General features: G+C 43.6%; 1 protein-coding gene across 1 annotated transcript; it reads left to right on the top strand.

Annotated features, from left to right (window-relative positions):
• The first annotated feature begins 17,703 nt into the window (after positions 1-17,703).
• Positions 17,704-56,854, top strand: PKDCC (protein kinase domain containing, cytoplasmic). The gene is made up of 7 exons (XM_026123288.2): positions 17,704-18,681; positions 31,956-32,078; positions 35,324-35,595; positions 39,559-39,638; positions 40,631-40,738; positions 52,472-52,645; positions 55,594-56,854. The coding sequence occupies exons 1-7, from the start codon at positions 18,091-18,093 to the stop codon at positions 55,677-55,679; spliced, it is 1,434 nt and encodes a 477-aa protein (XP_025979073.2). The 5' UTR covers positions 17,704-18,090; the 3' UTR covers positions 55,680-56,854.
• Positions 56,855-72,089: the final 15,235 nt, after the last annotated feature.

The following is a 72,089-nucleotide window of genomic DNA, read 5'->3' as shown; positions in this document are numbered from 1 at the left end:
AGGTTTCAACTGACATACTAACACAGAGGCACTCACTGGGCACATTGGGCCAGTCTGGACCACTTGCCCGTCTCCTGACAGGCCTTTCAAGAACACACATTTTGGGGAGTTTGCATTATTTAGACTAACACTCACAGCTGATTGATTGCCTCTAGTAGGGTCTGCCATCCCATCAGCTTAGCAGAGCTTGGCAAAGGGCAGCTTTCGCTTTACAGCAACAGAAATCTTCAGCTAACTGGGCAACGTGGCCACCAGTCAGTATTAGCTTGTCTCAGTTTCCCAACCTGGTTCCCCACGTGGCCACATAACCATTCGTGCTGGCTGCAGGGAGACGGTTCAGCAGAAGTGAGAAGGGGTGGTTCAGTGCAGGAAAAGGCAGGACTTCTGTGTCTGGGCTTGCTTTTGCTAATTTAAAGTGCTTTTGAAACTATGGTTCTCATGCAAAGCCCACTGAACTCAGTAGGACTCTTTCCATTGATATCAACAGATGGCTGGAGCACATCTCTAGGCAGGATCAGTAGGGAAAAAGCCAATTTACTTGTAGTGTCTTACAGCCCATCACATTAATCCTGCATATAAAAACACAAAATCACATCTGAGAAGTGGTTTCCTCCTCTGGTTAAATAAATTCAACTGCACAGCTTCTGAATTCCCCATCAGAGCTCCACATCAGCTGGCCCTATTTGTTGAAAGTCAGCACAAATGTTTTAGCCAGCGTAGCATATTAATATAGGAAGCCAATGCTGGGTCGGTTCTCCTTGTTCTTGTTATTGGCTATAGAGTTTCACAGCCTGGGATATTAGTAAATATTTATGTTTAATTACTTTCTCTTAAAAAAAACAGCCACAGACAAGAAAACTACAGAGCAATTTAATGGGTTTTAACATGCCACACTAAACTGCCTTCTTAAACATAATGAATTATATGAAGTCATCCGGTTTCAGACTGTCTTAAAGAGGTAATTTAATTCAAATAAGGTTGCATATTACTAGCTTCAATGTCTAAAAACATTTATAGTGCCAGTAACTGTTCCATTGCCCTGGGTTATTCTGCAGCCTGAAAGACAATAACAAGCTAAGCTGAGAAAAGTGTGCTGTGGTTTGGTATAACTGACAGACGAAATTGTGAGTTTGGCAGCCTCAGGCAAGAAACACTGGATGAGTGTGTTGGAGTCTCCTTTTAGGTAAGAGCCTGGGCTAAAACAAAAACAGGAAAGTAAATAAGGCATTAGCTGCTCAGCAGCATCTTTTTGAATCCTTTTCATATGAAAACAGCCTGCAAAATAACTTCATGGGCTTCCTCCCTCTGGGTCCTAGTCACAATACTGCCTTCCTCACATATGGTGATTAGGTTGAGGAACATGTCCTTCAGCCCATTGTTGCAATGTGATATAAAGACTCCTCTGTTCTCCAGCACCACTGTGGAGCTCATATTCAAGGAGAAAATTAGGAGAAAACGGGGCTAGCTCTGTGACTCTTTTTCCCAACAGGTAGCTAATAGGAGAAACTAAAGAAAAACACCTCTACTCTTCCATCCAGAGACCCCCTGCTGCAGAACTATGTGTAGGATTGGGAACATCCTTCAGGGTATTTTTTTCCCAGTGAGACAAACTGTTATCACTGGTTTGAGATTGGTAGCTAGAGCCAGAAGTTCTTGCCCTGTAGTCTGTAAAATTTTGCGAGACTTTCAGCGTCCTTTAAATAGTTGTCCTTTAAAGTAATTGCATACTCTAAAGCTCCTTAGGAGGCTTAAAGGCTTTATTTGCCCAGGACAATTGCACACCTTGTGAAAAAAAAGCTGTAATCCAAATCCTGAGCTTGGTTCTGCCAGCTTTCCAGATGTTGATCACTAAAATTGCTAAACGTGCTAAATGTTGATTGCTAAGTATGTAGCCTGCATATCTGCCTATTGACATGTTAGCCAGAAGATGCAGAAGAGCCCATATTTTCCTGATGTTTCTGGGGTGTCTGAGATGCAACTCATGTTTTGCAGCTTCTCTCATCTACTGTAGGTGTTTATATAAGAAATGCAAAACTGAGGAAAGATAAATGCTACATTAAAATTGCTGAAAGTGGAACAAGCACAATTCACATGTAAACACAATGTGATCATACTCTAGCTGTTCATTATGATTAGCTGTAAAAATAATACTTTGCCAACTTTTGAGTAGATCTGCAAGCTTAGATGGCATTCAGTAGAATTAATTTTGATTTCAGAGCTCACTGGGTCCCAGCAAAATTACTGTACAAGGATATTTGACCCAGTATGTCTTTAAGATAGTCCCTTAATTTGGATACTTTGTCCAATCAATTAAAGTCTTACCTGGGAACACATTCATTCCACGTTATTCATACAAGAGTACTCTAGCCTTGGAGGAAATCCAGGCTTTTCAATTAGACTAATGACAAAATGAACCACTGACCAACACTTGTAAAGGGAGCAATATCAGCTGTTGGGTCATCTTAAATCCTTGAAGATAGCTTCACAGAATGACAAGGGGGTTCTTTTAATTAACAGACTTCTGAGGTAGGGGCTATCTCTTTCCAGGAGTCAGGCAGCATCTGCCTGAACAGAGCCATAAACTTTTGGGTTGTTAACTATGTGACTATGTTAATTAGGTCTGATTGCAAGCTCTTCACTTTCATTCACATCCTGCTAGCTCTAATTGCTAATTAATCGTGTGGTTTAAATTTTTACTCTCGTAAAAACAAAAGTCACTCCTGGGAGAACATAGCTGAACACATCTGATAAAGGTAAGATCTCTTCTTCTTTACACTAAGCAGTGTATAAAGTTCTATCTAAAGTATACAGAAGACTTCTGTTGGGATTAAAATTGAACATAGAGCAACAGAAAAAAATATTCTATCCTTAGAAGGGATTACATTTAAACCTTTCAAGATGACTGATACTTTTTACTTTTAGTTCTAGCTTGAATCAGCTGTTGAATGGAGCACAGAGATTACTTCTTGTCAGCATCTATCAAAAAATCTTAGATCACCAGGGCATTTGAGCATATTGAGCATGAAATTGTCATTGCTCTCTATGTTGCATTTTTACTATGTCTAAAAAATAGTATTTGGTTGTAAAGATACTTGGACATCTTCTAGGAGGACTAAATTCATTTCAACTCATGGTCAGTAATCAGTCTGGAAATGAAACTGTTAATTTTAATGCAGTAAGTGCATGCATACATTAAATTTTATTGCTTTGCTTGAATCTAAAAGAATCGAAGGGAGGCAATTTCAGGCCAGTGCAGAGTCACAGGTGCATGCACTTTACTGCTCACCTCTTAAGAAAGAAGAGTGGAGTGTTTCAAGCTTTATAGTATAATGCTGCAGCTCACTTAAATAAAAAGGAAAGATTTCAGAAAGATTTGGATCAAGCTATAAATCTGTTGTGCAGGATCCTCTCATCTGAAGATATATCATCTGTGAAGTGCACAACACACTTCTGACAGTGCATTATCATTACAATCAGCAACAACACAGATTTCACAAGTCCTGAAACTTGCTACCCAGGCTTGAAAAATATAAAGATCTATTGAGCAAACTATAAATGCATTAAAGAAAGCATAATAATAATGAGTGCAACCAAAGCCAAGAATATTTCCATTTTTTCCAAAGGCTTCCAAACATTTTATATGCCATATGATCATATGCAGAGTCAAGGCATCACATTTCAAGTTAAGGTCAGACATTTAGCTACAACTTTGAATGTATAGGTTGGAATCAAACTCAATATTTTCACATTATTTGAGTTTAGGCTTTCTTTGTGCTTTATGTTCCTATTCAAAAGAAAGGAAATCCCTGATACCAAGACAAGTAATCTGTGTTCTGAGCCAATAAATCCTCAGGGAATTTGAAGCAGGTAGATTGTAAGAGGCCCTTTTAGGACCCTGAAAAGCAATGGGTGACATTAGAAGGACTTAATGAGAGTTGCAGGTGCTCAGCTTTTAGGACGAGGTCATTTCCCATGTGTTGGCACAATGACAAAGATGGAAGATTGAACGTTTCTTCTAACTCACAACTAAGTAACATGTACTTAAATGGAAACGGCTGAAAAGATACCTTTGGAATGCTCTAGGTGCCCTAACACACCCTAAATGCTGCAGTTGAGTCACAGCATCATTAAAATAATAGATGCAAATAAGAACCTGCTAGCCAGTAACCAACAACAACTCCTTTCCAAGCCTTATCTTCCATTTGCGTTTTTAATAGAGATGTCCTGTGGCTTTGCTGCCATTCTGACTGCAGGAAAAAAAAGCAATACCAATGCCTGCCATTTGTATTTCATTTTAACAAGTACAATTCCCAGGCGGAAGCCACCTTTGAAACAACTTTGTATCTGGAGACTTTGGCCCCTAAAGACCAAATCCCCATTAGCTCCCAGGAGCTAGAGAGGACTAATGACAGCGTGAGGGGGAGAACAGGCTCCCTGTCCATGCCTGTGGGACCCACCTGGTCTTGGGTCAGGGCACAAAGGAGGAGTCTCTCTGGCTTGTTTCAAACCTTTTCCTGACATTAGGGTGGGAAAGAGAAAGGAAGATTTCCCCTCTAGACAGGGATAAAGAAGAAAGAGAGAGAAAGGGCATCAGAGAGGCATCTATTTGCAATTCTGGGAAAGTGCAGCTCTGGCATCACCCCTAGCTCATGGACATGACTCAGACACCAGCTAAAGTCACCAAAGCATTCTTGTTTGTCCCTTGACCTCTGTTTGTAGTTGCAGGTAAATGATTCAATACACATTCCCTTGAATAAATGTGCAAATAAGACCAAGTATTTACATTTTAAATTGATGATCATTAAGGTTTCACCCCAGGAAAATGTTATTATTAGACCTGAAAGTCTTCAAGGGAGTGTGGGAGAAGAGTGGCTACTATCAGGGGACCAGTAATCTGTTCCTAGCTGGCTTGTAATTCAGTTTAGCAAATATGAATGATTTTGACTGTTGAATGAAGCAGCAAGCTATAGAACCTGCACCATACTTTTAAACTACAGCTGGCTGGAGTATTAAATGCCTGAAGGCAACATTTTTAAGTTCAAAGGTAAACATTTGCTTTTTTATAGAGAAAATTGGTTGTACAACATATTCGATTTAGCATACTGCTACACAGTCCAACTTTTAATTGAAATATATTAAAATATAACCCTACTTCCATGAGCAGCATGCAGTTTCCTAGAGAGCCACATACTTACTAGTAAACATCAGTCCTTTGGGCCAGGTCTAGAAGACAGAGGTCAGAACTTCTATAAGTTAATATTTTCCAAGGCACTCTAAAGACTTCCTATTACCTACCCCACGTAAATTGTTTACAGCCTGCTCAGCAGAGGAACTCCCATTCAGTACCTTGGCCATGCCTGCAAACTGGTAAAAACCTCTCCCTGGAAACTTCCCCCAGTGAACTGCTCCATAATATTTTATTGTCTTCGATCCTAAGTTTATACACAGGAATCCTTTCTGGTAAAAGCACGGACAATAAATCATGCTGAGCGAGGAGAAGTCTCTACACTGAACCTTATTAAAGAGTGATTGTGGCCTTTTGGAGTTCTTCTTGCTGTTTGATTAAAATGGTGAAGGAAGCCTTCTCATGCTTTCCAAATCCTGGCACACACTGGCCTGCAAAGCTGTCACATAGAATTTGCATGCAATTTCAGACATTTTCGTATGACTTGGTTAGATTTTACTTATAATAATTGTGGGGTTTTTTTTGTTAAAGTAAACTTTTTAAAAGTGAGGAAAACCTATGCTGCACAATGAGGTATTGAGAACCATGTGTTCCATGGTACAGAAAGATATGTTATGATTCTTATCTTCATGAGACCGTGAAAAAATAGTTCTTTGTCCTCAAACTCATTAAAAAGTTATTTAATAAAGAACTTGAAACCATTATCAATATTTACAAAAGAAATGCTTGAGAGCTGAGTTATGCGTTTTGAAATTCACAGAAGGCTCAGTGCATTGAAGCAACAATATATGTGATAGGAAGTATAGCTGACATTTTCCAAATATAAAAACCAGATGATGGAAGGTTTAATTTCTAGGAATTGGAGCAGTAGCTGAGAGCCTACTAATCTCTCGGGAATACTGTCAGCCCATCAGGGTGCTCAAAGTGTAGAAAATTCTCAGCATTTCTGGAAAAGCAATTGAGATCAACATGATTTTGCTAGATTCAAATGTGACTCCAGCCTTTGACCTAGATTTGAGGACTGAAAAGTTTTTAAGCTATTTTTTCCTGAATAACAGATATTTTTTTTTCATTTTCAGGATAAATAGACCCAAATTATTAAGGCATATTTTATAAATAATGACGTCTTTTATTTAACAAGTAGACCATCAGCTTTTCTGCTTGCAAACAATGTTGTTGACTTTACTGGCTGGTATCTATTATGATTTAGAGAAAGGTTCCAATAAAAAGCCCCATGTAACATGTAGCCACAGCGTCTGAGGATACATCCACAGCGCATCTGCAAAATGCTGTGAGAAAAATGGCTATGTTCACAGAGAGATTTAGTCATAACTGCCTCTGTAAGCAGCTATGTCCAAAATGGAGATGCTTAAAAATGTTTAGATTATTAAAAATCCTTTAGATTAGATTCACATGTAAGCTTGTCCTTCCTATGTCATTGGGAGGTTGTGATTCATTAAGCACACTCTGAGTTTGGCTGTCCTCACAGAAAGGGCTACATCTCCCCTGTGTCCCTCAATCCGTGTGTTTGCTCTCCTACAGCCTACCTGCAAGTCAAGAGACTTGCATTCAAATCCATTTTTTTATTCTTGTATTCGAACACGCCCCAACTGCCGGACATCTCTGTGCTATGAGTCTCTCTTTCCTCCGTTCATCTTTGTATAAATAATTAAACAGTTTAATTGTACCAGGAACTGACTCTCGGTTCTCTTACGCACCAGCTGACAAAAAATACTGCAGCACGGAATAATTTCTGGAGTATTTTTAAAAAATTTAATACACGGCTGGAGGAAAGGTCATGTTATAATATGGTTACTCTCCTGCTAGAGTACTCAGATGAGAGGTGAGGGACCAGGGACGAACTCCAGGCAGGTAGTGGAGGGATCTGAACCTAGGTCTCCTGGAGAATAGGTGGTGATCCTAACCAGCAGGTTACAGGACTGAACCTTGGTCTCTGCTTTTTCACAAAAAACAGCTGCCCAGGGGTATTTCTGGGTCTGAATCCCAAGCGCAGAGAGACATCTCCTTCCAGTCATAAGTTAGGCATCTAACTCTACATTGCTCTGTCTTGTCGACTAGTTTAGGCAGCTCTCCTCTCAGCCCGAGGGCTGTCCTGAGCCCCATCCGCAGCAGGGCGCTCTGCCAGGATGCCCAGGTGCTCTTGGGGCATGACGGGAATTACGGATTTGGTGAGTGACCAGGCACCATAAATTTGGTTCTTGCAATGCCAAAGTGCCTCTTGCAATGCCAAAGTGCCTCTTGCACATCGAGCGCTAAGAACCACCTTCTGCGCTTGTTCATACCAATGTCATTCAAAAATGAGGGATCAGTGCTGAAGCATAGTAATACTGGAATCGGAACCAAAAATATTAAGTGCCATGTTACGCTGTAATAGCAACTACAGCCTAGGGCAGGAGACAAGTGTAGTGACACTGTCTTGCATGGGTGCTTGCTATTCCTGCATGGGTATTTATGTCTGAAAATCCTCATCCAATGTCCAACTGCACACACAAATATCTAATTAGCAAAAGTAGTTTTGAGAAATGTCCATCCACAGGATGTGCAAAAATCCTTCACTGTTTCTGAGTGCAGATCCTGAAGTGCTTCTAAACAATCTGTCTTTAGAAGGCAGCTGGTTTTTTAAACATGTTGTAGTGTTGATGCTGCATTATTTCACCACGAGTGTACTTTCCTGCTCATGCTATCAAGGCTATAGATTTCCTGCATTACAGCGACAGTTGATTTAAAAATATTCAGACAAAGGAAAAGAAAATACTCACATATTTTATTTTTCATGTTTAATAACATTCCAGGGACTTTAAATCTATACTTCAAAAGCCTTGAAAATGATCTGATTGGAATGAAGAGATGGAAATAGGGCCGCAGTATGGATGCAGCAATCAACAGCTCTGCAGAAGGTGGAAGCACAACTGCTGAATGTGTTAGTTTTCTCAGAGTATCACCACTGGCTCCTGAAGTTTTTGACTCAGTGAGGCATTCAGGCAATGTTTTAAGGCTGATGTTTAAGCAGAAGTTAGATGAAATCTAATCCGTACATCTGGAAAGAGCTTGCATAACACAGAAAGTACATGCAGAGGGGGATGCTCCTATACTTGTATCTCATGTGTTTGCTTTTATTTGATTTTGTATTTGGGCTGGGAAAGGAAAAGAGGAAATTCTCTGACATTTTCACATGCCTTTTTTTTAAGTGACTCTGGGAAACAATTCAAATATCTTGTCTATTCAAATGAGAGGCTGTAAAATGACCTGACATCTTCCACGGATGCATTCTTGGGCACTTTTCTCATAGAATGATGAGACATAATGACATTCCCATCTCTGATGACCATTAATCCAATGGTCTTGCCAGCACCCTTGGAGGTAGAGACCAAAGACATAGGAAGAAATTATTGATCCAGGTCTTCTGCTTCTCTATGTCTCTGTTAACTGCTAGGTAGCAAGAAACTGAGTACAAAACACTCTGCTCATAAGCCTTTCTATTGCTCTGTGCCACTGGAGCAACTAAGATTCAGACAACTTCTTCCTGCACCTCTCCAGTCTGGCTCTTATATTTCTGTCCTGATTTTAATCCAAAACTGTTAGGCTAGGCCCTCCAAAAAAGTATTATTGCTACAGAGGATTTTATGGCCTGGCAAAATATCAGCATCAGTATCTTCTAAAGCCATATATAAGACTCAGAGATCTTAAAACTCTTTAAGACTATGGAAACAGAGAAATTAAAATAAAAACATTGGGGGTGATTAATTATGCCTGGATTAACAAAATGCCAGGCTGTGATAATTGTTCTAGGAGCCTCGGGAAGAAATGAATTGGCATTGCGCTCCTAGAAGCAGCTTGGGCAGCAGGTCACTGTAGTCCCGAAAGATGGACAAGGTCAAGGTTAAGAAACTGCCATTCTCCTCTGCCGGCAGGAGGGAGGTGCAGAAGCGGTGCCTCCGCTGGCTCACTTACGAGGACTAAAAGAGAAGTATTACAGAGGGCTCCACAAACGTCCCTCTCCCATCGAAGGGAATGGAGGAGCTGTGGTGCAGAGATGGGGCCAGTGGTAGTGAGATGACAGTACAAGAAAAATGCCTGGAAGGAAAATGGGAAGTGGTGGGAGAAGCAGGCTCAGCAGTGCAGATTGGAAGATGCCAACCAGGGCACACAGGCAGGTAGGTGCCTGCAACCAGCTGCATGGAGATGAGAAGATGCTGGCACCAGAGGAGAAAGGGGATCCCACAGAGAGAGGACATGGAGGAGAGACCCAAGGGAGTGAGACAGAAATCTGAATGAGACAGACTGCAGAGGAGGAGCTGGGGGAGAAGTGGTTTCAAAGCCTGTATGAGAAGGTACTGCCAGCAACAAGCCAGGCACCCCCTTCACAGCATCAGCTGCACCAGCAAGGGGTCTGGAGAGATGGACAATAAAAATAAAGTAGTATCTCCTACTGCACTGGGGTGGTGAGGCAGGCAGAGGGCAGCCACCTCCTGGGAAACACCAGGGAAACGCCTCTGCATTTTGAAGTCAAACCTTGTGGTTTAGTCTTTCTTACTTGAATGCTGCAGCGCATCCAGAACTACTGCCCAAAATTCTGGCCTTACTCTGAATCCTCAGAACAAGCTCCAGAAGTTTTTCTTTTTATGGTGCTTATGGAGAAGAATCTAATGGTAAAATACAGCAATTTCATGTCATCAGTCCCAAGTCATTCGGTGACCTTCACATTCACATTACTGAGCACTGTGCTCATGTAGTATCATGCTAATTGCAAATGCTGGCATAACATTGCCTGAACATTTTGTTCCCAAAACTCACTCTGGTGAACCATGGCCAGAGAGAATCAGGCTTCAGCATCAGGAACAAAACCAAGACCCACTCACTGGCCTGCCAAAGGGCTGCTTTCCTACCTGGTATTTGGCATTAGTAACATATGCTGCATTGCAGGACAGACACATTTGTCATAGCACAACAGTGTCTCACACTATGGGAGATACTCCTTCATAACAGATCCTCAGTTGGTGTCAATTCATAAAACTCCACAAATGAAGCCTATTTACAGCTGCTGGAGCCATCCTCCTTGCATTAAAGTATTAGGTTATTGTTTACAAGGCTGAATGGGTATTTTGTGCATGGTTTTTCATTTCAGTTCATGCAAACAGAAAGTAGGAGTAAGAATCCCAAAAGTCATATATAGCTTGGATCAAAACACAAACGTGGGGCCAAGGCCAGGCAGTGTGATCCAGTGGCTCGGACACAGCCTGGGAGGGTGGAGCCCTGCATTCCCTCCTGGGTGCTACAGGGTCTGCGACAAGGCGCTTCCCACTCACAAGTGCCTCTGCCACCTCCCTCCTGTGGTGGGACTTGTCCTGGTTCTCTCTGGGAGCAGACCCAGCTGTGAGCCACCTTTACACCCCACCTGCTACACTGGGATCCTGATGTTGGGGTGGGGGGCATTTCTAATGTAATATAAATCTTCAGGTGAAAGGGGGGAATTAAAAGGTATTTCTTCTGTGACTTGTACTTCAGAATACTTTGCCAATCATATCAAGAGGATTTTTTAAAATCTTTCTTTATGAGCTGCTTTGTTTTCCAGAACAGTATCCTTGGAAATGACCCATTGGTTAAAAAACAAAATAATAATAAATCCCTGTGGAAAACGGCAGTCTGAATCTCCATGAATATCATCACCTTCAAAAGCCATCCGACTCTGTGTTGTGTTTGGGTGGCAATGTGGAGAATAGAACAGTTGGAGGAGAGGACTGGCAGTAATAAGATTAGACAAATATACCATCAGATGCTGTCTAGACTGCTGGAAAGTAAATTTGTCTGTGTACTAGACTCAAATAAACAGCTTGCAGTGTGAATTCAGGCCCATGGCAGGTTGTGACTCTATAGTTCACAGCCAGGAAGACTGGCAAAATGTAGCTACACTGTAAAAACTGAATGGGTGGGAAGAAGAAGATACGTTAGTAAAGAACTAATCCCAAAACTCAGTGGCAATAAGTTTGGGAACTTTAGACAGCTGTCTGTGCATTTGCCCTGCTTAGTACTAGAGGCTGCGACTAGAGGATGCATTTGGATATTTCTCTCCCAGCAGTGCTGGTAGTCTTTATTTTTCTAGGTGCCAGGCAGCACAGAGTATGAACCCCAGCGCTTACGTTCTTAGACTAAGTGAACTTGAGGCTTGCTTCCACGTCACACTCATCAGCCCAAACTTGTAATTTCTAAAATGCCTGCGAGAGGTGGCCCAGAACCTCTGGCCTGACCTCGAGGAAGAATCAGCTATGGGAACTCACATCAGCTTTGTAAAACAAGTGCTGCAGGATCTCATGGGGCCATTTTTCACAGACTAGTAGAGGGGCCTGCAATATGGGAGCTCGGTCCTCCTTGGCATAAGAAACTCTAAGGGAGCTGGACAGCAATGAGTGTCACGGACGTCGCTCGTGGCAAGCAGGGTGATGTGTATTTTTTTTTCCTTCACACTTCACTGACCAAACAGCCAGGCAGTTATCAGATTCCAGACATTTATTAAATGCACCGGTATCCTTAAGCAAGAGAGTTTAAACAATATAGCAAGTTCCGTATTTAACAGGATAAAGACAACACACTACAATACATGAGAGAGATATCAGGAGTAGTACGACCTGCTCCACGTCGGACGGGGTCACGAGTAGGTGCAGAACGCAAAAAGGGGTCCCAGATCAGCTGAGAGGGAGCTCCACAAAACTGCTGTTACTGCCACATTTTATATGTTTCTATGGCATATGTCTTTTTGTGATTAGGTTTCTTGGTGTCCTTATATCAGTAGGCAGAACCTGTATCACTCTGACACAATCCTCAGGGCTCAACCCATCAGCTGGGTCTTTAAGAGGGAAAGGAAAAGGGGAAGGAAATCAATGAAACACCCTCTTTTCTATAGATTTAAAGAACTAAAGAGTGGAGACTTTTATCACGAGTTTTCATTCCTGATCAGCATCAGTTCCCCTTTCACTTGATTCATGGGGCAGCTTCAGTGTGGGTCAGGCTCTTGACATTGGTTTAGACCACAAGTGCTTGGTGGCAGATAACAGCGGAGGTGGTGACAAAGGCATTGTTATCATACCTGCACAGGCTGGGGTGCGTATCCACAAGCAGGGAGAGACCACCCGGCCTACGCCTGGTCCCGCTCCCCATCTGTGAACAGCGATACCTTCCCCCTTCAGCAGGCCTTTGACGTAAGCATTGTCTTGTCTGTCCTCCACAATGGGGATGAATGAAAACGTAGTTAAGACACGTGGAAACCTCTGCCTGTCTGCAGCTTACCTACCCTCACCACAGTGCAAATGTGGGACAGGCCTGCCCCTCTGCAGTGCTAGCAGGCCAGGAGGACCAGGAGGGCTGTGGTAGGCTTTGAAGGCACTTTCCAAGCTGCCTTCATACTTGTGCACATGGTCCTGCCATTTTATTACATTCTTCTGAAGTTGCTCCTGACCTATGCTGAGTACTTTTCTATTGACATTAACTTTTGCCACTTCACTATTCACCCTCAGGTTATTATTAAAGCATTAAACAATATTGGTCTGAGTCCTGATCTCTAGGGCACCTCATTATTAATCTCTTTCCCTACTAGAACTGGCCATTTATTCCATACCCATTTATAACCAGATTTTAATCCATGACAGGACTTTACCTCTCACTTTGTGGTTACCAAGTTTCCTTAACAGTTTCTTGTATGGGTGTTTATCAAAAGACTTTTGAATGTCTAAATAAATTATATCCTTTGATTGTTCTCCACCCACTATTTTATTAACTCCTAAAATTGTAAAAGGTCTGACTGGCAAGATTTATTCTTATAGCAGCAAAACTGCTCTTTGCCTTTGCTGGGGACTTGATATTTCCCTGCAGACTGTAAAATGTTTAGAGCAGCAACTCTCTGAATGTTGTGTGAAGCAGCACCAAATATATTGTTGAATTAATAATAAAAGTGAATGCAATATGTTAGTGACTTTCTCAACTACTTCCTTATAATGAAGTTAAGCTGATAATGTAAAATTTCCCTGCGCTTGCTCTGTCTGTGTAAACATTTACAGAGCCTTTATCACTGCAGTACCAGGGTTCCAGGCGCATTAATGGAGTTATCCTTACAACACCTCTCTGATACAGGGACGCTTTAATCCCAACTGAGTGATGAAGAATCAGGGCACACTGACATCTGGCATACAAAAACCAAACTGCTGTGCTTTGAGAACACAGGACAGGAGATAAAACACCTTCCCCCACTTACAGATGCTGTATGCACAAAAAATGCAAGAATCATCACAATGCTTAAATGTAATCAAAAAGGCACAGAATCCTCGCCTCTTTTCCCAAGCTCTCTAACCCCAAAGTTCAGTTTTCCTTTTGGAAACATGTAGAGCACTGCAGGTAGAGTCCAAGCTTTTCCTTTCTGCAGACTGTCTGTGCTTGCGGGATTTTGCTGGCTCTGCTAGTGACCATTTATTTTGGACTCACACCACACATCCAGTGTTTCATTATGCATTTTTGCTGTAGCCAGAACTAATACAATTGGCTTCATCTCAGCTTGCTTCAAATATGCAAGGGAGCAGGTTTGCTGAGAGAAAGGGAAGAAACAACATCAAAAAAGAAATCTTGTTTAAAGTAACAAGCACTATAAGGATTTCTCCATGTATGAATGCTCATGAAAGACTACAGAATATACATGTGCAAGGGCCTGCCTCCTCTCACATCCCTGAGGAAGAGAGGCCCTTCATTCTGCTCCGAGGGCTGACAAGACCCTGGCAGAGCAGGGGATGCCAGAGTTTGGAAGTGGAGGAGCCGTCATGGAAAAGGCATGCAGAACATGGACTTGTGTTTTCAAGGGAGTTCTGCCCTCACAACTGAGGCGAGGCTTTCCAAAAAAAGCTCTATTTCCATGTAAACAGCCAGAACAGGTGGCCAGGAATTCAAAAGGTTATGAAGTCCTTGCAAAAAAATTAACTCCTAAGTGTCAAAGGGGGAGCAATGAGAGCGCAGAGCACTTTGGGGAAAACAGACCTCCCTAGCACTAGCTCTGCAGGATCCCAGCTCCCACAAATGTGTTGTGTTTTTTAACGGAGATCTTGAAGCTCCCTCACTTGAAAATCTGGCACTTGTTGTTTGGGCCTTGAGTCAAAGTGCTCCGAGGCCAACAGTGGGGCTCCTTGGAAGATGCCTGCTTTTGAGTGTAAAAGTAAGGGCTGGTTAAGCTTGGCTTGGCAAAGCTCACTGGTGCTGTGGGTCAGTGATGCCCCGGGAAGCAGAGCAATAAATTGCTCGGACTGCTAGGCTGGCACCGTGCGGGAGGTGGGCACAGGCTCGGGAGGCTGCCCTTGGCTCGGGCTGGATGCAGCCTCCCAAACTTCTCATTCCCATTGTCTGCTCCTGAAACACAAGCCTTGCCTCCAGGATGGCTACGGCTCCTGAAGCAACAAAGTGATTTCCCCAAGGAGCAGTCAATATATTGCCACGATCTTAATCTCGTTTAGCCTGGTAGCATGGTTTTAATTTTTCCGTGTTTGATCCCTCAGCTTTAGCAATAATGACAGAAATAGGGACTGTGAAGATCAAATAAAGAGCAGCCTGTTGCGCATGAAAAAACACACTTCAGTCCTCACGCTCTCCGCGGTGATTCAGCTTTTCCAACCGCGCTGCCGAGATAAAAGGCTCGCATGTGAGCAGAAGTGCGAGCAAGGTCTGCAATGCTCTCAGCGCACCGTCTTGCAACAGCCTTGGCTGCAGGAGCAGATATAATCTGTTCCTAAATTTTCTTCAGCCAAATGTTTGCGCCCGCTCCGTCGGCCTGCGCACGGCTGCGCGCCCCGGCGCCGAGCCCCGCGGGGCTGGCACGCACTGCTCGCCGCAGCTCGCTGTTGACTTTAGCCAGTAGCTCTGTTTATAAACCCGTGCTGGTTTTTCTCTCAGCGCCGTTTAATGAGGTGGGCAGCCCCTCGCCCCTCCGGGCCGGGCCGGGCCGGGCCGCCCGCCGCGGTACCGGGGCCCTAATCAGTGGCAGACCGCGGGCGCGGGGTAATTAGAAACATCGAGGGGGCTCTCTGGCTTTGGAAACCTGCCTCTCGACATCAAAGTGCTGGGCACAAGTCGTCCTCCAGAGGTCTGCTCCCGTATCTAAATGAGTGATGTATTTCATGGTATCTGTCGGGAGTGATATAAGGAAGAAACCCGGCTTTGAGATGAGGCCTGATGTGAAAAGCAGGTGGCCACTTTAATGGGCGGCGAAGCATCTGTTTTGCGGTCGGGGTTTGCTCCTGCAAACCGCGCGGGCTCCGCGGGCGCGCAGGCGAGGCGGGAGGGTCGGGGCCGCCCTGCCTAAACCGCTGCGTCCGGCCGCGACCCCTTTGCTCGGAGTCCCGCTCCCGGGACACCCCGGCCCCAAACCGCCCGCGGGTGCGGGTGCGAGTGCCCGGCCGTGCGCAGCGGCACGTCGAGGGAAGGGGCCCGGCTCCGGCGGTGTTTCCAGGCTGCGGGAAGCCCCCTCCTTCCTCCTTTAAGAGGTCGTTGGCCCTGGGTACCCCCCGGGTTTGGCCTGTGAGAAGCGCTCCGCCGGGGTCGCACCGACGGCATGCAGCGCTTCCAGGGCCTCCTCCTCTCTCCGGCTGCACAATTGCTCCGACTTCCCTCGCTTGCCTCTCTCTCTGCAATAACTGTTGGTTGACATCAAGCGAGCCGTAAATCCACGGCAATGTGCACGTTTAAAGCGCCCACGGGCAAATCGCAGAGGTTTTGCCGAGAATCCCCGGCGGGCAGGCCACGGAGCCCTGCTGCTGCTGCTGCTGCACAGCGTGTGCACGTAGCTCGGAAACCGGGCCCTGGTGTCCCCTCCGTGGTTACTTGACCTGCAATATGTGATTTAGATGACCGGCCGCATAATATTGCGCGGCGTCTCCTGGGGACCCCGCTGCCCTGCCGGAGGAGGAGGAAGAAGGGCTCCGCGCCGGCGGAGGTCCGGTGCGGGCAGGGTCTCCGGCAGCCGGGGCAGCGACGCAACCCGAGCCGCCGGCAGCCCGCGGCGCGGGGGCGGGCAGAGCGCGGCGAGACGGGGGCGGGCTGCAGGTGTCCCGGGCTCGCTGGGAGCGCGGTTCAGACCGCTGGGAGCCCGCTTATTTGGCGGAAAATACCCCGTCCCGCAACCCGTCCTCCCCTACACCCACTGACCGCGGTAGGAGCAGGGTCTGGTTGGGGAAACGGCAGTGAAGGCGCCCTGGCCTGGCTGAGAGGTGAAACTCTGCCCCGGCTGGATGGGAGCAGAAAGCAACAGGGAGAAAAAGGGAAAAAAATAAAGTGGGAAGCAGTAAAGCCTGCCTCTGCACTGCACACGCGGCTCCCCCACCCCGTCCCCCTCGCAGCTGCGTGGCCCCCGCGGCGGCGCAGGCCAGCGGCACCGCCCCGGCGGGCGGAGCGAGCGCCCCGGGCGGCCCCGCGGGGCAGCGCGCAGCGGCAGCCGCCCCCGCGCAGCGCGGGCTGCAGCGATCGGCCGCCGCCGCTCTCATCGCGCCGGGCGCGGGCGCTGCCGCTGCCGCCTGTCCCGGCTTTGCGCATGGGGGCTTAAAGGAGGCTGCTGCTCCCCCCGGGGATGCTCTGTGCGCTGGGCTGCTCTCAGCCTGGCCTCTGCCTCGGAAAACAGAGCAGACCTCGTCCCCGTGGGCTCGCAGGGGTGTAATGCCGTGCGCACCAAAGCCGGGCGAGCTGGAGACTGGAGGCTGAATTTTTCCGAGCAGCACGGCAGAGCGCTTTGCTTTCTGCCAGCGCGGAAAAGCAAAGCTTGCAGCCCTAACACCCCGGCTCCCGGGAACGGCCGCTGAATGTTTTTGCGCCCGATGTGTATTACCTAAATGGCTCGTTCTTTGAAGATCCCTTTCCCTTATTGGGGATGATTTCCCGCTTCCATTGTGGTGAACTTTGCCTCGCCTGACTCTTTACGGCTTTTCTCTTGCTGATGGGCTTTCTTTGTGGAGGTTTCTCTGGCTGATTGTGTTTGTTAATTAGTTGCTAACAGCATCGTAATGCGGGCTTGATGGATAACCGTGTCATTAGCACTCACCCCGGCAATTCACATTTCCAGCAGGGCAGGGGCTACCCCACGTCGAGCCCGTGATTTGTAGCTTTGGTCTAGTGCGTGCGACACAGCGAGCGCGGCTATCTGCTCCCGCGGCAGCTTTCCCCGCGCCCGCGGGGCTGCGCTGCCCCGGCCCCTTGCGCTGTATTTTGGAGGAGAGGACGAGGGTGGGGGGGGCGCGTCGGGCACCCTCTGCGTTGTGCGCCTCCTCGCACGTCTGTGTGCACGCGTGTGTGTGTGTGCACGTGTGTGTGCGCGCGTGTCGCTCCCGGCAGCGCGGAGCCGGCGCTGCCCGCCGCGGGCGCAGCGGCGCCGGGGCGCAGCGGCGCAGCCCCCCCCGCCCCGCGCAGCGGTGCGGGGCCGCCCCGGCCGGGCCGGCCGCTCCGCCCGCCCCGCGCCCGGCGCCGGGGGGCTCGGCCGCGCCTGGGAGATGTAGTCCTGGCTGCCGGGCTCGCCGGCGGCCGGCGGGGCTCCTGCCGGGGACTACGTTTCCCAGGCCCCCCTGCTGCTCCGCGGGCCGCTGGCAGGGCCGGGCTGTCAATCAGGGGACGTCAGGGCGGGCGGCGAGCGCGGGGACCCCCCCGCCCGCCTGCGCGGCCGCTCAGGATGAGTGCGGCGGGGGCTTAAAAGCGCGGAGGCAAGTGTCATGCGGGCCCGCCCGCGGGGCTGAGTCCGGCCGCGCCGCGCCAGCCGGCTGCGCGCCGCCGCCGCCGCCGGGAAAGGGGGGAGAGCGGGGAAGCGCCTCCAACCTGACTCCGCGAAGGGCAGCGCGCAGGACGCCGGAGGGCTGGGGCGGCCGGCGAGCGAGGCGGCGATGCGGCGCAGAAAGGTGGCGGCGGCGGCCGGCTGCTGCCTCGCCTTCCTGCTGGGCGCGGCGCTGAGCGTGCTCTTCGTGCCCGGCGCCGAGCCCCCGCCGCCCCGCGCCGCCGCCGCCGCCGCCGCCGCCGCCCCGCCGCCGGGGGAGGCCCTGGCGCGGCAGCTCCGCGAGCGCTACGAGGAGGTGCTGCGCTACCGGCAGCCGCGCGCCGCGGCCGCGGGGCGCCGGGCGCTGCGCCCGCGCGAGCGGCGCCTCATGGACCTGGCGCCGCCGCGCACCTCGGCGGAGCAGCCGCGGCCGCGGGCGCCCGCCGACCTCTCGCCGGAGCCGCCGCTGCTGGGCTGCCGCGACATCCGCGATGTCACCGGCGTGCGCTACTTGGGCTCCGGCTACACCAAAGCCGTCTACAGGGCGGTGCTCAACCGCTCGCTGGCCGTGGCGCTGAAGGCGGTGGACCTGGGCGGGCACGACATCGCCAGCTGCGTGAAGCAGTTCGCCGCGCTGGGGGACTGCTACCGCCTGGCCGCCTACAAGGTCGTCAAGGAGATGGTCCTGCTGCAGCGCCTGCGGCACGCCAACGTCCTGCAGGTACGCGGCGCCGCCGCCGCCCGTCTGCCCCGACGGGGCGCCCCCGGGGCGGCCGCGGCGGGGCCGGGCAGCGGGGCCGGGGCGGCGGGAGCTCCGCGGGCGCGGTGCCGCCTGCCGCCGCCTCTTCGCCCCGACGGGGCGCGCCCGGCCTGCGGAGAGGGGCCGGGAAAGGTGCGGGATACGGCGCGTTTGCGCCCCGCTGTTTGCTGCAGCAGCAGCCTCGCCCGTGTGCTGCGGCCGCGCCCGGCTGGCGGCTTGCTTTCCCGTGGCTCTTCCTCGTAAACAGGAGCGGTATTGAGGTGGGGGGCAGGTGGGAGCCAGGGCTTGGGAAGGGCTCGGGGGGGGAAGGGCGCTTTGCAAATGTGGGGAATAACGCTTCGGGCTGTGTTTTTGAGTGCCCCCCGCGCCGGGGGAGAAGGGGGCCGAGGCGGCGCTGCGGCGGCTGCCGGCGGCGCGCTGCGCGTTGCACCTCGCCGTGCCCGCTGCACCTCGCCGTGCCCGCTGCACCTCGCCGTGCCCGCTGCACCGCGCCGTGCCCGCTGCACCGCGCCGTGCCCGCTGCACCTCGCCGTGCCCGCTGCACCTCGCCGTGCCCGCTGCACCTCGCAGCGCGGGCGGGCGGCTGGGCGCGGGCAGGCGCCGGCGGGAGCGGGCTGCGTGCTGGCCCTGCTGCGCTCGCCGGCGGGGCTGCCCGGGAGGACTGTTACACATCAGCGCGGATCTCGACGGGTCCATTTGGATGTAAATGCTGGTATGGAAGTCCCCGTTGCGTTTCGCGTAGCACGAGCGTTGCAGTGGGATAAAAAATGAACGCTAGACCAGACGGGCTCACAGTAGGTGCTTTTTGAACTGAGTCAAGTAAAGAAGTGTTGTGTTTCTTCTTCAGCGGGAAAAGAGTACCGGCTCCCGCGCTAAAATTTCGGGCCCAAATGATCAAAGCTCTCGAGTGTCATATACTGTACAAGGAAAAAGTAGTCATGGCTTATCCGCATCAATAAAGTAAATATTAAAGTTCCTTCCTTCCTTCCTATTTCTCTAGTCTGCCCTCTGTGGTGCCAGGTCTGACTATAGTACATAAGGAGAACAACATCTAGCAAACTGCAATAAGAGATGCTTCTGTTAAAAATTTTGCTTGCTCCTCTGTTGCTGTTGTGAATTCTTTTTGGAAAACCAAGTTAGGTGTCTGTGACTATAGTGCAGCCGTGATTACCGATTGGGTTGGGAGCAGGATATATACCCTACAGTTGTAAATGCTGAGGGGATTTTTTTCCAGGGTTGTTTTCTCATGTTCAGTGGCAAGTGAAGCAAGTTGGCAAAAATGAGCTTGATGTCTGTGTTTCTGAAGTTGCAGGTCATTTTGGTAGGCACTAGTGGTCATGCTGTGTTTCTTCCAGATGTTACTCAGGTATAGTTTTTTTTCCTAAGGGAGGATTAATTTGTAACTAGGTTGTCCTCGACACGAAATGGAAGCCACGCTCCTGAGCTGCATGATCTGTGGAAGGGCTACAGCAGCAGTCGCTGGGCTAGCACGAGGAAGCGCTGTGTCTCTAAAGCCACCTCTTTCTGTATCAGTCTAGCGGAACTGCGGATTAATTCATTCCTGTGTTTCTGGATGTCAGGTGGGCTCCAGAGTGGGTAAACCGAGTCGGGATGTCGAATGTCCCTTTGAGTAATCCCAGAGTGAAGGGCCTGGACGAGAGCAAACAGCTTCAACTTGAGCAGGCGCCTCCACAAGTGCCAGTTAGCAGAAACCCGCCCAGGCTCCGTGCTGGGAAAATGTTCTAATGTGCAAAAATCCCTCGCATTAATTAGGGCTTCATATTTACATGCCACACAATTTAAAAATAGATTACACTTAAATCAGAAACATGTTTTCAATTTCGTTCCGATTTTGTCATTGCCTTTTCTTTTGTCTGTGCTCCGTCTCCATCAGACGCTAGCAGAGTTTCCTTGCTGAGATCAGAAAGGAAATGTCCCAGAAAAAGAGCCGAGCCCCTGTAAATCACTGTCCTTTTTGTTTATCATTTTTCATTCTAGGGAAGCATGGGGCGAGGTTACAGCGGTGTGAGTGAGGACTAAGCGTTTGATAAGACATTACCTTGAAAGGAGACTATAAAAATCAACCTGACAGGCTTTATCTAGTCACAGTCGGAGGACCCTTGTGGGCCAGGAATAGGTCTCTAATGTCATACTGAAGTCATAAAATGGGTATATAAAGTGGGGAGCAAGGAGCAACTTGAAATTTATTGATTATGTCTCTGTTAAAACCTGAGAGGGGACTGCATCTTGCACCTCAGGAGTGATGTTCTCCTCCTCGGAGGAAGCCAGGCCAGGGCCCTCTCCGGGCTCAGCAATCCCTGTCCAGGGTTTGCGGCCGAGGGAGAGGAAAGCGGTTCAAAAGCAAACGTCTCCTCCCCTCTCTGCTGGCATCTGACAGAAGCTTCAGTTTTAACCGGAGCGATGGGACCCGTGCTGGTCACGGATGCCACGTTCACCGCGCACCATCTATTGGGCGATAAAATGCCAGGAGGTGTTCTGCCTCGGCTCCTGGTCTTTTTCCTAGCTCTGGAGCAGAAATGCCGGCTTTGGCACTGCTGGGTGCGGTGTACCGATGCGGGAGCCGCTGCCAGGAGCAGTCGCAGGAGACCCGTCGCCCCCTGTCCCCTGCCCCAGTGCAGGAGGGGAGCAAACCCCTGCGGGGCAGCCGCCACGGCCGCTGCGTTTCCAGCGGGATTTTAGCGAGGCGGTGACAGCATCGTAGCAGGCAACGACCCGGTGCCTTTGCCCCAGCTGCGGGGGCCTCTGGGAAGCGGGAGCGCGTTTGCGGCGGCGGTGGCGGCCACCCCCGGTGGGAGCCGCAACCGCTGTCTCCCGGGCACGCGCCTCCCCCGGCCCGGGCCAGGGGCTATTCAGGGTGAATATGTTTATGGGTTTCTTTTGGTGGAAATAAAGTTCTGCTTTCATGTAGGTTCTGCCCAAGGAAAGGGGATTTTCCTGTAAATCTCTGGCAGCTGACAGCCTGAAGTGTAGTTTGTGAGATAACAGGCTTGTTCTTCACTGTCTCAGCAGTTCCCATTCTGGCCTGTCTCTTGTCAAAATCAGCTTTCTTTTTTTTTTTTTTTCTTTAGGCATCCTTTTAAAATACTTGATTATTGTACAATATATGATAGAATGGCACAAGAGCTCTTTCTAGAACGTGCCCCTGCCTTCAGGCAGCATGCTGACTTACCCACCGTGCCCTCTGGCTCTGGAAAGAGCCACATGTGTCGGCTCTGGTAGATGTGCCGAATCAAGTCTATCAAAAGAAACGTGGAAAACCGGCAAGAGAGAGTAGTTTTGCATCAGCCAGCGCTGATGCAAAGGCAGCTTGTGTTCATATTTTTAGTTATGTGGCTTGCCCTTCACTAAGAGCGCTTGCATGCCGCCGGGGTGTGTGAGCTGGGGCATTGCCCGGGGCTCCCTGCTGCGGCCGCCGCTGGGAAGGGCAGGTGCAGACTGCAGGGTAGAAGTATTTGCTCTGGAGTGGGGAGGAGAGGGGTAGTTCATTAAAGTCGATTTTATAATGAAAGGCATTGGGGAAGAGGGGGAACTGGGTCACTGATTCATTGTAACTGCGGATTTAGCAGCCTGTTAATTGCTTTGCAGCCGCTCTGTGTCAAATGCAGTGGTTGATCTCTTCCTTTCCCTCTGTGCGGTGCTTTCTTGCCTTGCAAAGTTCAAATACTCCTGTATTTGATTCCTGGCTTTCCATGCATTTAGTGAGGAAGATGATTTAGTGTGCTTTAATTCCGCCCTGCCCTATTTGAGGAAGAATCAAACCACTTGCAGTTAATTTCAAACAATGAGCACGATTGTAAAGACACGTCGGTGATGTTTGATTCACTGTAATAATGTAATTACAGCCCTGGCGTGTCAGTGTTAAAGGTGCTGCCATTCCTGGGCATAAGCAGCTCTCTGGAGGAATTCTTCCTTCCTTGGCATTGCTGAAGCTGACGGGAAGGCAAGGAAGGTTGGAGGCTGGCAGACATGTGGAAGAGTGCAAGCTTATTTCTGAAGCAAATATTTATCAGCACTTCCAGCATCAGTTCATGATGATTCATTTAAGAAGGAGATAGCACTTTTTTAGAAACAAACACAAAAGCTCAACCAAAAGTATTGGCTTTTCCTGAAGGCAATGGAAGACAGCAGCTGGTAACATAACCAGTAGTTTGCTGAGTGCATAGACAAGGCCATTTCATTCGGCTTATTTAGTTTTAGTTTAAAGTTAAAGCAAGCTGATGAAATACTGAAATAGCATCAACATTGAAAAAGTCACCATCTAACTTACGATGTCAAAGCAGTTTTTATATTAATCGATTCAGTTAGCACTCATAGATTTATTACAGATTTATTTTAAATGGTCATGATTACGGTGCAAATATCACTTAGAAAATTCATTGACTAATATGATGATGACTAATATGACTAATAAATACATCACTTGCTGTTGACAAATTCAGTAGTACTTAAGATGTGCTGGTTGAATATGCTGTTGGTTATTACAACCAGCTAATGTGTTTTTAAATATGATTTTCTTTTTACATTTGATAATGAAGATAATTAAAAAACGTTTTACCACGATGATTTCCCTATGCATAGGCATAGCCAGCTGGAAAGGGCACAATTTTATTTTTAACGTGAGGATTAAAATAGTAAAGCTTTGGATACAGTTTACTTATTCCATGTGGAAGCAGACAGTCTTTCCAAGTATTAAGAAAACCAGTTTGCCGTTTATTTCCAGTGCAAAGGCATGGGCACTGAAAATCTGTGGACTCTCGGAGGTCTGGTTTGTCATCGTCCTTCTTGCAGTAAACCATTTCACAGAAAGTGGGGGAAGGCGAGATCAGGTGCTGGTGGAGACAGTCACTCGGGGCGCTCTGCCCCGCTGCAGGGGGTGGGATGCGTCTGGGGCAGAGGCTGAGGGATCACACCCCCTTTGTGGTGGCGACGGCACCGGATGCTGAGCGTCAAACCAGGCCCCCAGTTTAACCATTAAACCTTTGGGAATTGCTGGCCTGAGAAGAATGGCCTGACTGCCGATGCAAGGTGGTGGGTGACGACATGGGGAAATTGTCATTCTGAGTTTTGGATGGGGCAGCAGATGTTTGCCCGTACTTTAGAGCCTTTCAAAATCAAGTACTTAAAATCCACTTTCCAGGCGGCAGGCTGGGATCTTGCTGCGCTTTCCACGTGGGGTCGTCAGTAGGGGATTGTCCTAAGTGTGAAGGACTTTTTAGACAGAGAATATTTTCTAACAGATATTTTAAATAGCTCAGTTTAACTGCCCTTGGGTCGAACAAAGATGAATGAGGCCACCTCACACAGTGCAAGACCAGGCTGACACCTTCTGTTTGGTTGGCGTTAGGATCAGATGAGCCTTGGGCCCCGGGCAGACGAGTCTGCCAGATCCTGGTGGGGCAGCTGGAGGAGCTCCCACCTCTCACTTTCCACCTCGATCGTCTGGTGGAACGGTCACGTCCGCTGCCCGGAGAGCACAAATGGAGCTGTGCCTTTGTCTCAGCCACCCCACTTCACTAATTGACGTTACCTCCAAGGAGACAAGGCTTCTAAGTCACTTGGCTGACTTTTGAATTTGTTGGTGGAATTTCGGATGACAGCCCTGGACGGGTGTGTGGGTGGAAGAGAGAAAAGCAGGCAGTGCCACCTGCTGATGACTCAGTGGAGACAGCTAGCTCTTGCTAACATATGTCCCCACAGCCCCAAGGAGCGAGGGGTGGAGTGGAGAAGGGCAGGGAGAGCAGACAGATGCGGTTTGGCGAGGAAAGAAGAATTACACAAAGTGCTTCTTTATTGCAAGAGTGCTTCCCAAAAGGCCCAGATGTTATCCTGCACTTTTGAGAGTGAAGAAAGGATCTGTTAACAAGAGCTCTAGAGCTGTTGGAAGCACAGAGCTGATACAATTGCAAACCAACTCTAACTGTTCATGTCACTGTAAGACAAGCTGCACGTCCGAAGTTGCCAAATTGCATTTTTTCCCATTGAATTTCATGGGACAGCAGAGGGTGTTCAACTTGCAGAGCTGTTGGCAGGAAGATATTTCTATAAGGCAAGAACATGCCATCAAATTAGTTAAGAGGGCTATGTCCTCCTTACTTGCTTTTGAAAACAGTGTCATAAAACTAATCCCCATCATTTGCTGGATGATTTCTGTGGTTGCTTCTCTGTTTTATGTGCCATGTAAACCACTCCAAAAGACTTTGGTTTGAATTTCTGCCTCCTTTATGGGAGCTGATGACTTGCAACCTCACGCGGCTCCCTTTCGTGGCAGCCCAGCCTTCCTCCTTCTGCGCAGCAGTTCAGGGAGGCCACTGGTCACCCCTGGATGCTGGTCCTGTGTCCCGATCCTCTTGTGCTGCTTGCCTTCCTTGGAGGGGCAGCGACGAGCGAGCAAAGCCGCTCTGCTCTGCAGGTACCTGCCCAGGAAGCTCGATTTGACCCAGGTAACATCCTGGCAGCTGCAAGAGAAAAGACATACTTTTTAGAGTTCCTTTTATTACCCCCAAACGGTGAGCTCCCAGCCTCTGCTCCCCTTGCTGTTCGTTTGCCCCCACAGCAGCTGAGAGCAGGGATGGACTCGGGCACCAGCTGGTCTCACATCTGGAGGTATCGCAGCCCTTGTTGGTAAAGCATCTGTGTCAGGTATACAAACTGGATTTTTTTAAAGGTCTTTTACTTGGGTTTTTAAAGTAACATAGTCACCCGACTGCTTGGATAGGTGCCGTGTGGCATCTAACTCCCCTTGCGATTTCTCTTCTCTATGTTGGCCATGAATGCCTTGCCAACAGCTAGTTCTCACAGGCAGTATGCTAATGCTAATATTGATTCTAGACTAATTTTAAAGGAGTTGTTATTTTTCGTCAGGCTCAGCTGAACCGCTCAATTTAGGTAGTGGGCACCAAACTTGAATGTTCTGTATTGTTTCAGGCCAACTTTGGGACAATATATTTTGGAAACAGCTGCTTTTTCTTGGACTGCGTGGCTGCAGCTAGACTCCAAATTCATTTTTATGCTCACCATGATAAAATACACAGTGTCCATGACAGATACCTAACAAAGAAAATGATATACAGACATGTCTAATGAATATTCCAGCAAGTTTACCTTTTCAGAACATAAAATGCACAGAGATTATTTGATAGCTGGTCAAGCAAAATAATGTCATAATGAAGGGTTAAACTTCTCATGCAATGGAGCTGAGTGCAGTCGCGGTGGATGGAGGTCAGGGTAGATTTCGATCTGGTTATTTACGAGATAATGAACTGTGCCTCCAGTGCGGCCAGTGCAATCCCATTGAAATCGTGGGTGTATATGAGTGATCTATTTGTCTTCGCTGGACGCTTTACAAAAGTGGACTACTTGTGTGATTAAATATTTGCAGGGCTGGGCCTTGAGCTTGTGCAGTGCAATGCAAATGCAAAGTGCTGTAAATGTTTTTAGTAGAAGAATTTTCCACTTCAGAGTATAAGGAAAGCAGGGAGAGTGAAAGACAGATAACGTTACTAAATCATAAGATTATAGCCAACATAATGTATGTCAGACCAGCAGGTATGTATAGATATATATGTACACACACATATAAAATATATAGAGATGTCCATGGACATCTGTGAATATACCTGTAGATACGGTTAGTTATATATATGTGTGTCTTTCTAATTAACACATGCCAATTTTTATCTTAATGTACTCGAATCCTATGTTTAGTAACAGTGCCAGGTATGACATTCTGGTACCTTTTAGCTCTTCTAAAATGCAGTGCTATTAATACATTTATAAACTGTGAATTTAGTGTTTAATATTTAAATTATTTACCTAGTTTCGGTATTCAGCAGCAGAAGAAATTTGCCTCACAGCTTTCGGCACACAGCTGTCATCTCAGCCTTAAAAAGCCCTGAGCTGTGCTGGACGCTCTCTGCATCCTGGGCTTTTCTGAAGAAGCTCAGCACTTGGCAGGACCTGATCACCTGATGTCAGTGAGGAAGATGAGTTCAGTTCTCGGGCACCATCTCTATATATCCTGTAGCAGGAAGGTTGGCTTCAGACTGATCTTCATTAGCTCCAGGCCATTCAGGGAACTTGCGCTTTTTCCAGGGAAAGGCACATGGCAGGCTTGCAGATGCTTTTGGGCTGAGCAGGAGTGGCTAAGATAGACATGCACACACTCAGCAATGGAAGGAAATGTTTAAAACCTGAGACATGAATAGATGTTAGGGTGACATAAATGTCTCAGATCTTATATTGGTGAATCATAGCTGTATCAGGCAGTGCTGGGTGTTCATGTGTCTTGTTCTTGCATGGACTGGCCCAGTGCTCCAGGAAAGAAAGGTGAATCCACAGATTGGTTGTATGTAAAGGGTTATGTTCAATTAGATATCAATCAAATAGCAAGACCTTCTAAAATGTGCTTTTCTGGTTTCGACATGCAGCAGCTCACTCAAATGGCTCATTAAATGGCTACTAGTGTCAGTGGGAGCTTTTTATTTCTCATGGGCCCCAGGTCACTAGGGAATATAATTTTGCCATAACCAGCTTTGATTAGGTAACCTTGCGTTTACGTATTTTTGAAAATAAAGATTGTAGTGAGCGTTGACTATTGTTGCTCACCCTGAAAGTGTGACTTTTTTTTTAATTGCACTTTCCTATTGTGGGCTGAAGTTAATGCCTTACTGTAGTAGGTTTGGGCAACTCCGCGTTGCAAGAGAAGAGAATTAGGTCTCTTGAGTTTACTTCTGGTGTAGTACAGTTGAGTTGTCACTTACGTTACTGCGGGGAATAGTGTTCTTGAAGTTCCGATTCCCGTAGTCAGGAGAATCTCCTGTTCATTGAAGGAAAAAAAAAGTGGAAATTCCCAGCTTTTGTGGTTGTGGAGAAAACCTAAAAAAAATGCAAAACGCTAAGGGCAAAAAACTAACAAGGCAAAGAAAAAGATTCAAAATGTGTTATCATTTGTAGAGAAATCGCATGATCTTTCCAGGCAAATCTTAGGAGTTTCTGCATGGTGGCTTGGGCAGCCCAGCCCGTGGGAGAGCAGGACCAGCCGGCGTCCTTGCCAGGGAGGGTTGTCCATCGTGTCCTTCCCGACTGAGCAGCTTCTATAAATGAAATGTAACACTTTGGCTGAGGCTCTGCCTTGGCGTTTATTTTCCTCGAAATCCAGCGAGGGTGCCCATGCTAATGCAGGAGGGTCTGTTGTTTGCATATACTTACCCTGCTGATGACAGCTTAATAAGCTCCTTTATTTTGTGTTTTTATTCAGTAAGCTTGTCAGCTTTTGTGCGGAGCCTGACCTCTGCCTCCACCCTCCCCCCAGCTTGTCTGGAAGGGGCACCTCTGTCCCTATGATTTGTACTAAAAGGGGATCGTAAAGGGACGTGAGCTGGGGGGCTGTACCGACGCCGATTCCCACAAAGGAATATAACTTTCTCCGGGGCTGACCCTGTGTGCCCAGCGTGCCCAAAACCGTGGAAGTCAGGGCAGGTTTTGGCACATAAAGAGCAGCACAGGAGAGAGCCTGTACGACTGAGAAAATCCAAACAGTTGCTGGAGAATTCAGTAAACAGGACTACTTTAAACGGATTACGGCACACAATGTGCGAACAGTTAAACATTTCATATCTGGCTTACGTTTTTCTAAACAGAAGGAAAGGCAGCCCAATATTGTGACTGTTTGCCGTTAGTTTCCATGCAAAAATATATTGGTGGCAATATATTTGTATTTAAATACAATGCCTTGAGATACCAAAAAAGATGTGGGATTGTATTTCTTTCCATTCATTTAATTAGAACCATGCTGAAAAAGCGTATGAAAACCATCACTCTCGAATATATCTAAAATGTAACTTTGTGATACTGAAAACGATGTCCATCCTAATAGAATTTCAGGTAGTGGAGATTTTGGATCATCCATATTTTGGATCATCTTTTGATTCCACCTATACTCATTTACCCTGTGTGCGTCCAGATACCTGTTTCTTACTTCACCGTCAGGGCATACAAACCGTTTTTCTCATTTCGGACCTTAAAAATGTATGGGACAAAAACAAAAAGGAAAAAAAGTGTTTTGGGTAACACTTCTGTACTCATTGTATCTATCTAATAAGTCAGCTTCTTAAACGAAAGGCGCAAGAATTACCATCCTGGAATATTTTGCATCTATATATAGTCCATGTTTTCTAACATCTGTATTCTGGATGGTGGTTCGTCAGGATGGGATGAATGTAACCATTCTAGATGCTTAATTGGCTGTTGGGACATGCCCAGTTTGTAATCATGATAATTGTACATACAAATATGGCCATGTAATTACATGTGCATTTTTGCATTTAGTCTGAGGACTTCATTTACAAAAGTATAAACGCAGCCCAATAAATCCTTTATATCTCAAACCTCTGTGCTTCTATAACTCTGTATAATTATGTAATAACACTACATCTGGAGAGATTTCAGTTAAGTAAAAGCAATAAAGAAATCAGATTGTATATTTTTTGAGTTAGACGTATACTAACTTCCTCAGTACTGTGTTTTTAGGTTGTAAGATTGATTAAATTCAGCAATACTTGTGCAAAAATTTTTTTCTTGTGAGAATAGAGAACAATTTAATATGAAACCAAAACTGGATCAGGTCCTTTAAGCTTCTGCAGTGGCTGAAGTGACTAAATGGGCCCTTATATAGTAAAACATGCACCAAATACATAGATACACAGGCAATGAAGACTTTTGCCAAGGTACAATTGAATATTAAAATGAAAGAATTACTTACGAGCAAAGTGCCATCTCCCTGAGAACAAATCTAAATCATTGTTATAACTATTGGAATTCATTCATTGAGGTAGAATACATACAAATATACTGTAATTCTTTTCTACTGATGTGTTCATATCCATAGATAATGAGACTACTTTCTCAATATTGTGTGTGTATGGATGTATATGTATCATGTTTTTGTAATCGAATGTATGACTGTTGTTTGTCTTCCTTATTTCTGTTCCTGGAATAGTTTTCACAAGTGTTGAGGATGCCTAATGAAGACCGATACCCTTTCTGTATTCATTGTTACTGTGAAATAACATTTGTGATACTATGATTTTTCAGCCTGTATTCTTATTTCCATTATGGCTCTTTTACCAATGGATATTGTTAGTATACTATAGACAAGAACTAACTTCTGCAGATAATACAGAAACAGATGTTAGATTCTGACACTCAAAAGTGAAAAGTTTCAGAGCTACCGAGTTTGATCCTGCCTTCTTAGTGAAGTATCTAGTAAGAATTGCAGAACCAAGCTCATGATTCCTCTGTAATGAAAGTTATGGCATTATCTGGAAAGATACATATTGTAATTAAGATTTTGTTTTACTTTCATGCTTTGCTAATGCTCAGGGTTTAAATATAACCATTGTTCTGGTGTGATCTTCTAAGAAAGCTTGCAGTGCACAGTTTTAACTGTTGTTAAATCAGCTGCACAAAAATGGTATCACAGATGATAAGGAACAAACCCTAAGACCAGTCTGAGTAACTCTAGATTAATAAATTATTGCTGTTGCAATTGTTGTCATGGTTGTGTCAGTCAATAAAAAAGGCACATTTTCCTACTTCAAATGTTCATATGCATCTAACACGAATTCCCTATTGTACATCAATGCCAAAATTTTTATGGCATGTTTTAAAATAAAATCTTCTAGCTCTTTTTTGTTTAGTTTAATGTCTGTGTTTTAGCAGCTGTTTTGAAATACAGCACCATTCTTACACCAAAAAGAATAATTGTTTACTTCACTTACATTTTTGGAACGCTTTTTTGTCGTTTAAATGTAGACAACTATAGTTAGAGCTAGCAGAGTGGTTCATAACGAATCACGTATTTGCTGACTTTAGCCACTCTTTTTGCTTTTCTGTCTGTCAGGGTCATGAGTCCTAAGACTGTGCTTGATATTCAAATATATTTGCAGTGGTTGTTTGCAGCCTCACCCGGCTCTGTCAGTTGGCCGCAGTCACTACCCAGGGTCCTTGCATTCCTGGTGAATCAGTGCTCCGTGCTCTGCTCTCCATGAGCCTGACTTCTGCAGGGCCGTATCCAAGTCCCCTCAAGCTCACTGGGGACCCTTGTCAGCTTCCCTGAGCTTTTTAGAATGAAAGAAGGTTTGAAGAAGAAAAAGAAAAATCAGATTACTCAGAGAAAGACAGTAGATGAACAGAATCAGAGCATTTTTAAAAATCGCTTTTTCACACAAGCCCTTTTACTGTAAAGCTTATTCGACTCGGGGCAGAGATTACATTTAATGTTATTTCTTGTGCGTGCTGTTCTAGCTGGAAAGTTGCAATCAGATCCTTATCAGGCTCATTTAACTGCCTCTTTGCCAGGGCTTGGCAAGGAGTTTGTGAAAGCCTGTCCCCTAGTTGTGTCAAACGTTGTCCCATTCCATATAAAGTAAGCCATCTTCTCCACAATCTTTAAATATCCTCCTTGTGCAAGTATTTGTGCAAGGGAAAATTAATCATTCAAATGTCCTTAGAAAGCAAATGCAAGAAGGAGCTGGAGCATGGCCGAAATTGCCATTTACATTCTTTTAAATTGCAGAAACTACTTGCAGATAATGTTTTGCATATTTGCCCTTCTCTAATGATACTGCAAATGAAAGTCCATCAGGTACAGCAAGAGACAATTTCTGGATCGGAAGAGATAAGTTTTGGCATTTCAACTGCTTTTCAAGCCACTGTGTCATTTAAACACACATTGCCAGCCAGTGCACAAGTAGTAGTCCTGTAGGAAATGTCATTAAAAGGTATTTTGCAATCTCTTTTAGGCAGAAAATTATTCTTATTTAGCCAGATATTGCATAGGCTAAACTAATTTTCCTCTGATATAATTCTGTTTCTGCATTCATGGGTATTTTTAGACATTATCTTGTTTTCTCACACATCCATTAGTATAAAATCCTGCACAGAGGGGTATGCAGAAGCCACTTAACTAGCCTTTTGCCGTATGATGCCCACAGAGACTGTGCTAAGTAATTTAAGAGCTTCCTTCAGGGGTTTCAAGGGAGCGCTCCTCAAATGTGAGGATACAAAAGCTGTTGGAGGGAGACTTTGAGGCTATAAAATATATAGAGTTCAGAGCCTTGTAAGAAATGCTTACTTTGCACCTCATCCATGGAGAAAAGTAAAAGCATGCCAAGATATATTACGCTGATAATTGCCTCACTGTGATTTTTTTTCAGCTCTATGGCTATTGTTACCAGGATAGCAACGACATCCCAGACACGCTGACGACCATCACTGAACTAGGCTCGCCTTTAGAGATGATTCAGCTTTTACAGACTTCCTGGGAAGACAGATTTCGAGTAAGTAACAGCTTTTTTAAAAGGACTTCTGGAGAGCTATGAATACAAAATAACTGCAAGCATGAAACAGAGGTTATACGCTATGCCATATAATTCACATGTATGAAACATTTGCTTTGCTTATGATTACATCTTGGTTTAGAAACAAATTTTAACACTCCCTTTCTGCAGTGTTTAAGATACGCTATTTTGTCTGTTGATGTTATCTGACTGTAGCTGGTTATATGCTTTTTACATTATATCTTCAAACGTTTCATACTTGCTAAAAAGTCAGGGCCCGAAACTGCTGGCGTTGAGCATTATGCTGTGCGACTGCAATTTATACAATAGAACGATGTTACATTTCTATCCTGATCATTATCACGGGTCGGTTGTATAATTGTTTTCTACTGCTTCCTCTTCTGTTTGTCTTTTACTAGGGAAGAGTAAAATAAACGTACTCAGATGTCAAACCTGGTTTGCCCACCGCACTGGCAACTTACCAGAGCACGAAGGTCACACTTAATTTGTCCTGAACGAAGGCAGACTGCAGCAATGCTTTGATCAAGACAGTGCTGTGTATACTGGGCCGCGTAGTCGGCTGAGGTTAACCCCGTAAGACATAGCGAGGCAGCAGTCTTCATCTAAAACACTTTGGATTGCATGGCTACAGCTGTACTAGCAAATTAAACGTGCCCCCGACTGCTCTCAGGGACGACCTGGCGTGGTACAGCTCACATCTGTACGCTTAAATTCCCGTGCTCACTAAAAGCAGGGCGGCTAAGTGCAAAGTGCCTGTTGGAAACGGTCCCTTGGCCCCGCTGCCTCCTGAGTCGCGTCTGGGAGTTGTTTGGGAGAGCGCTGCTTGGTCCAGGTCAAACCCCAGCCAGGGGCTGCGCTAGCAGCGCTGTGTACGATAGCGTTGCTGGGCCCGGGAACGTTCCCGGGCCCGGTTTGTTTTACTGACACGGATGGAGCAAGCATGGTCCCGGAGCTGAACTTCAGCTGCCTTCTCCTGAAAGAGATGTGCTCTTCATAAGTGGTAGAGGTGCTTGTCACAGCTCCCTAAATATCCCTCCTGCCTTTGTCACGGCTCGTCCCTGGAGTGCAGTCGTGGACTGTGGCGGCAACTATGTACAAAATAAACTAGCACAGGTATACTAGATTAGGGATAGTAAATTGGGAAGCTTTCCCCCTCTGCGTATTTCCGAGAGGGCAGGTAGGAAGGGAGATGAAGGAGAATTTCCCTGCTAATACTGAGCTGATTCACAGAGGTGTAATGACAAATGAAACATTCCTGAGAGTGCTGTAATGAAACCTTAGATGATGTTATGCTCATTGCCTTATCTAGGATTCAGTTGTCCCAGAGAAGAAAGAAGAAATAAAATCCTGTCTTCTTGATACCAGAGACTTGTTCGTGGCCCAGTCTGAAAACAATTGCACATCTGCCTAGCTTTATTCCTGCAAACAGTTTCCTTGTGTTGGAGGGCTCTGAAGCAAGCTTTCTCCCAGGGCAGCACCTGGCCACTCCGTGGAGGTGTGCGATACAGAGCAAAGCCTTCATCGGTGTGCTTAAAGCTTGTCCTACTGGGGTATTTTCAGTCCCACCTCAGGCTTCAGTCCATGGGGGCTCAGGCTGGTCACAGAGGTTGCCAGTGCAGGAGTAGGATTTTGTTAAGTGTTTGAGAAAAGGCAATAATTTCAGATGACAACCTGTGTTTGTATTCATACAAAATTCTAGGTTTTGTTGGCAATTGAAGATATGTGTACTGCAAGTTAGTTTTGTCTAAGAAAGCAGTTCAAAGCAGTAAAGCTTTGTCAGTGCAGTACCCTGTCCTGGTACAGTTCGCTGATGTAATTGTGACTCGTAGAAAAAATACTTTTTTTTTGAATGCTTCATTTTGATCTGCTTCCATTTCCCCAGGAACATGATATGCCTTTTATACACAGCGTGCTGTGTTGTGGGACAGCACGGCACGAATTCTGTGTGCTCCCAGAGGGAGGAAAGAGTCATCAAATCTGTCACCCCATAACCATGCTTGTATGCATAGATACCTATGGGTGTCTCCACATAAAGCTTTGGTATCATTTAAGTAGGATAAAAATGTTCTCGTCTGATCAGGCAGGGAAATGATAGTAGAAGTGTCAGATAGTCCTAATGTCCCACAGACACACCATCTGTGAGGTATAGCTTCAGACGCGCTCAGCCTCTGCTTTCTTCTGAAGTATGCATTTAGGTGCTCCCCTGAGTATGCCATTTATGTCCTGAGATTGAATTTTGATTTGGCTACTTGAATACATGTGGCCTTAACAGCATATTCTAACAAAAAACAAAAATTATACATAAATAATAAAAAGCTTGCTAGACTGAATAAGGAATGTTACTAATTGAATATATAGAATAAAAATTCCAATATTTAACTATGTTCATATTACTGCTTGTTTTGTATTAGTGCATTATATATTGGATTTTAAAGAAATGCATGACTTGGAAGCAGTACTTTGATAAGGGGACTGAGTTCAACATTCAGCGAGTTTGATGTCTAATAATTACCCAAGTTTCCAACTTGCAATTGAAAAGTGCAGGGTCAGTGCGGAGTCCCTACCCCAGCCTCAGAGTGGGCATCTTCTAGGCATGTAAGGGTCCACCTAGGTAGACAGATGTACACACTTACGCTTGTGTATGGTGAAGAGTTACAGTGGGTCAGAGGAGCTACCAAACTACACTTCCAGTATATTTGCTTTCTTCTCCCTGGGAAAAAGAAAAACATAAGAAGAACCAGTGGAAAACAAGAATAAAAACAATGTGAAAAGGAGTGATCAATAAAGAGACAATACAGACAGCTTCTATTGTTCAAGCTGCAGTTATAGGCGCAGAGTGTTGGGGCCAAAAATCCCAGACCTTGAGCTTGTAAAAGAGCAGATTCTTAGACTGCATGATCAAGGCCTGTATGTAATGTGTTATTAAAAGTAAATGCTTTTATTTCTATTAAAAGTAAGAATAGCAACAATGGGCCGTGCTTCAAGAGTAGTGTGGGAAAACACTGGTAAAGAAGCTTATTTTGGTTTCAGGTCTCTAAGGGTTATTACAATCAACTATGTTAATCCTCTGAAAAATACCTTGGATGCAATACTCAGTTTTGTAGATAAGTTGTAATGCTTATATTTAGTCACATAGTTACGAATATATCTGCAACTAAAGTGGTTTAATTCATGTGCTCTGTACTAAGAAAATAACACAAGGAACCCATGTTTTTGTATTTCAGATTTGTCTCAGCTTAGTTCGGCTTTTACATTATTTGGCTCACTCTCCTCTTGGCTCTGTGACGTTACTGGATTTTCGCCCTCGACAATTTGTGATCGTAGATGGAGAGTTGAAAGTGACAGATCTAGATGATGCCAGTATTGAAGAAAGTTCTTGTACCAGTAACAGTGACTGTTTTATGGAATTCCCAGCAAGAAATTTCACTCTTCCTTGTTCTGTTGAGGGACGATGTCAAAACATGAATGAAAAGAGGAATCTCTACAATGCCTACAGGTACATGATCAGTTTTCTATAACATAAAAGAGAATTAAAAATGGGCAAAAATTCTGCATCATCATTTTTAGTTATTTAGACCAGTGAACACATATTAGCTCAGATCTGTAATCCAAGAATAAGTTAAGCCATGAATAATTGTTTCCTATGTGAAAATACTTTAACATAGCGTTTTTAATTCTAGAAATATTTTGCATACTTTGAGTGTGATTCATCAAGTTAGTCTAGTTTTACACTGATCAGTCATACAAGTAAAATTTTTTAGAAGAGTAAAACTGAGGCCTTGTGAAGGTGGAAGCCCATTAACTCTGCAGCGAGACAATTCTTAACTCTTCTGTGATGTAAATTCATAAGGATTTTCACCCTTCTCTTCCTACCAGCTGAGAAATGAGCTGGTCTCAGAGGCAGAATTGGCATCCGGCTCTTCTTGCATGCTCTGGCGCAATGCTGCCCACCTCTCCTGAGCCTGCCTTCGCTCTGATTTAAATGCTCCCTGGCTCAGCTGCGGCACAGCTGAGAGCACTGACGCTCTTGCAGTGCATGGATGTCAGTCACGGATGATCGGGGGCATAATCCCAAATCCCAAACTTTTTGAAGCAAGAGCGGGCTGTGTTTGCATATGGTGGATTACTTGCTTCCCATGCTGCTCCCACTCCCGCTTTATGGCAGTGCTGTACTCCAGAAATGGGGATATGTAGGTGACGATTGGCTGTTTGGCCGGAAACTTTGAAGAAAGAGTTCAGCTGAAGCGTCTATCTTCTGAATTTTGTTTTAAGGGCTTACCCAGATTTGCAACTGAGTTCTTTTGGAGCGATGACTTTGTGTTTGTGGTCTGGGCTGTTCCCTAACTTTGATCGTGCTCCTCTTAGGGCTGCATCTGGAGCCTGGGGGAGCTTTATCAGTAATTGGTTCTTAATGCTGGGCTGCTGGCGCTGCTGCGGCTTCGTGCTGAAGGGTGCTGCTGAGACAGGCGGCCGTGGCATCTGATCCAGATATGATGGTGGAGGATCTCAAAGCAATACCATAATGGTGTGCTCATTCCTTAGACTTCCCTTTCAAGTATCGTGCTGTTCACTCCCTGCCAGACCACAGTGAGGAGAGTCTTCTCCAGAGAGAGTCTTCTGCTTTGGTCCCAGGGCGCTCGCCAGCATGTGTGTTGCATTAGCTGACCACACTGAAATGGGTTGCGCCACATGACAACCATCTGCATTTGCGCAGCGCAGTTTTTAGCGTGTCCTGCAAAATTTTCCATTTCCATTTGCTTGGATTAAAGATCCTGCTTAGCTAGCTAGCTTTTGGTTATGACCGTTTTACTGTTCTGGCTAAGAAACCTTTAATAGGCATCCATGCATCTGCGTCCTAACTAGGGATTTGCCTGCAATGTGGTGGGCAGGTTGCCGCTCTCGCTGAAGGAAGCAGTCTTTTTCTATTATAGTTCTTAACACTTCCTTTGAACCGCTCGCCAGGGTGTAACACATGCAGCATCCCAGTGTTTGCAGCCCCTGTTTTTGCTTAATATGATGGAGACAGTGGGCTTTTGTTTGATAACAGATTCCTACTACAGTAGGCTGCGACCATCCGTGATGAAGCATCAGCAGCAATCTCCGAGTGCTTGTCCGGGAGGGCTTTTGTTCAGTTCATTCAGTGCAGGCTACAGAATTTCATATTTTCGTGCACTCTGTTGCCGTGTGGTTAGAGGTTCCCAGTACTGCTGTCTCCAAGATCAGCAAAGGGTTACTAGTGCTGTTAGCTAGAAGTCAAAAGCAGCACTATATCAAACAACTGCATAAATCCCTTGCAATTTTAAAATATAGTAGGCCCTGTCCTTGAAAAGATAATTAGGCTGTCCAGTTCGTTTCTTTATATGGGTATAAAGATATTTATTTACCTCTTTATGAGGTAAATAATTAAAAGAGAGAAAACATTTAAAAAACCCCAAACTCCACTATGCAAGAACTGGCACATCTTAATTTTCAAATAGTTGCCTTCTATCACAAACATGTCTCTGTGGGTTTTCCTCCAAATATTTGGAGGAACATTCTGAAAAACACTTAACAGTTTTAAAGATAAGGATAATCAGTACTTTGAACTATTAACGAATGGCTGAGATGAATTTCCCATCATTGACAATTCTTAAATTAAGATCAGATAGTTCTTCGAGGAAGAGAAGAAAAGAGAAAAACCCTGTAGGAGAAAATTTAAGAGAATCTGACAGTCCGTGTTAGGCAGATCACAAACGATGCCACTGGCCTTAGAATCTGTGAATAACAAATGTTCATATAATTGAGTTTTCCAGGTGCCAGGGTCTGTACATTTCAGAGCTGCACATGTGGGTGTTTGCTTTAGAACAAGTTGTGTATTTATATAGCCAGGGAAAAACAATAAGCTCCATGACTTGCATCTATCCGGTGTTTAGAAAAGTAAATGACAGCTACTGAATGTTTGCAAAGAGCTGTTCACAATCAATTGGAGTCTGCTGGTGGATATTCTCTAAGAAAAATGAGGTAAAATTTACCAGGTAAATTATTCATTGCAAACGTTACGCTGCTCTTTAAACTTCTGCATGTATTTATATTGGCTATTTCATACTCATCGCTGAGAAAACCTACCTGTGGAAAATCCTGTTTGTGAAAATCATAAATATTTCTTTTTTTGCAACAGATAAATTTTACTCTTCCATAATATAAGCTAAAATCTCAAGGAAATATTCATTGTATAAGTGGAATATGTCAGCTCAATAATACTTGTGCCTATGATCAACTTTTGCTATCAGTAACTCAATTTTTTTAATTTGTGCTTATGTAAGACATCTGTTATTCCATCTTCAGAGTATGAGTCACCGTAGGTTTCTGTTTGACAGTGTGGTCTCTGTATGTGAAAAAAACATTTACTTTGCTTTGCAGGTTAGATATAAAGCAGGGCAATATCCCAATTGTGTTACTGTTCTGCTCATTGCCTAATATTTATGTCTTGATACTTCTGTTTATATTGTCAGATCCTGAACTGTCCATCTTTATCTTACGTTGCTATGACACTGAGTTTGCAGTAGTTAGTAATACTGTCAGAGTAATAGAAATGTAAAGGAACAATGTGAAATTAAGTGTACCTTATATATATAAGATATTTTTATTTTATAGCCCTCCTTCTCTGTAGGAGAGGTGTTTTGTAAGGATATCAACATTTAAATTCTCTCTCCTGTTAGGTTTTCCACTGTTTTATCAACAGTGATTGAGCATGGATAGTTTAGGAACAGTCATAAAAAATAATCAGTTAGTTTAAGACTGTGAGAAGTATGTGTAAACTCGTAGACCTTTTTTGATATGGGTGTTCTAGAATTGCTGTAGTGCTTTTATATGTATGCAAAATAGATCAAAATCACTTGAATCACTACTGTTTTTTTCAGTAGAGGATATGCATCCAACATGACTATCCACATGAATGCACCTGGAATTTAGATAAATGATGAGAACAGAGCAGATATTCTGAACTGCAGTGGTATTACAACAATAGAAGAAGGTTTTCTCCTGGCCATTCATTTTAATGCCTGAGAAAACTGTAGAAAAGAAAATAATAGTCAAATGAACAGAAATCTGAGTTACACACTTTCAAGGTTTGAAAACCCCCCAAGACTTCTGAGGTTGGTGTCCTGTTAGTTTGTTGAAGTACAGAGAGCTTTGCAAATAGTCACAATCCATGGGGCTTCATAGCAAATTTCTGTATTAACGGAACATTTACACGTAGGTACAAGGCGGCCTTGTATGTAACAGCTTGGTCTAGGTATGCCAGACAGCTGTGTGAATAGTCTCAGCTACATATTTATTTGACTATAGAATACGATTATATTTCCTGAATAGGTCGGTGGCTTATAAGCAATTAAAATTTTATTCCTTATGTTGTTTGGTAGTTACCAGACACATGTAACTTTTTTTTTTTTCTTTAATGTGGGTTATTTTTCCATTGCAGGTTTTTTTTTACGTATCTTCTGCCACACAGTGCCCCATCCTCACTGAGACCATTATTGGATGAGATAGTCAACGCAACAGGTAATCACACTAAATGTGGTAATGCCAAATATCTTTTTTTTAGTGTGACTATCATGCTTGGGATTTGGAGAATGCTGCTTTTATGTTCATTGTAATAGAACCAGATTGTCCTTTTATGCAGGATAAAATTCACCCCAGGCAGAGAAGGCAAGAATGGCCCTGAATATCAGTGAAATCATATTTTGAGGTTTTAACTGGGTTTCAGACATGCATACTCCTTCCTGATACCTCAGTACAAGGGTGAATTGCATCTTTGTATGCACTTCAGTAACAATCTCACAAGGAACAATCCAAATAAAATTCATTCCCGTTTAGTGTGCAACACTCTGCGGCCTTTTAGTCCCACGTGAAGAGCTGAGTCAGTGTGGACTTAACTGCATGATCTGGAAAGTCCCTGTCTTTACCAAGGGGAATTTCAGTTATAAAGACAAGATATTTCCCAGTCTCCAATTGTACTAACAATGCTTTTATACTTCAGAAGCCAGAGGCAAGTGAAATTACCCTAGATCTTTATTAATTACAAAAATAGTGCCTTTGGGAAAAGAGTAGTTTAAGTTGTGTATGCACTTTGAGGCTTTTGGTTTCTTGTTCTTGGGGTTTTGTATCTTGTACTACGTACATTTCATGGAGAAGTTTGACGATGCCAGGCCATAAATAATGAACAAACAAATCCTTTGGTGTTCCCTGCATTGGCTGAGGTTCGTCTCTCGTGGGGAGCCCACTGCAGTGATTGCTGCCTGCAGTCCTGAGGTCCCCAGCTGGACTAGTCACCCCTTGACAAGCCTAGTTATAGCAGGGCTCGTGTCTGGTGTGAAAAGCAATTGGGTTGTCACTTTGTAATATCTACTAGACTTTATATTCACATCACGGCACCATCATAAAGTAGGGCACCACCATGTCCTGACGCCTAGGACTTTATCTGAATGCAGCCTCTCTTTACTTCTGTGAAGGTTGCTCCTCATCTAAATCATTCTTTTTCTGTGCTTTTAAAGGAGAACTTCACTGGGGAATAGATGAAACAGCTGCTCAACTAGAAAGAGTTTTGAATTTGTATAAGAGCGGAGAGTACTTACAGAACACGACTCGGATACCGAAAACTGGTAAAGTATTCTTTTTCAAATTTTAAAATCAGAGACTCCGCTTTGTCTTTTGTTTGAGGATTGAAAGGGAAATATCCAGAAAACTGAGGGGGCTCAAAGGCTCTTGAAACCATGCACATGACTTCAAATATGAAACGATTTCAAGCACAAAATGATTTCAGGTCTGCGTCTTGTTTCCTGGGCACCTTCTGAAGCCCCTCACACTAAATAAGGTAGTTGGACTTCTGTAGGTGCGAGCACGGTCTCCTGGGGAAGAGGGAAAGGCGGTGAGTGCTGCTCTCCATCATAGCAGACCTGTGGAAATCTGTTTCATAAACTCATGCTGAGAAGTGCAGCACATCCAAACACTTCCCTACTGTGGGAGTGTGAGAACCCCCCAAACATGAGCTGATGGGAGGATTAAAATAGGAACCCCGTAAAGATGCCTCAGTCGTCTGTGGATTTCCTGAGACTTACAGGAATTTCTTGCAGGACTGAGCATCTGTAAATGGAAGAATAAGATTTTTCCTTTCTTTGCAAGGGAAGGATACCCTATCTCCCAGCTTCTGCTAGCAATAGGATAACAAAAAAGGCACAGGTTGAAAATGAAGCTGCACAATAGCATCTTTTTCTTTTTCATAAAATATCCTCTCTAGCACCACAGGTATGTAAAGTGCTATTCAAGCAACTCTGATATAAAGGGATGCATGTTCTTCCCAGAAGGATACCTTGTGGAGTAATACATTTCGAATAAGATTATGTAGAATGGAAATGGCTGTTAAGCCAAACAATTGAAAAAGCTGTTGTGCAAATTATTTTTTGTGTATGTACAATATTCATGTCAGACTGTTGACATAATTGACTGCAAGTTGATAGGAAAATTACGGTTTTGCTGCAAGAGCACAGTAATGAAGGAGAGATGGCTTCTAAATGAAGATGAATGTTGGCACAGCGCATTTGAAAAGTTCAGTGAAGCATTTGCTCTGTGAAAGACACAGGAGCCAAATTCATTCCTGTCATAGCACTGTTAACCTCAAGGGGCCATGACACCAGGGATGAATTTGACCCACTTATCAGAAATAATTCAATATTTATTTTGTTGTAAAATTGGCAGGAAAATTGTTGCAGGTGTTCATTTAACTTTCTAATTTTCAGCTTTTCATCACAGTCTGTGCTGAGTGATGCCTGTCAACACAGCAAAATTATTTTCAGCAGTACAATCAATAGTACAAACACGTCCTTTGTTGAAGAAGTGCCAGGAAGGCTGAAGTTTTTCTGTGATGCTGGTTGATTCCAGATTTAACCACCATATCAGGACAATATGAAGGGAGGAAAGTTTAGGACAGCAGCAGTAAACGTAACAGTGCAAGTTTCTAGTAAGACGGAGCAGACCTTCCTGTGTATTTGGCTACTATAATAAGTACACATTTTTGTGCTATAATAAATACACATTCTTGTGTTAGTTTAATTCCATAGAGTCCTGGATAGTATAACACAGAATCTGCTGCCCTTGTTCAAGGTTAGTAACGCCTTCCTGTGCAAGTAGCCCTTTTTACTTTTAGGACACTGCTCGGGGACCTACGTACTCTATAACATCAGCAAAGATATTGAAAATACATAGAAACTTTAAGTAACATATTTCACCAGTCTAAGAGGGTGCTAAATTAAAGATCCTGAGTGTAAATACTTTGATATGAAAAAGATCTCAACCTATAGCGAGCCTGAGAAATCAAACATGTCAGTAGAAGTTACACTTACAGGAGATATATTTTCAGACTTAGCTGCCATATCTTTAAGATGTGCAGACCTGTTTCTCGTTTGTTCTAAGGCCACTTTACCCAAACAGAAAAGGCGCTGTAATTTATTCCTATTTTAAGACTCCTTTTCCTTGCCAGAAAAATATGAAGACGTCATACCATAAGGGTGAAAATAGCCCTACCTACTCATTCTTATCACTTTTATTCCACACACATTCCTCCCTCAACTAATATTTCATTTGTAAAGTCAAGCCAGAATTCATTTTTAATGCTTCCAGTCCAAAGATTATTCAATAAATGAGAAATTCTGCTGTGGTACGGTGATGTGGCAGGAGAGTGTGATAGTGGTGCTGAAAGAGGCTTGGTGTCCACATAACCAGCCTCTCCTCGCTGGCGGGACATTCCCAGCTGAGCTGGCTTCTTGGCCCAGCAAAACCAGGGCTGAAGAGTAGAAGAAATTCCACATTTTATATAACTGGTGGGTAGTGGAGGCGGAGACAGGGTTGAAAAGGGAGAACTGTGATACTTTCACAAACTGCGGTAGTCTTTTGGTCCTGTTTAGACTTTAGGTCATTGGGTTACTCTCAGAAAACCAAGGAAAAATATTTTTTTGATTATGGGTTTTTAAATCTTTTTTCTTGTTCTACAATATAATGAAAGTTCAAGGAGACTGTTTTCCAATCCAGTGCTAGAGTAAGTTAAAACTGGAGATTGTGGTTTGGTTCTGAGGCCAGATCAGAGTTAATCAGGGCTTTGCATTCACATACCAGGGTGCCAAGATCTTGCAGGCACAAATTCACATAGATTTTGGTTCAGATGATGGAAATTTCGCAAGGTGAGTGGTTCCCAAGATTTTCACCCTCTCAAATGGCAGGAAAGACAAGAATTAACTATTCAGTGTGAGGCAAGCTATTTTGTTCTGAAATCTTAAAAGAAAAAGTAGCAGTTGCCATGAATCTTCACTGACACCTGAAAGACTGACAAAATAAGGCCTCTCTGGTGGATGTTCTATTTTCAAATACTAAAAGCAAAACTAGAGGAAAATTCAGATCAAAGAAGTGCAGGTGTGTTTTTTTTTGTTTTGTTTTGTTAAAAAAAAAAAGAAGTTTCAGGTGATGATGCTTGAGAATTTGCATTGAAAGTCTAGATGTTTTGAATTACCCGTCGTCTTGCATAGACTGTTATAAATTCTTTCTAGGAAGGAAGAGATCATGATTTTGGGCAAGTCATCTAAGGACATAATTAAAATATAAACTTTTAGGAAACAGGCTGTTATCTGTGTGAACTTATGTTTTTGAAAGGAAGACCTCCTCCTAGGAACAACATGAAGTGCGAAAGGTGATATTGATAATCAGTAGGAAAGTGCCACGAAGAAAGTTCTTGTCAATCCTAGTGTTCCCATAAATTCAGTTTAACAAGATGACATAGTCATATTACAGAAGGTCTTGGATATTAAGCTTTCACTGTGCTTCAGTTGTAAAATATTTTATAGTGCTGTAAATTATATTATGCTCTGGACTTTGCTTTAGTATCTTAGAAACAGAGTCGAGGCGCAGGAGACATTCGATAGCTATGTATGTGTTCTGTAATCATAAATCACACGACTGTTAATGTTGGTATAGGAACATTATGGTGTTTAAAACAACACCATGAGCAAATACCTTTATATTTCGTTGACTGTTGGCCTCCCTTGCTGCAATCCAGAGGAATGTGAATTAAACCAGGAACCATGCATTTCTTTTCACATATGTTATCTAAAATGATTAAATTGTTCCTTTAGTTATCAAGATTAAGAAAACCATAAAAAAAATCTACTGACATTCATCAGTAAAGTCCTGCTGCAGTATCAAAATTTTTATTACTTCGATCAGCTGACACTGATTTGTACCAACTGGGTGTCCGGCCCTTGAGCTAAGCCCCCAGCCTTTCAGTTAGCTCAGAATTTACTCAGAAATGCGTGAAATCAGCTAACACTAGTAAATCTGATAGCTTTGTTATTCATTAAAGCTAATAGATGACCCATTATTAGGCCTAAGGCTGTGCAAGCCCACAGAAAGGCATAATTAGCCTCTGTTGTTAGCTGAAAGTACATTCGCAATGCTAAAAAGGCTGGAAGGCTGGACAGAAAGCAAAGACACTTTGCGTTTCCCTTTGTCTTAAGACAATTTGGCAGGATTATGCTGTATGTAAACATTTACAGTACAACAGTGTTTTGAAAAAGTATTTTGCAGGATCACTATAGCAACCTGCTTAGGAAATGGTAAATCTATGCAAGAATTTTTGGAGTCAAGTAGGGGGTGCGTGTGTGTGCACACGTGCGTGTGCGAGAGAAATTTTTGCAAGGTTGCTGAATAGTGTTTGAGACAGTTCGTTTGCATATCCTATGGCAGGCCGAAACGCTAAGACTAGAAGCGTCGTGCCGAAGGCGCGTGCAGACTCAGCGGGGAGCATGCCGCGGAGCAGCCCTTGCAGCCCAGATTCCTGCTTTATCTGGCGCTCGGGTGTTTTGTGTTCCTTTCCCAGGGATGTCAAGGCGGCTTTGTGGTGAGCTGAGGGGTAAATGTGCATGGGACTGAAAGCACTTTCATATTAATTTCATATTAATTGCGTAGGCATGCCCAGCATGCAGAGGGGGACCGGGAGTGTTTGCCCATTGCACCCTGTACGATGCTGGAAGCGCGGCAGGGCAGCGCGTTTGCTCCAGCCCAACTGAGTGGTAGAGGAAGGGTGGTGCGGGGGCAGCAGGCAGTGATTTTCTCCCAGCATATAAAGCAGGCAGGGAGCCAGTGTTCACCTCCACCGTGAGGCTGGCAAGGTGCCGCTTTTCCTCCGTGTCACTGATTTTGTCATTAGTGCAGGGTTGTAGTTCAGCCAGGGAACAGTGACTGGTTGTTTGTTGCCCACGTGGGAGAAGTGCATCTCACCATGGTGCAGACAGTGTGCACTGCTCATTAGGCAATGTGCTCTGCTCTGATTTCCTCTGTCTGCTGTTGCTAAACCTCTCCAGGTCAAACTCAGCAGCATACAGCAAAATAATTTTTGCTGCTGGGCTAGATCCTCATTTCCTTTGGAAAAGATGAGCGAAGTCACTAAGTATCTTTTTAAAATCCTACAGGCATCTATCTTCAAATTTAAATACCCCCATACATGTGCATCTGACCCTATAAACCTTTTGCCTCATGCATCAGCACCATTGCTTTTATGAGCGAGTGGGCCAAATTCAGCTAATGAACATTTTTGGCACTCAGTTGTTTGGTGTGGTTGTCTTCAATAAATGGGTGTGCGTGGCAGAAATGGCAGTGGATACAGACTGGCTCTGTAGCGGCAGCCTGGTGAGCTGGCCCTGGATCGTGATGTGCAAGGCAGAAAAGATGCCAGCTACGCAATGTTAATAGGAATGCAGTGTAACGTAACATGTCATTCTTCTTCTTTATTTGTGTTTCGGTGGCACCATACATACCACTTTAAATGTGGGTCTACTGTAAGCGCAATAGAAGCACATAAAAAGAGGCAGTGTTGCTTAGCTTGCAGCCTACATGCGTGAAGCAGCTGAAGGGTGAAAAGTACACTCAGAAAAGCAATACTTCTTTGCCTTATGGCAAATTTGCCTTATGGCAAGTAAGTGCCCTATCAGACCTTCCTGTCCTTCCAAACACTTGTGATTTGTCAGAAAGGTTTTAAAGCAGAGACGCCCAGGGTACGCCTAGCGTCTCCTTTTCTCAGACATAGCAAAAAACAGCTTTCCATAGCACAACTATACATAAGCTTTTATGAAGCCTTTTGTCTGAAGAATGTTTAAATGTGATGTATTGAAGCATGAGGAAATTTTAGCATACAATGAATCATACTGAAACGTAAGTGTATATTATCTATTTAAAATCCAATTCTGTTCTCCTTAATCTCCCTGGGAGTCAGTGAGACTGTTTGTATAGCAAAATACTGCTCAATACCACATTTAACTGAGATTGGCAGGTTCAGGGTCTTTCTGCTTAATTGCAAGCAAAGCAATTAAAAGAAAGTACAGAATCAACTGTCTGTTTTATGCTAGAGTGGAGGAAAAGAGGAAGGAGGAAAAGGAGTAATACGATTTCTGTTTCAAGGATGAACATTATTGCATCTGTGTCATTGACCCATGGTGTAATGGCAGGTGATAACCAGAAAAGAAAACTGGGCAATTTTCCAACTAGTAGCTGTAGTTGGTAGTAAAAATGCAATCTGGCTGCTGTGGCTGAAATAAACGGTCATTAGGACTGATTAAAGTCAGATTTAGGGTGACTCAAACAAGCTAAAAGGGGGAAACCACAGGCGGTTTCACATAGTTTATAATATACTTGTGGAGTTATTTATATGATTCGGTCTAGTACGGTGAAAATGAGTATGTTTATAGATTATAGTTGGCTTTGGGACAGCGCAGGTGATTTTTGATAGGTTAAGATTTTTACGCATTGCTTTTCTTTTATAGTTCTTGCACTAGTCAGGGATGCTGCAGATTGTTTTTAAAGATGCCTCTTTTATCTGTCATGAAAAGGTGCTCATTTTGCACTGGCTATAGCTGTGCAGATCAGCCTAATTTTGTTCTTGCTACTTGCAATGAATGGGAAGTGATAGAATTCACGCAAAGAAGCTTAATTCTGATCTCACACTGACTCTGTGTACAACTTTGTTGGAAGTTTCTTGATTCATGTTGAGAACTGGCTGAGCAGTTTTCAACACAATACTTTTTAAACAGAAATTTTCGGCTCAATGAACATGAAACTTTTCACAGGAAGGACATTTTCTCAATGGCTTTCTTTCTTATTAAGTTAAGAAAAAACAAAATACAAAGATTGTTTTATGATTCAATTGTTGATTTATTTTTATTGTTTCATGGTCCCCATTAGCTTATAATTACTTTTTTAAATAAAGAGGTTGACTTGGAAATGGACGATTTTGGAATGATTGAAACAGCATGTTTTCATTGACCAGAGCAAGCTTTAAAAACCATTTAAAAGCCATTAAATCTGAAAAGAAAAATTTTGAGATTTGCCTAGATTCCGCACAGGAAGATAGTTTGAAACTTCAAAATGTTTATGTGGCAGGAAAAATGTTTCCTACTCTGATTTATTCGTATAACTATGAGCAACGAATCAGCTCCCATCTGTTAAGCTGGAGTAAATCTGTCATAAGTGACATCAAGATTAGGCCTACTGCATTACATTTTATTCGCTTCAATCCTCGCAAAATCAGTAGATGGAAAAAAGGATTCTTTTTCAGTTGTGATACTGGTACGAATGTCTTTCATTTCTCTGATCTATTCCTTGCCATTACTGTGATAGACTTTATATACTCTGTGTCAAACTACGCATATGTATGCAAAAGTGTAAATTTATGGCTGCATTTATAGTATTAGGCAAGTATTTATTGGTTTTAAACACCATTAGTCTGGAAATCGACCAGAACTTTGACCTTTTTATGATGTGATTTACTGCTGTGAGCCTTCAAATTCCATGGGCTCCATTTAAGTACGTTTCAGGTCTTGGCAGGACAAAAACCTGAGCTAGAGCTGTCTTTAAACCAGTGGAGTATTGCTAAACTGGGCAAGTAGCTGCACTGAAGTGACCAGGATGATCATTGAAAGGTGTAAGGGAAGCCCAGCACTTTAGCTGAGATTTGATATGGTTGGCATTAATGTCTATTTGACTTACTCCGTGTCTGTAACATAAGGTAAGTTTGTGCTGTAGTATTTTTGTCCTGATGCATATTTCAAAGTATACCGTGAAGGCTTTCAGAAGCATGGGCTATAGCTGTGCCTCTCTGTAACGGATTATGGAGCAAATTTTGCACAAGAGAAGAACAGCCCTTTAAAACAGTGCAAAGAGTATCAACATTTGGATTCATCATGTGTTTAGATACCTCGTGCAGAATAGGCATTTCCTTCCTGTATAATTTGGAGTTGTATGTGAGGAGCTGATGCCGCCCTGATTTGACAGAGGGCTACGTAGCCACACGTACACCGTGTGAACACATATTTCCTGCTGGCTGCTGCTAATAGAGTGCAAGTAAAAGCAGGAGGTGCCTGTCATTGCTGGGACACATTTTCATAAAGGGGCATGCTTCAAGATGCCCTTCCTCCTTTTCCTCCTACCTTATGTGAGAAAAGTCTTTTTCTTCACAACTTGTACAAATAAGGGCTAGGGGGTCAGCTCCGTAATTTGTTGCAGTGTAAACAAGAGATGCCAAAGATATTTGCCTTCGCTTTGCAAATTAGGAAGGCAGGTACCTTACCATGCTCGAGACAAAGCAAAGTTTGAAGAAAGATGCAGCTTCCTCAGACCAGCACTCAGTCAGTGTTGCAGTGAGTTTCTGGTTTCTATAGGCTGAGGTGTGAAGCATTCACAAGGATGTAAAAGACACATGGGCAGCGCTGTCCCTGGAAGAGAGTGCCTCCAGGCGTCTCCGCGTGAGCCTGAGGGGAGGGGGAATCATCTGTGATAATAATAATTAAAGAGGATGCCCCGTACTGGCTTCTTGGGGAGGTGGGGGTGCCGGGCTGATTTGGGAGTGTGAGAGAGGACGCGGGGCTGTGTCTCTTTGCTCCTCTCTGCCATCCCTCTGGAGAGGTGCTTCCAAGGGGAAGGAGCTGCTGGCAGCAGTCCCTGAGTGCGCGTGCGGTGATTGTGGGCCTCTCCTCTGTGGGCCACACAAGCAGGCAGAGGAGCTGCCTCCCTGCTTTTCCCCTGCGTGGCCACATCAGGCAGCAGCACAGTTGGTCCTGAGTGAGTAGCTCAGCTCTACATGTCTGTTTTTAAAAGAACATGAAAGAATGATTAAAGGAAAAACATCGTAAGACTTACTATGCTAGCGGTAGGAAGAAAAGTGGTGTGCAGAAAAGGAAGTTCAGGAGTGTCTGATGTGGCTAGTTCTTCCTTTTCAGCCATATGGTACTTGCTTTGACAGCAAAACTAGCTGGCATTTCCTCTGTCATGAAAAGGTCTGGTCATGCTCCTGTTGCTGCTGACTTTGGTGGAAGCCGGGGTGGACGGTCTCTCATGTCGAGTCTCCAGGTGAATGTATGATCAAGCTCTCAGGGCTCCAAATGTGAACACGAGTTTTGAGAACTAACTTACTGGTCTCTTTGGATGGTGCTGCAACAGTGACTCTCGCCTGAGATGCTGGTGCAGCTCCTTCTTCTTCATGGGAAAAACCACACGATGGAAAGAGAAACTTGCGAGGGTCCTGTCTTCGTGCTTCCCTTGCTGCATTCCCCCTCCGCTAAACTTCTAGCAGGCAGGATAGGCAGGAGGCTCAAATCCCCAAATCTGCAGGTATTCCGAGGTCTGTGCCAATTTGGGGGGAGCTGCCAAAGTTGCCTTTGTGGAGGCCGTATGCCTCTAGGCTTTCCCTTAGACTCCAGGGACTTCATCTTTACCTGTGTGGCATAACTGTGCCAGAAACAATGATTTCACCTCCAGGGAAGTGTTCTTTGTATGTAGGTCACACAGTCAGGTACTCACTTTGTTATGCTACATGACTTATGTGAGTACTGCAGCCTGCGATCACTGCAGATCATGGTGCCTTCCCTGTTTTAGGGCCTGGCCAGCGCCGCCACCCTGCCTAACAGAGAGCTGGAGGAGAGGAAGGACTGCAGTTGTTTCCTTTCACAAGATGAGGACATGCTAAATATCATCTTGGAGATTTACTTCCTCTCTTGAACTCACAAGCCGGGACCTCACTTTCATGATCATAGTTGTTGCTGGCCCATCTCTGTTGATTAATTTTTCCAAGCTGCCCAAATGATTTATCAGGTTCAATCACCTTGGAAAAGTCAATAAAAGGGGAGAACTTTATCTTCTACCTCTGAGAGAACCTCAGCTCACGTAAATCACCATTGCGCTTTTGAAATCTGTTGCAGTCAGCCGAGAGTCTAACCCATAACAGTTGTAATAGCAAGAGAGAGCGTTGAGAAGGAGGAAAGTACTATAGGCATATTAAGAGGCATAGCTGTGCCTAGAGGAGTCTAAAAAGTGAACAGTAATTCCAAATATGGGCTGTTCAGACAGGCTCCTGCCTTACATAAAAACCCAAAAAATAATGTGGCATTGGGGCTGCTTGGCTAAGTAACCTGACCGCATGCCAAGGGCTGCTGCAGCCTGATCTTAGTCACTGCCGTCGGGAGCTGGGCGAGCTTGGAGGAGTGCTTCCGGTAAGGGGCCGGGACGGGGTCCCTGCTGGTGTCCTGAGTTAGTGAGATGTGCTCATTTTCTTCTGCTACAGTCAGTGTTACCATTTTGTGGCTGTGCTACGGGGTTTGGTGCGATTCATTGCTATGTGGCACTTCCACAGTCATATAAAGAAAAGTTGTGAATGATCACATTTTATATCCAGTCAATCTGTCATATACACTGGTATAAATGGTTATATATGGTGCAGACAGTGGTGAGTTGGTACTCTTTGCATCTCATTTGCACCCATCGTTTTACTGACCTTGGCTGTACGGTACAATATTCAGCATTTATCATACAAAGATATGAGAATATTATTCAGCTACACTCCATAATTATTGTTATCATACGATTTATACAGAAATTAGGAAAAGACGGGACATTACCTATCCAGCCAGTAGCTAGATTCTGATTCTAATTTATGCAGCTACTTTTCTTCAGAAGAAATGTATGCATATTTTTGGCAGTGGAATGAACATTTCTAAGTGAAACTTCTTTTTGATTCTGTTTTTTCCTTTGTGAGTATGAGTCTACCTTTTCTGAGTCAAGCTTTTTTGCCTCTGATTTAAGTGGGACATGATCAGCTCTGATTTAGCTTCCTATTGGTGAATGTGTCTTACGATACTTTCAATGAGCTATGCTTAGAAAAGAGTGCATTTACTGCAGTTCTTTCACACTATTTCAGACTGTGTGGTGTGAATGAGCACTTGTTGATGTATAATTCTTCTCGCAATTGAAATACTGGTAGTTTACAATTTGGTAGACACGCTGGTTTGTGAGTTGGTGGTGTTCGTATAAAGCGCTGCCTGAAATATTAGCAGGCTGAATCTGCAATGTCAGGCAGAAAACGCTTGAACCAAAGTGACTTGAGAATAGGCTGTGAGTCAGGGCAGGCAGCTCCAATTTCCGTAATAGATACAATTAGAAGAAATATAGAATGTATTTCTTTTTTGAATAGGGCGTAGGGCGGGGAGACGGGAGGGAACCATCAATTTGTGTGCCTGGAAGCTAAATAGAAATATTTATAAATGATTAGTTAAATTTGCTGATGCATTCATTAGAGAACCCCCCCAAGCAGCTGGGAAACCGAGAGGAGCTGTGCGCAGAGAACAAGAGGGAGCTCATAAAGGCAAGTGAGACTGAACGGCAGCCAAAGGAGACGAGTAATCCGCGGGCAGAGCCGAGGCACTGGGCGAGAACCAAGCTGACATGCTTCGTGTACTTTTTTTTTCTTCTCTCAGAGGCCCGCCAAGCAACTCCCCTTTTGTGCTAATCTGAGCAAGCAAAAAAGTTTGCTTAATTAAAAGCCTGTCTTTTCTTCCTTCTCTAAAGGGGCTGGAGGAAAATTGCATGCTCTTCTAACCGAGAGGGAGGGCTGGGAACGCCTGGTCGGGTCTCACCCTGACAATCCCGCTCCCTGTTAAGAAGTAGGACAGTGAGTCAGTTCATTCAAGTGGATGCTGTTTATTCAAAGGGACATTCTTCCTGTAAAACTCCTAATAAAATCAAAGCCTCGCCTGCGCAGTGGGGAAGGGGAAAGCATTTTGTGCACAGACTGTTTATTTACAGACACTTTCTGGAAAAAAAGGGTGAAAAGAAGAAAGGAGAAGGGAAAAGCAAAGTAAGGTGCAGAGCTATAAACACGTTTGGGATTAAAACAGGGCTGCTTCGGTCTAGTTGTTCACCTTTTCCATCACATATTTCTCTCCTAAGCTGCTATAATAAACTTTGCCTGGTTAAAGAGAATCAGTTTGCTAGAGCTTTTGAAACGATTGCTTTGCTCTGGTTAATTGCAGAGTACAAACGGGTGCCTGAAGCTTTTATTCCTGATGAGAACTACAGATGCTGGCCGTCTTACCATCATAAGGGCTGCCTCCTTTCCGTGTTTGATGTCAACGAAGCCATTGAGATCTGTGACAGCTACTCCCAGTGCAAAGCTTTTGTCTTAACTAACCAGACGACTTGGACAGGTATGTCACGGATGCTGCTCAACACAAACAGCAGCCGAGTTGTGTATTCTGGCTGCTTTAAGTGAAGCAGTGTTTTAGCACAGTTTGAGGAACACGCTGTGCTTGTCCGTGGGAGCTACCATCAGCAGCCAGAAATGGGATGGGTTCTGAAGCTTTAGCTTCAGCAGAGCTTGGCTCTCGGTGAGCTTTTCTTTGCCTTGTTGGAGGAGCAGGAATCTGTGGCTGGACTCCAAGGAGCTGGCACTGAGGGCTGCTGTGCATGGGCCGTAGGGTTCCCCAGCCTGGGGGTCCAAAACTTTATTTTAAAATACAGCAGCAGAAACAACAACAAAAGTCCGTGACTTGTTTCCGCAGTTAAATGTGGAGGACGTGGCCCAACATCTGGATTTAAATAAATCTTTCCAATCCATATGGTTGTTGCGGTTTGACACAAAACCAAACAGGTTCTCCCACGCGTTCAACCAGCTGGGACTTTCCGATTGATGTAGACGATGCCCTGCTTCTGATGGGAATGGTGTGCTTTTCTCAGTATGGGTTTGGCAGAAGGACAGCAAGGAGGGAGTGTTCAAAACCAGGGAGAAATGGAAGTGCCCATCACTCTGTATCGTGGCTACAAAGAACTTGGTAGGGGAAAATCCCACTTGCTACCACAACTCATTTTCTCATCTTGTCTAACAGAATATAGCTTGTTTGAAGAGATAAATACATTTTCCAACAGTTTTGTGGGCCTGGTAGTTGCAGTGTGGTCCTATTGAAGTCAGTCAGTCAGTCAGTGCCGATTTACATTAGTGCAGAATTAGCCCTGGCTCACTACTTCTGAACCAGACTTAGGCTTATTTCAAGGAACTACACAGTAATCTGAGAAACTAAAATGTTGCAAGTGTCTGCTAAGAATACCTCATAGCTGCAGCTCTGGGATGGCTTAGAGGTTGAGTGGGGCTGAATCCCACGCAGATGAGCAGGGCCCTCCTAACCTGCAGCCCTTCCCACTGCCTGGCTGAGCTGCATCTCCCTGCGGCTGGCGCCAGCCAGATCCACCTGCAGTGTCCTTGTGAGGTGACTGCATCTCATGAAGCATAATGAAGAAAGACAGATTTGTGCATAGAAGGTACCCTGGACCAAATCCATGTTCCTTCGTAGTCCTCGCACAAGATAAAACTCCCACTGAAGCCAGTTTTTCTTCTGTGATGACTGGTGGTGGACTTTCAAACGTGTGCTGCGGCCTTCAGCATCCAGTGAGTGCCGTGTGTCGTCGTCACCCAGGCAGAGCTGCTTTCCTGCCTGGGACTGCCATTGCTAAGGCCAGGTCAGCTCCCCTGCTCCCATCTCCGAGGGGAAGGATGACTGATGCTAGCCAAACCTGGGGAAAGCTGATTTAAGTCCTTACTCTGCCACAGGCTTCTTGTGTGGCATGTAAGTTAGGCTCCAAGACTCATGTTTCTTTCTGTAAAACCGAGACCTTAGCATGTCTTAACTTTAAAGTCAAAATGTATCCTGTGTGCAGCTGGATGCTTTCATTGCGCTTAGGTGAGCAACTTAAATATACCCTAAGCCAGCCTTATACAAATATGTTTCTCTTTCTCAGTGCAGGCCCCTAGCTCTGAAAGCATTACAAATGCATAGAAACTTCAGAAATTTGCTATGTATCAGAGTGTTTTAGACAGTGTACTGCTATGGCTTTTTGAATTTCTTGTGCTTCCCAGAGGTGGGAACAGAGACTTCCATGGAACCCAGAAAAAGCTAATTTATCTTAACCTTGTCAGTGACTATTAGCTTATCATGTCAAACTATCTATAGTCAGACCACTGAAGTTAACTAAGATACTAAAAAAAAATCTTATGGCACAGGGAAATTCATAGGAAGTTTAGAGTAGGTTCTGTTTCCTGTTACAATATTAAAAGCAAATGAGTCAGAGTATCAATACTGTAAATCTTATTTATCATCAGCTTTAACATGTCATTCCTGATGTATGAGCACTTGAGTCCCTGAAATGTGGAAATTTGGAGTGGAAATTTGGTCAGTAGTCCAGGCAGCTGGCTTGCCATGTGATACTTTTTAAGGGAATAGTGCTATGGGAGCCCCTTAGAGAAGCAGGCTGGGAGTAAAGAGCATTTGATTTTCTGAACTTTAGGGAGCGTGAAGGCAGAGGTCTAGTAGCTGTAGCAGACATCTGCGGCCTCTGTGCCAAGGAGAGTCACGGTCAGGGTCCGTGGCACGGCAGGTGCCCGTCTAGGTGCTTATCTAGGGAGGGATGTGAATAAGATGCCAGTTCAGTAGGTGTGGGGAGACTCAAGACCCGTACTATGGGTCCCACAGGTACCAATGAGTGAAGTCTCATTAACTTCAGCCTCGTTGGCCTTGGATGTATATGTGGCAGATGACCTACACTGCCCAGGGTGTTCCTGTCTTGCTTGAGTTTTGTTGTGTGAGGAATCAAACCTTGCTATAGCTTGTTTAAAACCCAGAGCTGCAAAGTGATCAGCAAGAGAGAGTTCAGGGAAAGTCTTGTTTAACGCACGTTGCACAAATCAGTTTTGTAAAGATCCAAGCAAAGACGATACTTCTTCTGTACAATCAAATGAATGCCCTTCATTTAAGCCCTGAACCCAAGCTCATTTATATTGCTGGGAGAGTCCTTAAATACATCTTTAAAGATCATGTGAAATTTGTATTAAAATCTTCAGACCTTTCCCTCATTTCTATTGAGCTAGCTATATGCAGCCATATCTTGATCATAATTACGTAAGAGTAAACACACTGAAACCAAGGACAGTCAGTGTAATTTTAGATGAAAGCATTTTAATTTTATACCAGTTGAAGTTAAGAAAGAGTTCAGTCTTGGGTTGCCTAAAGAGTATGAAATGTCAGTGTTTCAAAATAGGCAATGGGCTCATCACTTCTAATTACTTTTTTTTCCCCTTTTTTCCTCCCTTTCCTGTTCTGTTCAGGTCGGCAGCTTGTCTTCTTCAAGATGGCCTCAAATCATATCGTACCTGATCCTGACAAGATAACATATGTGAAAGTGACAGGTTGACAGCTAAAGTGGCTCAGTTTGACTCATGAGTGACAAGAGCTGTTTGTGTATAAATATAGGCCGCTGTTATGTTTAAGACGGCTGTGGCCGGAGAGATAATTGCACTATTACTCATTCTAATCTATAGAGTGCTAAACAAAACTTTAAAGAAATAACCTGCATGACCAGGATGAATGTGCAATAAAACAACATTTTGAAAATGTGATTTTTAAAACAAAGCAAAATACAAAATATGATACACTGTTAGGGTATAATTTTGGTAATAAATCAGCTGGCAGCTCTAGCTTTTCTAACCAAGGTTAGCATAATTTTTCTAACCTGTGCATATTTGCACGGGGATGAAAGCTGATCATTTCTATGAGAAGTCTGCATCCTCTGCATTGATATTTATTTGGGCAAGTACAATCACAATAGAGTTACTGAAACATACCGGTTTGTAAGCTAAATATCAAACGTTACTGAAGACAATCAGCATTTGTGTTAAAGCTATCAAATATGCAAGACCAACTTATTTGTCAAAATGAAGGAGTACTTCCTCAGTGAACTGGTTATGTTTAGAATTGCAAGACTAGCTAATTTTCATTTTTGCTTCAAGTGTTATCATAAAGTTTCATTTTTAATTTAAAAAAGCCATGTCGTAGGTCTAGCAAATCACATAAGCATATGAATAGTCCCACTGAAAGGGTAGGGACTTACCCAAGTGCTGAGTGCTTTGCTGAATAGGGTTAGGCCTAAGCATATGCTTACAATTAAGCCTGTGCTTAAGACTTTTGTTGAATCAAGTTTGAATTGTTCACTAAGCTGCATCTTTGACAGACTGGCAAAGCAATCCATCTGGTGGAACATACCATTTTAATGAATATCTTGCAATTACTCATATTTTTAATCATCAAATCCTTGGTTTTCTAAGGCACTGCTTGCTAATTCTTAGAGTGAATGAAGTAAATGACCTTAATAATGGCAAATGAATGCTAGCCTTAATTCTATATAAAATGCATTTGATAGGCATGGTGTGTCTAGAGAATTTGCTTTCAGTGAAAGCAATAAAGTAAATGCTAAAGTGACCAATGTCATACTGTTTTGCAGTTTGTACAGTCAGGAAAAAAAATGTGCTTTTGTTTCTTAAATTGTTTATTTTTGTAAAAAAATAATAAATACAGTTTCTTTCAGACGTACTTTTTCTGTGTTGTGAATAAATGCCTGGATCCTGTGAAGACATAATATATTGTAAGTAGATTAAGTGGGAGGTATTTTTTCAGGAAGGAACTTAAGTTGTTCCAGCGACTTCTGTTGACGGCTGTGTTTCTGGAGGCAAACGTTGGCCTTGTCTAAACGTTTGCCTGTAGCGAAGGAAGTGATCATTAGAAGACAACGCTTCAGCAGCCTTTCTTGCTCCGTGGTTTGAGTCGTGTCAGTACCAGTCTTCTAGCATTTGGAATAGGGAGAGGATTAGAAGAGAAGCTAAAGTAATTACTCATGGGGCTACATGGTGGTTTAGGGTCTCTCCTGCCCAGGCGAGGTGGCCTGACCGTGACACAGTCGGCAACAGCTCTTGTCTCACTGCAGTTCCTCTGAGGTCATGATACTGCAACAAAACTTCTAGCAATTTGCTGAAATGACATGCTGTAATAGCTATAACTCACAAATTATCAAACTAGCAGCCATAATAGCTCAGCTGATTGTATCACTGTGCTCTCAGGAATCCATCAATCACTCTGTGGTAATAAACACTAACGATTCTTTTAAAAAGGCTACATAAATCATGCCAACACATACAGCACAGATCATTGCAGTGATACAGTTTGTTGGCACCGAGGTGCTGGTATGTATTTTGAAGTCTTTAACCTCCCTTGTGTGCCTTCACATTAAGTGCTATACACCATTCCAAAAATAGCCACCATTTAAAAACAATGTGAATACTTAAATTCTTTAGTCACATTCCTAGATAAAAATTATCAACAGTTAAAAGAAAAAAAAAATATCCAGAGTAATTCTTTAATATTGTAGGCAGGTAACTTAGGATAATTTCATTCCGTCATTCTCTGCATGCCTGAAAGAAAGGTCTCTGAAATCAGAAATCGTTTATCTCTGGCATTAAACAAACTCGCCAAACCAATTCACATCAGCTTTTGCAAAGAGAAATCAAATAAGCAAGAAAGAAATATAGCGGTGAGTCAAGAAACTGGATTCTAGATTTCAGCAGCAATCAACTTTATACAGGCAGTTTTATAACTCTTTGAGAGTAAGGCTTTCCTGTGGAAATGCTGATTAAAGTCTTAATAAGAGAGGCGCAATACTACAATACGTTAATTTAATAGCTGTAATAAGCACTGGTAAAAGTCTCAATTTGTCGGGGCAAGGTGTCTTTGGCAGCCGGGGGTCTGATTCAGCAAGCTGCCCCGTTGGCATTCGTGGCCTGGACACCCCTGAGGAGTCACAGCAGAGGAGGACGCACGAAGTGAGCTGGCGGGTCTGGGCCAGGCAGCCCGAGAGCTGCACCGCGTTTTCTGTGGAAAAGGCAATTCTGTCTTTTCCCCCGCCCCCCACCCCTGACATTTTGCCTGTTTTTTACATTTCTCGGCTTCTTCAAGCCACAAGGTAGAAATAAGAAAGAAGACACCCACAAGGCTTTAAATGACTGATGTCTGTGTGCGTACATGCGTGTGTATGTATGTGTGTACTTAACTGTGTATGATGTGTCACACTGAGCAGAGAGCTATTGTGGAATTCATCTGGAGCAACAAGAGCTCAGTGAAGCAATGGGTGCTGCTGCTCTCAGAGGGGCTTTGCCACGTGCTTACTCCAGGCTGTCATCATGGAGAGGAAATCTTGCAATGCCCTGAACTGGCAGCAGGTCAGAGGATCTCGCAGAGCTGCCCATGGCCTCAGTGCTGGTTTGGTGAAGAGACGACATGATCCCCATCAGTCGGAACAGACTTCAGGGAAAGATGTGCTCAGCAACCGCCTTGCCCCCCACCATTTACCCCTGGCTGGACCCTGAAAGAGACCTAAGAGAGACATTGGCAGCCTGGGCTGGAAGGGAACAGCTCTCCAACAAGACCCTGCAGAAAGACCGCCCCAATGGGAAGAGACTAGAGGGAGACATTTCAGAGAAAAGCGTATTGCCTTCTTCTGGTGGTCAGGGCCTTTCTTTCTCCCAGAAAATGAAATTTGCCTACGGTGTAATGCTTAAACCAAAATAAAAATGTGTTCTTCCATTTTTCTGTATGATATCTGAGCCGACAGTTTTCTCTCTGGTCATTTTGCCAAGCTTTTCCCTCTACCTTTGAAAAAAATTGCTTCTTTTTAAGTGGAAAGCTGAGGTCTCAGGCAATCTGCTCTAGAAACTGAAGTTATTATATCATATGTCATCTATGGTGAGATTTATGATATGATCATGAGCATTTATGACCCTGAAAGAAACCCTGAAAATTAGTGGGCCTTGTTGCTAGCTGAGGAGCTTTGGTAAATTTGTTTAGACAGTGAAGGGGGTTTGATGTACAGTGAGACATTGGTCAAGAATCACAAAGAGGTGTTCTTCCACTACAGTTTAGTACTAGAGTTTAGGGAAGGCAGAGAGTGGGATGCAGGGAGGATGGCACCTCAGAGTGAAGACGTCTTCCTATGAATAGTATTTATGTGTGGTGTGGTAACTGCTACGGATCACTGCCATGGAGCAGGACCTGTTCATGGTAGGTCCATTAGAAATGCACAGTCAAGAGCTTGTTCCTGCCTCTGAAAGCCTGCCCTCTCCATCCACGTATGAAACAGTTTGTACCGTGTCTTAGGATAAGTCTGTGCAATCCCTGTGCTAATACCAGCTGAGCAAAGGGGTAGACGTGGTAGCAAAATGCTAACCAGTCAGTCACAGACAAACATCCTAAAAGAAGCTACACCTATGGAGAGCCGAGCCCCAGCAGCTCTCCTCAGAGCTGTCCTGCTTGCCTGCTCTCCCACACCTCGCTGTAAGAAACACCTGGGGATAAGCTGGAGGCAGACATTACAAAGAGACAAAATATTATTTCACTGTTTTAGTTATTCCACTTTTACTGGTAGGTGTGGTGTGCTGACCCTATTAATGTTTATAAGGCCCCCACTTCTCCATGTGCTGTTACAAATGAGTCCAAGAAAGCTGGACACTCTTGTTGATAATTTAGATGAAGCAAATGATTTAGAGGAATTGTAATTTAAAGCATATGGAAGGTGATGGTGAACATCCAGAGATCGTGTTACGTTGCCTTTACAAAGAAATATATAAATACAGAGATGTTCAAACCTTGGTACAGAGAGCCCTGTCTTGTATTCAATGATATTAAATACTTTAAAGACTAATGAAAACCTAATTAAAAAAAAAAAAAGAAGAAGAAGAAGAAGACGACTGATGAGAATGTTCACAAGCTTTTTCCAGGAAAATACATCCACAACTTTTTCTCAAAATGTGACACACTCTTGAAAGAAGTCAGACTCAACTGAATTTTTTAAGCAATCAGTGACAAAAAGAAGAAAATGAGGCTCAAGAAAGGAGAGGAAGATTTGTGACAAGAAGGCAGTGTATAAAGGGTAGTATATTAAAACTTTAAGATCATAGTCCTGTTAATGTTTTTGAGACATGATCATTTGATCCATTCTTTTAGGAAAATATTTCGAGTTTTAAAACATCAGTTTTAAGTAGGGGTGAGACACATCATTCTGACTTCCTCTTAGAGCTCCCAGAGCACATAGGGTCTATATCCTTCAGCACAGACGCAGACCTCAGCATTTTAACTCTAACAGGTAAGTAAGTTGTTTGCAACTACAGATAATTTTTTTTCATGTTGACATGGAAGCTCGTAAGACCTGCCTGTTAAAAATGGGAAGGAAGCAAAACATCATATTGCTTCCCTTTGTAGTTGCATACGATCAACAATTGCCTTTGTTTAATAGGTGTCCCACTTCCTGATGCAAACTGAAGGCAAAAATAATTCAGTAGAAGCCATCCTCATGAAACTGTCTTTGATGTCAAGTTAGAGGGCAAACAATACATTTATTAGAAATTGTGGCTTGTAAACAAAGATCTCTGGTAACCATAGTTTTTCAGCAAATGACTGTGAGGCTGAGAACGAAGACTAAGCTATCTGGTGATGATCTGAAATGATAGATCCTGAATCTGATTTTACTTAGCTTGATTTTACCAGTGTAATTCAGTTAATCCTTGGTTTATGTTCCCAAAAAACTGAATCAGACTGTTAGATTTTAAAGTAGCTATGGAATAGGACCTAAGTAAAATCTGCCTTTTGGATATAAATATTTTGACCACGTAAGTAAGGAAAAATACACTATTTTTTCCATATATAAGAGTGTGTGTGTGTGTGTGTGTGTGTGTGTGTGCACGCGTGCACATGCGGAGCACATGTATGGGTTCCTGTGAGAGCTGAACAATGAAGACATGAAGAATTGCATTACCTTTAAGATGGAAACTTTTGCAAAACAAAGAAATTAAAGATGTACTATTTAATAAATTATCTCAGCAAAGAAATAAAGAGTTCCACACATTTCCACTGATTGCCAACAGGTATAATGTAATTTTTATTTATCGTCCTTCTGCTGAGTTCAATATGTACTCATACAATAAGCACTATTAAGAATTTCCAGTTTTCAATATTTAAAAGTACCCAGCAAGTATGAAGATAATGGCACAAGTTGGTATTTACAAATTGCAGCTTTCTATAAATACACTATAAGGAATGTGGAGCAGCCAGTCAGACAAATAGATGACCAGGGGCACAGTGGCAGTTTTACAGGTGGTATACTTAACATTTTATACAAGACATTGGTTTTGTGGGAGTTCATGACCCATTAAAACTACATGAGTAATTATGAGGTCTCATCTCAGTCCTGAACACAAGCTATTGATCATGAGAACACAACTATTTCTACATGTTTTATCATCCTGGTCTTTAGTCCCAAGAGTGCCAAACCTAAAGCTTGTTTGAAAAATGAAAACACTTCAACTAAATATCAGGTTTCCATCTGTGTATGGCTCTGATTTCTGATTCAGGATGGAATTTAGAAGACTGCTTTTAAACAAGACAGAATGTTACAGAGGCAAAAATAATGTCCATTTTGTCATGTAGGAAATGAATTTGCAAACAGATTCAACACCTTCTACTTGGAGAATTATTGATTTAAATGAGTTGCATGACAGAATCATAGAACAGTTGAGGTTGGAAGGGACCTCTGGAGATCACCTAGTCCAACTCCCTGCTCAAGCAGGGGCATCTAGAGCACATTGCCCAGGACTGGGTCCAGATGGCTTTTGAATATCTCCAAGGATGGAGACACCATGACCTCTCTGGGCAACCTGCTTCAGTGTATGGTCACCCTCACAGTAAAAGTTTTTCCTTCTATTCAGACAGGACTTCCTGTGCTTCAGTTTGTACCCATTGCCTCTTGTCTTGTCACTGGGCATCACCAAAAAGTCTGGCCCCATCCTCTTTACACTCTCCTTTCAGATACTTATACATGTTGATAAGATCCCCCTCAGCCTTCTCTTCTCCAGGCTGAAGAGTCTCAGCTCTCTCAGCCTCTCTTAGCATGAGAGATACTCCAGTCCCTTAATCATCCTAGTAGCCCTTCACTGGGCTTGCTTCAGTACATCCATGTCTCTGTTGTACTGTGAAGCCCAGAACTGGACCCAGCACCCCAGGTGTGGCCTTATCAGGGCCAAGTAGAGGGGGAGGATCACCTCCCATGACCTGCTGGCGATGCTTTGCCCAATGCAGCCCAGGATACCATTGGCCACCTTTGCCACAAGAGCACATTGCTGGCTTGTGGTTAACTTGTTGTCCACCAGGACTCCCAGGTCCTTCTCTGCAGAGCTGCTTTCCAGTAGGTCATCCCCCAGCCTGTCCTGGTACCTGGGGTTATTCCTCCCCAGGTGCAGGGCTTTGTACTTCCTGTTGCTGAACTTCATTAAGTTGCTCTCTGCCCATTTTTATGGGTCAGTGTGACAGATGTGAAAAGAAATCGCTGTTTTGATGTTTTGCAACATATGTTTCATGACCTATAATTATTCTGATATCTGGTTCATTTCTTAAAGACCAAGCTCCTAGAATCACGTGGTTAAATGTGAACTCCTCTTTGCTTCTTTTTCTCGACTACTAAAAAGTGTGAATAAAAGAGAGCTGTAAAATTGTGATAATAATCATGCAAGTCACAAACAACTGTAGTTGTGGTGTGACTGAATCTGTACTGATTCTTTACAGTAACAATCAATAGGCAACAGTAGCTAACTGAAATTAATCCCAAAGTGGATGCTGGTGCTAAAAAAAAAAAAAAAAAAAAAGGCAAACATATCTCATTCTAAAAGTAATTAAAAAAGGACAAGGAAACTAGATGAGTAAAAAGGGTATAATAAGCACATAATAAATAATAAATATTTGTCTGATGGCGAAATTCTGGTGTGGCTGGAAAACAAATAGGCAGTACCAAAAATTCCACCCTAAATCTCAAAAACGGATTAACTCTTACCTCCCTGTAATCACCAACCCACGTAATATCAGTTTGCAGTTTCTTCAGTACCCTTTGCAATTTATTTCTGTCTGTGTTTGTCTCCCAGTTCCAGCTCACAGACTCTGTATGCAGGCAGAATGATACTTCAGCAATGCGCTGACTGCTCACTCAGCTTTGGTTCTTGCTTCTGGTTGAGTTTCCTCACCCTAAGTTGCATAGAACATGCTTTCAGTTTGCTTGGAATAAATTCCTTAACTACTAATATTTCTAATAAAATTAATCATGAGCTACTGACCAAACTACCTTTTCTCCTATGATGAGACAAACCACCCTCCAATGCCATCTAGTGATGCTGGTAGAATCTTATTCAAACCTAGACGTGTACCCTAGGATCTTTGTGCTTTTACAACAAATCTGGAACAGTTCTTCTTCAACTAGTTTCAACAGGTTAAATTTACTCAGAACTAAACCCTAGCCTATTAGTGTATTGTGTCTTTGCTCCTTCTGAACTGTTTGGTGATATAAGAAGCCACTGAGCCTGTTGCAGCTGCCCCCTGGAAGGCATAGTTACTTGGTGTCAAGTGTCCACCTATTCCATGTTGTATGTCCCAGCAATGGACCATGTGAAACTAACTATTTAGTACCTTCCACAAGGCATGCACCTCACTTTTAAAGCAGAGCTCTGAATGCATAATCCTACAGAAAAATAGCAATGATGTTAAAATCTGCATATTATTTATTGTAGCAAACCAAATATGAATGGCATCAGATTTCTGTTGCCATGCCCTCTCTGAGCTGTTCAGATCCAGGCTGATAAGATTTTGTATAGCCACAGAAAATCTGGGGAATGGAACACGAAGGGGATGAAGGACGGAATGGCAAATTTGCTGTGTTTAATGTATTGGACACCATCTGTATTTTATTCAAATAGGTTTATATATTTTGTGAAAATAAAAACCAGCCTCATGAGTCAGTGTGTGCAAGGCAGTCACTTGAAAATCCATAATGGGAAACATGTTTAAGGTTGGAAGTTGCAAAGGGAAATCAAATGTTTGAAGTGTCAAAGTTGGAAAAATATAAAATATGCCTGACACTGTAGCTATTGAAGCCAAAATGAATAAATCATCATCTCAGGAAAGAAAACCCCACCAAGCTCCTGGCTATAACCTTCATTTTCCTACACTCAAATAAAATTACATACAATCTGATAATTTAACCAGACTTGTCAATAAGAACTGATGGCTTCTACAGACACTATCACTTCATGCTCCAGTGTAGACTTCAGAAGCATCCAGTACATTATCCAAGAAATAAATTTAATGTCAAACTCTCCTCTTTAAGCTGATAGATAGAAGAACCTCTAACAGTGGAGCTAAAGTAAAATATTCCATATTGCAGGACATTAGAGTAAAATGAATGCCAGCTCAGTAGTTGATTCCCTATGTACAGCCTTTCCTGAGCAGTTACATAAGAAGCATGTTAGTATCTTTCTAAGTAGGGCAAGCATGGCTTCCAAGCAGGAATTCGAGAGAAACTTTGAGGTTGCAATAACAGGAGACCAACTTTACACTCCCATTCCTGTTACATTCTTGGTCAGTCAAGGATTCTGGTCAAATTTTGGTCAAATTAGGCCATTTTCTGTTCATGTTAAGCGCAGTGTTTGAAATTTGATTTGCTAACATCATCGGTACTATGGCATCTATCTGTGCCTGTTTGGGAAAGTTACTGGGGCATATAGTATTTTCTTCTTTTGATCTGCATCAAGATTTCATTTGTAATAAGTTTAGTAGCCTCATGGAGAGATAAGAATACTCCCTTTGCCAATTTGACATGCAATAATTTGGGCAGACAGGACTTTCATTTGATGTTTAAGATGCATACACATTAATTTATTTATTTGTCAGAAGTGAATAGTCCCTGCAAATCAATATAATGTCTCATTTTTACTTGCTGAAAATAAACTAGCTGATCTTTTCCTTGCTGAAAATGGACCAGCAAGTCTAAAGCCTCTGTTGTGTTTAGCCTGAGCTGAATGTACCAGTGAGGGAAAGAGATACAGGGACTGGATTTGGCATCCTGAACCTCCCTTTGACACTGGCCCTAGATACACATTACAAAGGGCTTTCTTCAGCTGTTTGGGTGCTGCACAGTTCTCAGAGGACCACACTCCCCCTATGAAATTGTCGGAGCGCTCCACCTATTCCTCTCTCCGTCATTTCCTTCTTTTTCCCCATCTGTGACCTGGAGCTAGCAGCAGAGCAGCTGTTTCTAGGCTGTGCTTTTTCAGTGTGAGAATGCCCCAGCTTCCCCATGTGAGTTATGGTCACAGATAAGTTGGTCTTCTGGTGAAGGCACCCAGTAAGCACACTGGCCAGATCACACAAATTCCAGTACCTTCCCACACATGGAGCAGCACTGGGCTTTCAAAAAGTCCTGTTGGCCTTTAAAGGGAAGTTAGGTATCATTTATCACAATGGAGGATAGTAAAACTGTGGCCACACTGACAGTCTTCCACCCAAGCAATTTCCATAGACTCTAAAATGACCCTGATAGGCCTCACCAAAAAGCCAGGTGCCCCAGCAGGTAGACAACGGCCAGTGACCGCTAGGGAGAGAAACAGGGCTAGTACAGCCCTGACCTTTCCTGACACTTTCCTACTCTCTGCCAGGTGGCAGTTCAGAGATTTCCACAGGGTTAAATTATTAAACCAACTGCAGTCATTATCTACAAGAGTGTCGTATCACTCCTCTTGACAGCTGTGCAGGACCAATATCTCCTACTTTGAAAATAAACTCCTCAGCTTTGGCTTGGTGCATATGCAGCAGGAGGAAATCATTATTCTGTGACTGAGTGCTTTTCTATTGACATGATATCTTAATTAAATCTACAAATGGAACACGTCTTTGGTGTTTTCAGTAATTCTTTTCCCCTGCAAATTACTTTCAATATTTGTTTGTTCATCGGCCAGAAATGTAGTCCAAGGGAAGCTGGAAACAATGCTTAGCTTAGAATCGCGATATTAGCACATGCAGTCCACATCTGGCAGTAACAATCATAAATTTAACAAAGCCTCAGCCTCCACAAAGAAGGTGAAGCTTTTTGCCATCCTTAAAGATTAATGCCAACTTCTTGCAGTGGATGGTATTGCTACATATAGATTGGAATTTTCTATCAGCCATGTCTTGAGCAGTTATTTAGGAAAGTCTCTTAAAGTATCTCTGCTGATGGAACCAAAGAAGTGTAATATTGCATTCTTTTTTGACATACATTATTGTTATACGGATCTGAATCAAGCACAACATTTCTGATTTCCTGGATATAGCTTGTGAAAACAACTGAGGCAGATTCGATGCTGTGTCATTCTGCAGTGCCGGCTCCAGTCTCAGCTGCTGAGTTCTAGTCTCCAGCTACATCACTGAATGAATGAATTTTACTTCAAACTAATTCAGGAATTATGGTTATGTAACTGAACAGTGAACTTGGGCTATTAACTTCAGATGACCGAGGATGTGAAATAGCTAACATGTCTGTTCATTTAACATTGCTGTTACACAGTGGATTTTTCCACAACATTGTTGTTAAATTCACTGTTTGGAATGCAAGTTCCAGACTTGCACACTACGTCCAAAGGCTCTCTCTTAAGGTCATCCGTTAATCAGACTTACTTACTAGTAGACATTCACATGCATGAAATTGTTGTTGTTTTCCAATCTCCAATTGCACTTAATGTGATAAACTTGAAAAGCTCAGTGATCAAAGGTATTAATTACTCTGTTGCATACACTGTATACCTCTGCTTTATATGAAAATAAGCAATCTGATCCCCTTTTCAAACTGCATCAAGATTTTATGGACAATCCTTTATCTTTAAACTTTTACATTTCAAAGATACAGTTACTCAGTCTCCTGGTAATTGTAGAAGACTGGTAAGAACAAAATACAAATGGCCAAGGAACTGGACAAGCTGAGATTCTCTTACTCTTGGGAACAACTCATGTCTAATCTCCAAATCAGGAAAACATTTGGGAAAAATTCTGCTAGATTGCAGAATAGAGAGGGAGAGAGATAAGCCTAGCTTTTTTCCCTAAAACTGCTATATTCACTCATAGGACTCAACATGAAAAGCTTACTGCTTTTATATGAGGTGCATGAGAGGCAAAGGAGGCTTAAAATATATACAACATGACTACTTTAACTTGTCTTTTTTACACCTTTCAGTTTCTTGCTCTTTATCATATTACACTGTCATTCATATATAGCAGCTGTGTATGAACTCAAAGGATCCTGATGGCCTAAGTCTATTTTATCACAAAAAGGTCAAATTCACACTGCCAACCCATCCTTTCTGAATTGGATTTAAAATGAGGGCTCCTCATGCAGTCTTTGCTCTCTGGCTAGTGCCAGCCCTATACAAATAACACCATTGACTTCAGCATGACTGCTTGTATGAAGGAGGTCTGTAAAATATGGCCTGTACATTCCAAATTGGCTCTTTTTTGTGCTATTCACAGCATGGATTAATATCTGTGGGAGGCTTTTGTGAAGCCTTCACCCTCTTGCCCTTCCAAAGTCCAGCAGTAGCTTTGACTTCAAAGATGCAGATACATTTTTTTAATCCATACTGCCCCTTTATAAAACAATCCTTTAGTTTAGCATGCAGAAACTGAAAATTTTCTTCTAGTCTCCAATTTAAAATCCCAAATTGCTTTTCTCAGAATATTTGTTGGAAGAGCTGAAAATCAGTGCTTTGCTAGTTGATGCTTCTCTGCTCTCTGTTGAAATTTCCAAATTAGAGAATGACACTGGCCATAGAATATATGTTGTCCATTAGTTCGCTTATGAAATGATGCGCTGAATATTCATTGTTCCCGATTGCGAAATGTCATTTTTCCATGTATACTGCTTGAAGCAGTACAGAGAATACATTTGCATAAACCGTTTGTTAGAAACAGAAGACTCTTTGTGAAGAACTATTAAGAAACCACATAATCTACTTTTCTGTTCTCATGCAAGTTCCAGGGAGAACACAGAGCTCCTTTGTAAACAGAATCTAAATACAAGTGCTGGGTATGTTTTTTCTGCAATTAAGATTCCATAAATAATAAAATTGGAGTTCAAACCCAAAAGTACCTGAAATTGTTAAATGTAATGTTAATGATTTCCTGGTAGTATTTGAGTTTCGGAAAGTTTAACACTATTAATATCCACACTGTGTTGACTGAGCTGAACTCTCCCACCCCAGCTCTGCTAAATAAGGCTGTAATTAATCTGCAATACAAATTCAGGTATCTCCAGTTCATGGGGAAAAGCATTTTTATAATACATCAGAGGAAGCTGATTCTGTAAATTCAGTTGTGGGTTTTAATAGCCTTCATAATTCATTGCTGTTTCAATGATTTTTTGCTTTTATTGCCTGTCTGAGCCCTTTTGTCTAGATAGGTGGCCTTGAAGGTTGCTTTTTTTTTATGATACCACCTTTCCTCCTTAACATTTCATTGCCCTTCTACAGTAGCTGGTCTCGTGCACACTTAAAGAAGCCCTCCACCACCTCCATGATCACACGGATTGGAGTAAGTAAGCCAGATAAGTCAAGGCAAACAAAGCCCAAGTGTGGCACACTGAACAGCCAAAGAGATTACTGCTCATGCGATTAACATCTTTTCACGCCCCTTCTCCCACGGCAAGATGGTCTTGTTCCCTTTTCACTGGACAACACAGTTCAAGTATTTACTTGTTGCATTTCACTGCACTGAATTACTCAGGCATTACTGCCATTCTTTGGGAGCCCTTCGGCGCCTGGCCGTGCTGCAGAGGGGAGACGCAGGGGGAGCGCTGCTCAGTGGGAAAGCACTGACAGAAAGCTCTGCATGTGTTTGCTAGGCAGTCTTGGCAGAGAACACATTAATGTAATCACTTTCTGTTTTATTAATGGATAACTCCTTGTTTGAAATGAAATAAGAAACCTTTGCAGATAACATATGCCCTCAGCATACAGTGACAGTAATAATAGAATGCAGCCAGTTACCTGCAATTATTATCAACAAAAGTCATATGGACTAATTATATATCACCTTTAATCCAAGGGTATCAGTGCCCTGCCAACATCCATTTACATTGGCCAGCCATGCTAGGTGCTGAGTGCCTCCTGATACCAGGGAGAGTCAAGGTGCCCCAGTGTTTCCTGGAGCAGTGCTGGATCTGGCTGGAAGCCCCACAACACTTTTTTCTGTGTGCTTATTTTTCCAGCTGATTGCATTCAAGAATTCTAATGGAAAATAAATAAATCAAAATGATGTTAAAAAGCTATCAATTTTTTAAGCTAAAAAAAGAAAAGCTGAAGTGTAGGAACTACCAAAAGGAAGAGGCCCTGTTTAAATTATCCACATTTAAATGATTTTATATTGATATTTTATACTTGCACAGTTCTACATACAGCAGAGTACTGACACATAGAAACCCTGTGAGATAACAGTTGTACTGAGGTCTAAGCCCCAGCTTAAGCAGACAGAGACACAGGAATACTCTCCAGCCCTTAGCGTATATCCCAGACTTGGGAAAAGTCAGGATCAAATCCTTGATACACCAGCTTCTTCATTAATTATACAAAGTAGCTCACATTCAGCAAGAGGATCTGAGAGATCTCTTTTTCTCAGGGTCTATAGATAGTGGTACTGGCTGAATTCTGCAGATGTTCTCCTTGAATTTTAAATGAATTCATTTGGCTCACACCTGTTTGGTGTTTGCTTTCCATAATATTTGTGTGATTAGACTTTACTGGCCCAAATATTTGCAGAAAGTGGATTACTGGAAAACTTGAGGAAACACATTTCAAGTAAATATGAACTTACTCCTTCTGGATGTGTTCATTCACACATTCAGTGCAGAAACAGAGCCAAACTGATCTGAGGTCCTTTGGCCAATCACATCTACACAGTACTGCTTGAATGCAGCTTGTCAGTGACTCCAACCCAAATGAAAAAGATGTCTGATTTACTGGACCAAGCTGTGATCTGCTTGCACATATTCAGGAAAGGGGCTAATTCCATCAAACAAATTCTTAAGGGCTTGCCTGGAGCCAGAGGTGGTCTTTCCTGTGGGATGTTGCACCCATCACACACACTGTCTCCCATCCCCTTCCAACTCCTGCCTCTGCTCCGATCCCTGCCTTCCTGCTCTCTCACCATTCTGCTCCTGCCTCATGACAGCATATGTCAACTCATGGCAAGAACACATTTAACATTATTTGTCAACCTCCTTTACCAAACTACCAGTGAATGAAACAATACAAAACAGAATAGTATTTGGCAGAAATAGGAAGTATTTAATTTTAGCTTGAGTTTGAGCAAACTTTTGTGTTTTTTTTTAAATGCTGAAAGGAAAACATGCAAAACAATCAGAAGCATGTTTAAAGAAAATTTTAATGCATTGACAGAAATATTAATAGTTGTTTCATCAGATTCTTTGCAATTTGTATTTTTCTTTCATAAATTGCTCCTAGTGACAGTAAAAGAAGTATTTTCATTATTCCCTGAAGTTTTTCAACAGCAGTGGAGTTTTAGGCATACATTTTCTCTTATCAGAATACCTCTCTGTTTTGAACTGTGGTACAAAACAGTTCATTCACTACCAGCCAATAAAGCTGGTTTGGTAACTGATGGTGCAGTCACAGAACTCAACTGACTCTGGGGTTAATAGCAAAAGTATATGCCACATATATATTCTTCTATCTATCTATAGAGTAAAGAGCTTGAAAGCAGCCACGCATTTTAGGCAGATTAAAAACTTTTGGTTAATAACAACATTTAATATAGTATCCCTGAATTCCACACTTAGCATCCACACTGGAGTGCAGAAGATGCCAGATAATAATGTTGTCCCTTTATAGTGTTAATATCTGAGGCTGGTGTAGACTGGATAGCTTCAAACAGGGGACTCTCTTAGGGTGGTATATGGGCCTTATATTATCAAAGTACATGTTGTCCAAAGATTCAATTTTTGTTCATTGTTTATGAAATATACGGGTTGGGCTTCAGAATACTTGCCTTCCAAGTTTGTTTTTTTAAAATAGTTCTTAACTGTGGCATTCTGACTGCCTCCGTAAAGTCCCAGTAAGAATACATTTTTTTTCTGTTAGATCCTTAAACTTACGGCTGTCACACGGCCCTTTTGAGCAGAGATTTCTGAAGTGATTATTAGAGCCAGAAATCTAACTGCCGTCTACATTTAGCAGGAGCAAATCCTGAAGTTCTTCTGAAAATCTCAGCCTATCCTATAAAGTCAAAACTGTGATTCTAAACTGGCCATATGGAATTATCCTATAGAGTAACTGTGGAAAAATGGGTAAATGACAAGTCTTTGCACATTTTGTGCGCTATTGCTCTTCTGGCTGCAGAAACAGGAGATTGGTGGAAAGAATTTGGGCAGCCCACTGGAAAACTTAGTTCTGAATATTTAATAAAAATAAATGAATGTATCTTTAAAAGAGAGACAAGAAAACATCCCGGAAATAATTCTGATATTCAAAGAGTATATGTTCCTTTTCATGGATTTTCTTCTGATCTTAATGTTCCACATTTTCCATATTTATATTGATTTTAAATTGCATCTACATATTCTTCCTCTCATAACTATGTTAATTAGACATGTATTTGCACTGCAAAAATGAGTTACTAAAAACCAAATACTTCAAATGAATGAAGTATTTTGTAGTATGTTGCAGAGATGGGTGATTAATATGACCCCCCAAATGCAAGAGGTTGTAGCAAAGGGGATTACAAGCTTTGCTCTTGTGAAAGCAAAACTAGGCACAAGACATTTTTTGCAGAATGGAAGCCTGCCCAGAGACCTGTTTTCTGCAAGGTCTCACATCCATTCTCTCTTTCTAGTCTGACTTGTGTCCAAAATAAGGTGCTGGCAGTC

The sequence above is a fragment of the Dromaius novaehollandiae genome, chromosome 3, assembly GCF_036370855.1.
Source record: "Dromaius novaehollandiae isolate bDroNov1 chromosome 3, bDroNov1.hap1, whole genome shotgun sequence".
NCBI classification, from domain to species: Eukaryota; Metazoa; Chordata; class Aves; order Casuariiformes; family Dromaiidae; genus Dromaius; species Dromaius novaehollandiae.
Note: the sequence above shows the minus strand (reverse complement) of the source record. Positions and strands in the feature narration are given on the sequence as shown.

Coding starts and splice junctions, on each gene's coding strand:
- PKDCC (XM_026123288.2), top strand. CDS start 18,091: ATGCGGCGCAGAAAGGTGGCGGCGGCGGCCGGCTGCTGCCTCGCCTTC. Junction 32,079..35,323: donor CCTGGGAAGACAGATTTCGA/GTAAGTAACAGC, acceptor TTTGTATTTCAG/ATTTGTCTCAGCTTAGTTCG. Junction 52,646..55,593: donor TAACCAGACGACTTGGACAG/GTATGTCACGGA, acceptor TGTTCTGTTCAG/GTCGGCAGCTTGTCTTCTTC.